This window comes from Mercenaria mercenaria, chromosome 16 (assembly GCF_021730395.1).
Source record: "Mercenaria mercenaria strain notata chromosome 16, MADL_Memer_1, whole genome shotgun sequence".
Classification (NCBI taxonomy): Eukaryota; Metazoa; Mollusca; class Bivalvia; order Venerida; family Veneridae; genus Mercenaria; species Mercenaria mercenaria.
The window spans coordinates 26,066,320-26,138,408 of record NC_069376.1 but is presented as its reverse complement, the minus strand read 5'-3'; the positions used below and the strand labels follow the sequence as shown (position 1 = coordinate 26,138,408).

Here is a 72,089-nt window from a genome sequence, read left to right as displayed (position 1 = left end):
TCAATCAAAAGAAAACTGTCAGTGAAACATTATTGTCGTATGTTTATATATATAAACACATTTAAACCTTTGACCAGTGTAACGAGTGGTTGTTACAGATTAGCACGAAAAGAAAACCCGCACTCAAAAGATAATTATCAACAAGAAAGTAGCACTTAACATGCTGGTATGGTGTATGCTCTATCTGAGTGAAAAGATAGTAGATCATTCAAAAATCTAATTGTGTTGGTAAGATTACTATTTTTCTAGCCATTACTAAGTAGTTTAAAGGTAAAGGAACCGTGAACTTGTGTATTCTCCTGCGTTCTCTGACTGCTAATGTTGTTAATAACGCAAGCAGGAAGTTGGAGAGTGTCAAAATATTGACATACTCTCGAAATTTTACCTTTCATTTATCCTTCATTCTTTCACTCGGGCTGTTTACTTTCGTTTTGCAGCTATTACTAGCGACAACGTATGGATCTGGCTGTTGTCTTAGGTTATATTCACAAGACAACAACCAGACATTACGTATTGTACCAGGAATTTGACATGTCTTTCCCTTTTGAAGCCGCATTTTCTGTGACAGAACTTTGTCTTAATGTGTATGTTTATCCGTGGTGAATTCACCGGGGTTTTTGAGTGATTTTACCGAGGTGAATTTACCGTTTTTTATTCCGTGAATTCATCATTTCTTTTTGATGAATTCACCACTCCATACTTTAGGTGTGGGGTGCTCGGTGACAGTATATAAGGGCTGTTCACCGTCATTCTGGAGCTCCAACGCCAGAGTATCCAGTGTTGGAGCATTAAGATTAGAGCCACTCGATCATTCCGACACAAGCAGATTTCTGAGATCACGTTGAGCAGTCAACAGAAATCCGGTCACACCTAGCAGCCTGTAGAAGCACAGTCACGCCGCGCAGTCAACAAAAATCCGGTCACACCTAACAGCCTATAGAAGTACAATCACGTCGGGCATTCAACAGGAATTCATCTATAGAAATACAGTCTAGTCGAGTAGTCAACAGAATTTCGGTCACACCTTGCAGCCTATAGAATTACAGCGAGCAGTCAACGGAAGTCTGGTCACATCAAGCTGTCAACAGGGGAAGTAGCATACAGTGGTCAAGTCAAGCTAAACGGTTGAAAGGTCACACTCACTGCTACCAGTTATATACATAAATACCCGGTACTCAACTCTGAGGTTCAATCCATCCCAGTCCAATGTAGTACAGAACCAAAACCAAAGGATTGCTTTCCGGTATCTCTTTCTAGCACATGTGCTATGCAGCGACTGACCACTGTCATAGCATATAAGCTATATATAGACACAAATATTTCGAAAGCTTCCCCGAGGTGTAAAGCATAACACTTTTATGGTGGCAGCGTTGGGGTCTGTTTAAACTTATACAGATCCAATGATCTAATCTACGCTGACAGGTGATGTTTGTCAAACAGAAAAGATGTATGACCCAGAGGAAGTAGATAGTGAGGTTGTTATAGCGTTTAACGTAGACAAGCTAGTAGAATCTGTAGAGTTCGAAACCGCTGATGAATTTCTGATGTTGATTCTGTGGCAAGCTGCAGGTCTGTAGGTATGCCCAATGACCATCAAACAGCAATGACAATGCTGTCAATCAAATGTCTAAGATGGTTACGGGAATTACAAGCACCCCGAAAGATGTCATTAAGGAATTAAGGGAACTGAAGTAAACGCCGGTCTCCACTAGCCAGGATATGCATGGGTTATACAGAGAGGGGGTATCTCTCGAAAGTAGCCGTACCACTCCTTCCCAGACCCAGGTGTATAGTTACCAGTTTGACTATCCACTTAATTGCAATGTACATGCCCCCGTGTATGTACCATCAAGGCAGTATGTCTCCGGCGTACACTGACAGGCCAACAAGTAATATAAAGATATCTTCATTCTTCTTTCACAGGTAAGGAAGACTGGCCGACCTGGATTGCACGCTTCGAGGCAATTCCCTATCGATACTCATAAACTGAACCAGATTTTACCGAGATTAGAAGGGGTGGCTAAGCCAACTATTAAATAAATTTAATTCAAGGTACAGGAAGATAGAAATAGCCAGGTCATTTAGGGCAAAGTGTAACCGTAGGTCGCAGAAGAATTGAAAAACTGCTGAAGACTATGCGGCAGAAATGAAAAGGCTCTACGATAAGGGTCACGGGTATCGAGACAGACGAAAACGTGACGAAGGTCTATGCGCCGGTTTTTAGACCGTCTGTTTGAAGATGAGGTACGCTTCGAAGCAGAGTACCATAAGGAGCCGCGGAACATTGATGAAGCAGTGTTTCACGTGGTAAACCTCTTCCAGACAAGGTACACTGGAAGATTTGATAGGGAAAAGTACATTAGAAGGGCCCAAATCTCTGAATTTTATGAATATGGAGATGGGAAATCTACACTTAACAGAATCCCGTCTGGAAATAAGGTTGAGAGAAAGGCAGCTACTGAAGATGTTTCTACATGCGACAAGGGCAGTGCAACAAAGGACCAGATGAGGATGTTCGAGCAGCACCTTCAGCGTAAGAAAAGCTTGAAAAGCAGTCGGTCTAAAAGAAAACCAAGAAAACAAAACCAAAAGCACGACCTCTCTGAAAATGAATGTTAAATTTGTCATAATAAAGGGCATTCGAGAAATTGCCCTGGCAAGAGGCAGATAAACCCTCAATTTGGGAATGATAAGAATCTGAGAGGAGAGGGAAATAACGATGATTTAAACCTCAGAGGAACGGCCCTCGCGGCCAGACTGTCACTTCTGAATAATTGAATTCTTGTGTAATGATATAAGAGAACTTCCTTTCACAGAAAATTGACAATTGTAACATGAATCACAATACTTACCTGACGTCATGACATTTCTGCTACCAACATTCCTATAGCATGTGACCTTTCATCGAGTCGCATCCGAGGTATATTCAGTTTATTTCAGATGTTTTCTGCTTTTTGCTTACACAAAACGCTACAACGCTTCTTGAGACACACAACAAAATTAGATTCAACCAATTTTTACGAATGCAAATGACAAAATCACGATTTGCACGTGCCCAGTCCAGCACTGGATTTTCGTAAAAGTAAAAATTATTTTACCGATATTTGTGTAGGCATTCAAGTCAATTAAACCGATGTTTAAAATTCATTAGCTTACCTTTAAAAAAAGATATCTACATTCTAGTTGAAAGTTTTGCTCAGTAGATATTGTTGAGCTAACAGAATGTTTTATGGACAGCTACCAGCTTGTGATCGCTTCTAACTTGATGGACATAAATATGACAACTACCTCTAAAATAAGGGTTATGAATCCACTCCTCTCAGAAGTAAAACTGCGGTAAAAAGCCGAGATAGGTAAGGCGGAGAAGATGGAAAATGTAGTGAGTATTATCGCGGAGAAAGAGCATGCTAAGGAATGGGTCAACTTGGGTAGGGTCCAAGAGTAGAAATGACTGTGCGAGAAAGAACAGGTGCACCGCCGGCGGAAAAAACTCAAGAAGGAAAATGCCCCAGAGCACCTAAAGGAACTGTTTGAAAACTCAACAAAAGGTCAAAGGAGGAAACCGAGATTATAGCAGGGTTACTGGCAAAGAATTCGGACACATTTTCCAAAGATAACTGGGTCCTGGGGGACCTAAACTAGCTGAACATCAAATAAGACAGGAAATGCGGAACATATTAAGCAACGTCCAAGAAGGATATTTGAATAAAATATGATAAAAAATGTTAACTGCTCTAGGGAAATGCCACCCTATAAGTTTCGATCAGATCGCCTGAGTTGCCATTTATATATATATAAATATATAATATATAAAACACTCTATATATATAGAGTGTTTTATTCCATTTTTTATCTTCCAGAGTCATATCTCAGTCATTGGCTGTTTAAAGGTATTCAATAAAGCATGGTAGAAATGAATGATAATGGAAAAATTTCTGCCCCGCATGTTTCAGACAGATTGCTTAAAGCAGACAAGATTTATGTCATTTTGTACAAAGTAAATATTAAGTAGTATTTTATTCCATTTTCTGGTCGTCAGGAGTAACTGTTATATCTCAAATATGGTTTGAAGGATTTCAATTTAACATGGTAACAATATTATATATTACGACCAATCTTGGAAATTTGGTTGTGTGTTTTGGTTGCTTGGGTAAAGCTCAAAGTCATCATTACTAAAATAGAATCAAAGGACTGAAAGTACTGAAGGATCGATTGTCTTTGAACAACACAGATTGTATAAAATTTTGACGATTAGCATTTAACAATTAATATTTAGCTCTTTCACATTGACGGAACCGGCTACCCAGCCACTGCCTTCTCCGCATGTAAAAATATGACTGCTCGTCAATTATTTCTCGAAACATATAATTTATTAGCCTCTGATCTGTTCTCTGTAAGCTATACTCTGTGTACATATGAATTAAAATACTGCAAGTGGTTAAGAAAGAGCCCTTTGCAATATTTTGCGTGACCGATAAAACCATAACCCGCCATCAGTATTAGCCCGTAATTGCATTCATGAATACTTTTGACCATTTAACTAAATTTGATGCTTTTAAGCATTTAGAAACAAGTTGTTGTTTGATTTACTAGTACGTGATATATTTTTCAAAAAATAAAACAACATTCTATATAAATTTCCAAAATGAATGAAGATCTGTAAAGCCAGCGGATGTTGTAGTTCCTGAAATAATGTCTGTTCCGTTTTGAAAACGTTTCATCACTTAATAAAAGTGTTATCTGATCCAGTCCACATCCTACCATCCTTTACCAATATCTCTTTCATATAGGACAGATATCGTAAAATGATGACAGACCATTATAGTTTGGCTCAATGGTTTTAAATCGGACCGATATCATGACTAGGTCCGATATCGATCAGGTATGAAACCGTCTATCCGTCACTGGAGATACTTCGTCTTTTACGTAGTTCACTGTTATTGACAAAAAAATCATCAGCACCAAACAGCTTACATTTATTAAATTTAAGTTGCATTTCTTAAGACATCTGGCCAATACTTGACCTTTGTTATTTTTGTTGTGCTTAACATAATGAATGGTTAGGTACTGACTGAGGGGATTTTTAATCATATCGTACACACATAACATTCCTAATCATTAGGAAAAAATGGTGTGGGTCATATTTTTATATCGGGCAGAAATAGCGCCTACCCGCAAATATTCCGACTGCTGTCAATCCGATAAAGGCATGCAAACTGAGTGACACATCTGTGAATTAGGCGTGGAGAATAATCAATAGTCAAGTATAATTTGCTGTTCAAAGTGAACCTTCGATTTAAAAAAATAACGTGTAATGTTCCTAGTGCCGTCATTTCATTACTGTATCAACATTTTGATGGAATACATGTACTTTTGTATTTGAACACTACTGACGGAAGGAATAATAAAGAAAAACCAACACAAAACATCTATAAAATCGAACAATTTCTTGTTAACTTTGGATCGGACAATCGATCCGGAAATGTCTTTCTCAAAATAACTTCAGTTTGGATTGAGGTAAGCTTAATAAACCTCCTTAATAGGTATTTGATAGAGACCAATGTGTTTGGTTGCATTTTGGTAGCTTAGGTCAAGGTCATAACTAAATATTGGAGGTGTTCGATGAATAGTAAAGATAGGAATTAGTAACTTTAATGGAGACCATATTCATCTGCATTTGAGCCGTGCCATGAGAAAACCAACATAGTGGGTTTGCGACCAGCATGGATCCAGACCAGCCTGCGCATCCGCGCAGTCTGGTCAAGATCCATGCTGTTCGCTTTCAAAGCCTATTGCAATTAGAGAAACCGTTAGCGAATAGCATGGATCCTGACCAGACTGCGCGGATGCGCAGGCTGGTCTGGATCCATGCTGGTCGCAAACCCACTATGTTGATTTTCCCATGGCACGGCTCATTTATATGTTGTTGTTTTTTTTGTAGAAAGAGAATGCTTTTTTCAAAGGTGATTCAGCATGGGATTCCAATTCTCTGAATTTGCTTGTCGTCAACTCTACAGATAGAGGAGCAACTTGGACAGCAAGAATATGCCCACATCTGATGTTCCCAAATATAATCATATTTGTATCTATTTAGTTGTTGCATGCCTTTGGAGTACATCAATTAAATATTTCAGTTAACAATCGACGATTTTTTTGTTATCTTATTGATTTTGCAAAGATAGCTATAAATCAGGGATAGAACGTTACACTGCGAATTTTCCGCATTCGAAAAAAATATTTAAATATAACACATAATTATAACAATATTTGTATCCGTTATTACGGAAGCTTATCAGGGCCTCCACTTATCTAAAAGTTTCGCGTCAAGTCAACTTGTGTCTTTTCGTTTTGAACAAAAACATCTGATGAAGGCGTGATAATTAATACTTTATACGTAAATGTTTTTAATCATTTCGCATACTTTTTTATCGAATTGCATGAAATATTTGTCAATGCGATAAACTGCTACACGTCTAACTAGATCTTTCAGCGAAGTCGTCAAGAAACATAACAAGAAGATAAATGTATTTGGTATTTCAACATAATTTACTCGACTTGTTACATCTTTTTCTCGAGAACGTTTATTTTAAGGCGATATAATTATGCATGTCACGTGATATTTAAACACGTCACGTTTTATTTCAAGATGATCATATTTAGCTCACCGAGGCTCAGGGTGAGCTATTGTGACCGCTCAATGTCCGTTGTGCATCGTCTGTCGTGTGCCTGTCATCAATTTCTTGTCTACACGATAGCTGTTTCATTTATGAATGATATTAACCAAACTTGCACACAACTTGTACCACTACAAGATCTTCGTTCCTTTCTTGAACCAGCCATATCCCATCATGGGTTCCACAGTTATGGCCCCTGAAAGGGCAAAAATTGCGTATATTGGTCTTGTCTGCACAGTAGTGATGGTTTCATTGTCTACTCCAGAAATATTCTAGGGAGACATATGGTTTTCCCCGAGTTGTCTGTCTGTCCGTCTGTCTGTCCCGGCGTGCCCACATGTAAATTTGGGGTTAGCGTTTCTGTTGAATTTGACATTCTGAGGTTGTGGTCATTCTGGGGTTAAATTGGTATTGTGGGGTTAAAAGGATCAAAGGAAGATAATAGGTAATATAAGGGATTACCCCTCAAATCCTGTAAGTTCGTCCGTCTGTCCTTCACAAATCGTGTCCGGGCTGTATTGTTTAAACCCCTTAAAGGATTTTCAAATTACTTGGCACAAATAGTCACTGTAACAAATCATGGAGGCTAGGGGGAGACATGTGATTTTGTTACAAAAACCCTTCTTGTTTGTGAGTTGATTTTAACTAAACTTGCACATAAATTTTACCACCAAAAGATCTTGTTTCTTTTCTTGAACCAGGCATATCCCATGATTGACTCCAGAGTTATATCCCCTAAAAGGGCAAAATTTGTCTAATTTGTGGTCTTGTCTGCACAGAATTATTGTTTCATTTATGATTTTATTTTTCAGCTATATTTCAATATGAACATGTGAAATTTCATAATAACACAACACTTCCCCCTCTTCCACCCCACCCCCACATCACAACCCCCTCCCCACACTGAGGTGACCCCCCCACCCCCCTACATCTTAAAAAATCTATTGTTCAGCTGTATTTTCAATATAAACATGTGAAAATGTGAAATTTCAAAACAACAGTTCCCCGCATCCCGACACCCTGCACCCCCTCCACCAGGGTGACATCCCTCCCCCAGTTTTATTTTTTTATTTTCCAGCTCTATTTCAGTATGAATATGTGAAATTTCAAAAGAGCACTTCCACACGCCCTCGCCCCCTCCCCTCCTCCCTCCTATTCAGTTATATATGATTGTCCTTTTTAGCTCGACTAAATATATCAAACACTATCAAAGCTTTGATACTAGCTAGATCAATGAAATTTTGTATGTGAATAGATGGCAATATTGAAATTATGCATAACACTTTGTTAAAATTCATGTTGCTATGGCAACAGAAATAGTCAAAATATAGTTTTCCCATATGGATCCTTTGATAAAAAAAAATGATAGTGGCTAGGTTAATGTAATTTGGTATGTGAATACATGGAAATATGGAGATTACGTTTACCCTCCATCTGTCTGTCTGTCCATCCGTCCGTGAGTCAGTTCTTCCAGCTGTCTGTCCATACTGATGTCCGGAAATCGTGATCCCGCGATAACTTTTGAACCGAATAAGGTAAGTTGATGAAATTTGGTATATGAATAGATGGGAATATATAGATTATGCACATTACTTTGTTTTTTTTTCCTTGGGTCAAAATTCTGGTGGCTATGGCAACAGAAATAGTCAAAATATGGGTGGTATTTCAGTTTCAAGGCGGAACCGGTAGGGGACTTTATGTGTTGCGAGCAACACCTGTGCCTTGTTTATTTAATTATGCACTGTTTGTTCCTAGAAAATCCTGGTTAACTTATTATCATGTTGCTCATGGATTATAACAGACTGAAAGGCTTACATTTTACTATCCAGTACTGCAATAGTCGAGCGCGCTATCTAGTGACAGCTCTTGTTCATGTATAATCATGATACTCAGGTGAGCGATATAACGCCATTATGGCCCTCCTGTTTATTTTTTGAAGAATTAGAAAATGTTTTTATTTTTACCTTTCAAGGAATCAGAATATATAATTTTATTAACTCCACTATTCAGGAATAGTTGTGCTATTCTACTCGCCCCGGCGTCAGCGTCTGCGGTGGCTTTCTTGGTTAAAAGTTTTTCGGTAACCTTTGTTTTTCTGTCATATCTCTGTTTATAATGCATATATCTTACTGTGACTTCACATAAACATTGGATAGCATGCATGCATATAAAGCATAAGTAGGGGCTGTGCTATTACCGAAGGTCATCAAGATATTGTACTTTGGTTATTTTTAAGGCTACAGTTTTTCAATGACCTTTGTTTTTCTGTCATTTCTTTGTTACTAATGCTTATATTTTATTGTGACTTCACATAAACATTGGGATATACCAGTTTTAGAATGGTCAATGTCATGAAGATTTTACACATAGGTTACATGTATTTTCAGGTAAATTGTTTGGGCAAGCTTAGTTTTATGGACATTATTTTGGTACATTTAAATATAATTTCTTGGAACCTGAAATATTTACATGTATGGTAACATCCCCCCAACCCCGTCATTACTATATTTTCAACAGAATTACACCCATTTCTATGAGATACATAAAATATTTTAGCAAACTTAGTTTTCTTTATGATCATCATCATTCTGTACTGACTGACTTTTGGGTAACCATTTCAAATACTGGTCAAGGTCACGCGTCCCAATGTTAATTTTCTGCATGAAAGGACTTTACTAAAGAACCACTGCACCCAGGATCTCCAAACTTCACATGCTGATGGTACTTATTCAGTACACAACATTAGATATTGCATTGAAACTTCAGACACTTCTTCGGGGTCAATAGCTAAGGTCAAACACTCAAGTCCTATAACTCTGGCTTGCATTTTTATTTTTTTTATTTTGACAAAATTTATCTTCAAGTTTCTGGACTATTATGTCTTGTTTCCAATATCTATTGCATATGTCAACAATTGCATTTATAAGGTTGTGAAATAATATTAAAAACTATTGATCTTATTTTTTGACAGAATTTTAACTCTTCCTTACTTGACTTTAACCCCATGAGTACTAGTTTTGTCTGTGAGCATCTATCTCCTTTGAAGATTTCATTGAGAAATATATCTGTTTTATTGTCAAATGCCGAATATTGGAGAGCACTGTCTTACGGATAGCTCTTGATCATGAATGAAAGAGACTTGTGCTTTATATTTTTACATCGATGTCTGAAATAAAGAAAATCTAAAAACAAGGGGAAAACGTGTGTATGCAATAGGGGATGCATTTGTTGAACCATAAATTTCACACAAACGAATACGTCACACGTGAAAAAATCGTAGCTATTAACTTTGTCATTTCTTGACAGAATTTGCTGAATATCTACAGTTTGGAAGATTTTTCATGTGGGTATGATGAAAAGAACTTGAGATACTCCTAAACGACACTTTGAGAAATTTGGCCAATCTGCTGCGAGTTTGTGCGAGATTTCGTACATCAAAACAGTACTAAGTCTGTAGAAATGAAAGGACTTCCATGATTCTTTACTGAATTTCACTACATCACCTGATTATGTGCGTACTTTGAGATAATCCGGGTCAGAGGTTGGTTATCGGAGAAGATCACCCGACACAAGTTACTTTTTATGAACCAAAGGAAGTTTGGCGATACTTGTAGTGCTTTAAAATAATCTAGAGTCTAAGTCGAAGATTCCAAAAGGGAGAAAATTCCATTTTTAGCCCACCATCTACCAGACTAAATCGCTTTTCGTCCGTTATCCATCCGTCATTCCGTCCGTCTGTTAACAATTCTTGTTATCGCATCTCCTCTGAAACTACTGAATGAATTTTGATGGAACCTTGCCACAACGATCTCCCAGTGCCTTAGTTGGCCCTTACTGAGAATGAAGTCACTAGGTCAAATGTCAAGGTCACGGTGATCTTCAACTTAAATTTTTGGAAAAATTTTGTTATTGCATCTCCTCTAAAACTACTGAATGGATTTTGATGAAACTTTGCCACAATGATCTCCCAGTGCCCTAGTTGGTCCTAATTGAGAATGAGGTCACTAGATCAAAGGTCAAGGTCACAGTGACTTGTTGACTGAAATCAGTTTCGGCTCAATATCTGGTGAACTATTTTTCCTAGAACCTTGAAAGTTCCTAGGTTTGTTGTCATGATGTGTAGTTGAGCCCATTCTGTACTTAGGTCACTAGGTTAAAGGTCACGTTCACAATGACCTGAAATATAAAATCAGTTTCTGCTCAGTAACTTGTGTACTGTTTCATTTAGGAGCTAGAAATGTCATAGGTATATTGGTCATGATGTTAAAATTAACCCCTGTCAATGTTTAGGGTCACTAGATCAAGGTCATAGGTACCTGAAATTTAAAATCAGTTTCTGCTCAATAGCTGGTGAAAGTATATCAACTAGGACCTTGACCTAAACGTTTTTATTAATTTCTGTTCAAAGTCATTTTCATTAAAAAATATGTTCAACAGGGTCTGTGCTATAAAGAGAAAAATCATGTAATTTTATGGAAGTAAAGTAATACTGGAAGTATGCAAAAATAATCTCCTTACATCAGCAATACATGTATGTACGCACTACTCAGATGGAATAAGAGGGGTGTTTTTATAAGGGAAGGGAGTTACACAAATTGTTTTTCCAAACTCTCCTGCAGTGATTACCTCCCCTTACAGTACATAAAATTATTGCCACCACAAGTGTTTTAACCAGATTTGGTTAAGGGGGCAGGACAGAAGTTTTTTTACTTAAAATTGCTTTTTTCACTAGATTGTCATATTCCCTCACACAATTGTTAAAATAACAAATTAAACTGAATTGTGTCAAAAAGATTTTAAAAATAGATAATTTGATAAGAATTTTAACTACGCCATTTTGCAACATTTTCAGCCAGTATTAACCCCGACTTCACACATTGGGGTTAGTACTGGTTCTTCCCAGGAATGTGGTACCTTGTGACGGCAGCGATTATAATGGAATCAAGGGAAGGTAATCACTGTGTGGAGCTTAATGTTTTTGAACGTTATCTTTCAGGATGATCTCCCTTTAATAAATGGATTTTTTTAAAAAAAATGGTATGGTTTTATTTTACAAAAAACTTGGCAGCACCACAAGAGAGAGTGTCATGCACAAGACCCTGGTCCTGATGTCCAATTAAAGGTCCGGTCACACTTAGATTACAAAAGTCATTGTAGAATGTGTTTTGAGAAAAATTTTACACCTGTCTTCATATTGTGATTTATTTTGAAACTTGGCAAAGCTATCAAGCACTGTAAGAAAATGTATCATGCACAAGACCCAGGTCTCTCGGGCCAATTTCAGGCCTGGTCACATTTGGATTTCAAATTTCTCCTTTTTACAAATATGTAAAATACATGTATATTGCCAGAAAAATGGTACATTATAATGGTGTGATAAATCTGTAACATGATGTTCTCCACAGCCAAATCACGTCGACAGTTCCTACCTCGTGTTTCTGAAATAAATCAACAACTTAGGTTGCTAAGCAACAAGAAAGAACATTTGCCATTTTTATTCTGACATACTACATGTGCTGCAAATGAATAGTTTAATGTCAGAATCACATTTAATGTCTTGAATTTATGGTCTTTCTGTAAAAACACTGACTTTGAATGATGATCAAAGAAACAAAATTATGACAATGGCGACCAAGTGTCTTTAGTTGCACTCACGTGGCCGCCTGTTACCAAAATAACTGTATTACCATATTATATTTATTTTATGGATGCACTTGAAATATGTTATGCCGCATGTGTGCAACATTTAAGAGAGCCTTAAACAGTGATTACATTGCCAGTATTATTGGATGACCATTTAAAAAAGTAAACAGTGATGTTGCTGAGGTTTCTAAAACAAACGCCTACATCTTTATTTTTCTTAAAGGTGTCTGTAAATGTTAGTCATTACATTTTCAAACAGTTGTTTACAATCGTTTGGAGAGCGAACTTGTAAAAAGAAGTTCTCATCAAATCCTGATACTACACGAGCTAATTCCAGCATGTCAGATGAACAGCCGCACAGAGGTGGCGTTGGTGAATATCGTTGTGCTAATACTAGCAAATCATCGGTCTCGCATGGCAATGCGAAAGATTGATCACTTGTTCTGTATAACAATGGTTGGTTATACATTATATTTGGAATTCCAGTAGGGCATTCGTTGTTTCATTGAGAGCGAATTCTGTGTCCGTTCCAGCTTTCGACAAAGTCGTCAAGGTGTTTCTGAATGGTTGGAAGAAAACAAAGTAATAAACATTCCAAATGAATGGGGTCCGTGTTGTCTAATGTGCCCTCGTCAATCATGTCTTTGAACATATTTCTCCATTGAGAAGTAAATCCTCTCCTTAATATGCTCCACAACATTTCAATTCTCTGATTGGCTGTTGATCGCCCCGTTGAACAACTGTTAAATCCAGACATGTTATCAACATGATGCATGCGTAAAGCAATATGAATATCACGTATAAGTACATTTTCAGTTCCAGCATCAAAACGTAGCGCTCTTGGGATGCGTTTTAGATCCATTAAGAAGCTCAAATAGTAATGACATATGACTTTGGGATTTTTATTCGATGGCCCTGCTTTGAGCCACAACATTTTCCTCGAAAATCCGTCAATCGCACCATGTATACATATTCCAAAGGGTTTTAGTTTGTCATAACCGTCGATGTGAACAACAAAATTTGGGCCGCGGTTTACATATTGTCGCCTTCTTAATCGTCTTCGATACCGTTCTCTTACTCCTTCCGGATCCATCTCAGACAAAACATGTCTCACAGTTTCTTGGAACGCCCGTATTCCTAGGGAATTATTGAGGAGACACCATATCCATCTATAGCCATAATTCCTATATCCATGTGTGTGAAGCCATCTGACTACCCTGATTATGCTACTCAAACTACTTTCAGTATTCCTTCTAAGGTTTAATCGTCGAAGTATTCTTTCCACTGTTTTTTCACTGACTACAATATAGTTAACCAATAGAATAGTAGATACAATTTCCTTCACGGTGTAGCCATCATAAAAATATTATCTTACTAAATTGTCAATATTTTCATTGTCAACTGGTGGTGCGAAACACACAGGTAAGCAACAGAAAACCACAAGCAATACCTGAAAGCAAAAGAATAAATTTTACCAAAACTATCGTTGCACGGAAGACATTGAATTACAATGGTACGTTCAGAAATAAAATTTATATTTGTTATTTTTTAACAAACCTCGCATAATTATAATACATAGAAAGCATACACTATATATTCTATAAAATCTGAAATTGTCATAATTGATGTATTATGTTAAAACATGTTTCACTAAAAATGAATTTGATGAATTTCAAAACGGAATTCGATCTGATGCCCTTTGGATCAACAGATATAAATTATTGAATAATTGATTGCCTGTTCTATTCCATTCAAATGTATACACATGTGTTTTGAAACACACATACACATACACAACCGCAAGATACAAATACAATTGCATTACAATACAGATTAAGGATATGTTGGCTATTCTCAAAAACAGAAAATTCAATAATCTAATAGCATACACATCATCTGTTTCAGTGTTTCCAGACACTTCAAGTACGCGCAGGAGCCCCTAGCGGTCCCAATGCTTTCTACAACAAATAGTTTTAGCTGAACGCCTGTCACGATTTTCGGGACGAACGGACATACGGACACACACACACGAAGGTACAAGTTTAAAGAGTAAAGAGTAAATCTAAACCGAATAATTTTTAAAATATACATACCTTTTGTGCTAAATACGCCATCTCTCCACAGAGAGAATTAAGAAATAAATGGTACTAAACAAGCAAAAACATTACGCAGATTTATAGAAAATTTCTCACAATGTTTTTCTCGAAAATCACGATGTATATTTTTTTCGATTAAATATTTATCGAAAATAGAAAAACATCGAGCATATTGAGAAAAGTTAAGTCGAAAAGTCAAAAACATCGAGCATATCGAGAAAAGTTAAGTCGAAAAGAGAAAAACATCGAGCATATCGAGAAAGGTTAAGTTGCATTACCTCTATACTTTTAATCTTTGTCAATAAATTTTATTGACATGTGTAAAACATCTTATCTAGGCGAATAAAGACAAGTCGACTTAGCACAAAACATCTCACCAACTGTAGGCCCTAATAAGCTTCCGTACGTTATATACCTGTTCATAATAAATAATCTTTATAGTTTTATAAGAAATGAAGTTATTTATATGTTATGTTTGATAAAATATATTAAATTGAATGGACAAATACCGTAATTGACAAAAATATCAGTTGTCATAAAATGTACATATTGGATTATGAAATTATATCATCATGTAGATTAACGTACTTACATTGATGGGTACGGAAGCTTATTAGGGCCTACAGTTGGTGAGATGTTTTGTGCTAAGTCGACTTGTCTTTACTCGCCTAGATAAAATGTTTTACACATGTCAATAAAATTTATTGACAAAGATTTAAAGTATAGAGGTAATGCAACTTAACCTTTCTCGATATGCTTGATGTTTTTCTCTTTTCGACTTAACTTTTCTCGATATGCTCGATGTTTTTCACTTTTCGACTTAACTTTTCTCAATATGCTCGATGTTTTTCTATTTTCGACAAATATTTAATTGAAAAAAAATATACATCGTGATTTTCGAGAAAAACATTGTGAGAAATTTTCTATAAATCTGCGTAATGTTTTTGCTTGTTTAGTACCATTTATTTTTGAATTCTCTCTGTGGAAAGATGGCGTATTTAGCATAAAGGTATGTATTTTTTAAAAAATTTATTCGGGTTAGATTTACTTTTTAAAACTCTTTTCGTTGTGTGTGTGTCCGTTGCCCGTTCGTCCGAAAATGTGACGGGGTTTTAGAAAGCGGGGGCCCGCTAGGGGCTCTTGCGCGTCTTAAAGTGTTTCTGGAAAATTTTGAAAAGATGTGTGTTGCTATTAGATTTGAATTTTCTGTTTTTGGCTTGCCCGTTCTTAATCTATATTGTAAGCAAATGTATTTGTATCTTGCGGTTGTGTTTGGTTTGTGTGTTTCAAAACACTGGGGATACTTTAAAGGAATGAAACAGGCAACAATTATTAAATAATTCATATCTGTTGATTCAAAGGGCATCGATCAAATTTCCCTTTTTAAAAATTCTTAAAATTCTTTTTAGTGAAACTTTTTTTAATTAATACATCTTTTTGGCAATTTGATTTTTTAGAATATTAGTGTATGTTTCTTGATTATAATTTTGCAGGTTTTTTAAAAAGTAACGTTAAATTTTATTTCTAAAAAGTCCCATTGTAATTCAATGTTTTCCCGTGCAACGATTTTTTTGGGTTAAAATTTTTTCTTTTGGCTTTCAGGTTTTGCTTGTGGTTTTTGTTGTTTTCCCTGTGTGTTCCGAACCACCATGAAAAATGAAAATATTGACAATTTAAAAAAAGAGAATTTTTTTATGATGGTACCCCGTAAAGGGGGTTTTGTATTTACTATTCTTTTGGTTAACTTATTGTAGTCAGTGAAAAAACAGGGAAAAAATACTCGACGATTAAACCTTAAAAGGAAATACTAAAAAGTATTTTGATTTGAAAAAACAGGGTGTAGTGGTTTTTAACAGGATTTGGGAATTATGGCTATGTGGATAGGGTGTCTCCTCAAAAATTTTAGGAACCCGGGGCGTTCCAAGAAACTGTGAGACATGTTTTGTCTGAGATGGATCCGGAAGGGGTAAGAAAACTTTTACAAAGAAGTTAAAAAGGCGACAATTGTAAACGCGGCCCAAATTTTGTTGTTCACATCGACGGTTATGACAAGCTTTCCCCCTTTTGGAATATGTATACTGGTGCGATTGACAGATTTTCGGGGAAAAATTTTTGGTCAAAGCGGGGCCTCGAATAAAAATCCCAAAGTCATATGTCATTACTATTTGAGCTTTTTAAGGATGAATCCCGTAATAGGCCTTAATTTCCCCAAAAAGCGTTTTTAAAACTTGATAATGTAAGCTTTGAAAATGTCAAAAATAAAAAAATGATGCTTAGTGAAAGTTTATAGGACAGAAGTTTAAAAAATGCCCTTTAGATTACCTCCCCTGATAATTTGGGGTTTTTCTGAGTTATCTCCCTGAAAACTAAAAAAAAATTAATTTTTCCTTTTCCTACGGGGAATTTTAGATTTTTTTTGAATTTATATCAGAACATATAATGAGTTTCTCCGCAAACTTTTCCCCCCCCAAAAAATCAAGTTCAATTTATAATCAAAGTGTTATTATTTCCATGGGCATCAATTTTAACTTAATCCGTTATCCCCCCCCAAAAATGATAAAATTTTAAAAAATTTCTCGGTGAAACTTTTTTAATTTTGAATGTTTTTTAAATTTTCTAAATTTTTTAAAAATTTTATACCGTTACAAAAATTTTTGAAACATGGTATTCACCTGTTTCTTAATGGAGCAAAAACGTTTTTTTCCCAAAGAGTCTACGTTTTGATGTGGAACTGAAAATGTATTTATACGTGATATTTATTTTGCTTAGATGCATCATGTTGATAATGTTGGATATAACAATTTTTAAAAAGGGGCGGTAAACAGCCAGTCAGAAAATTAAAAATGTTGTGGAGCAAATTAGGAGAGGATTTACTTCTAAATGGAAAAAATTTGTTAAAAGATATGATTGACGAGGGCCATTAGACAACACGGCCCCCATTCATTTGGAGTTTATTACTTTGTTTTTTCCAACCATTCAGAAACACCTTGGCGACTTTGTCGAAAGCTGGAACGGAACAGAATTCGCTTCAAAGAAACAAAAATGCCTTCTGGAATTTCCCAAAAATAAATGTTAACCAAAACCATTGTTATACAGAAAAGTGATCAATTTTTCGCTTCCCATGGAGCCCAAAGATTTGTTTGTATTGAAAAACGATATTCAAAAAAACGCCCCTCTGTGTGGCTGTTCGTTGCAGCTGGTTAGCTCGTGTAGTTCAGGATTTGATGAAAACTTCTTTTTAAAAGTTCGCTTCCAACGATTGTAAACAACTGTTTAAATTTTTAATGATTTACATTTACGGGACCCTTTAAGAAAAATAAAGATGTAGGGTTTGTTTTAGAAACCTCGAACATCACTGTTTATTTTTTTAAAATGGTTATCCATTAAAAAAATGGCATGTTTATGTTTAAGGCTGTCTTTTTGTTGCACACTTGGGGCATAACTATGCACCCTTTAAAATAAATAAAATATGGTAATACATTTAATTTTGAAAGGCGCCACGTGGTGAAAAAAAGAATTGGGCGCCTTTTAAATTTTGTATCTTTGCATCATTAAAGTCAATTTTTTTACAGAAAGACCATAAATTTCAAGATTTTAAAATGTGATTTGTTAAACTGCGACGGTGTATGTCAGAAATAAAAATGGCAATGTTCTTTTTGTTGCTTAGAAACGTAAGTTTTTTGATTTTTTTCGAAAAGAGGTGGGAACGGCGACGTGACTTGGCTGGGAGGACTCAGTTTAGATTTATCCCCATTATAATGTCCTTTTTTTTGGCAATAACATGTATTTTACATTTTTGTAAAAAGGGAAATTTTTTTTTAATTTTTTCGATGAAAAAAAACACTACAGGATTTTTAAAGTGCATAGGCTGTAATCCGGAAAATTTTTAAATTGATCATAAATCTTTAAATGATGCCTCACCAAATTCATGAAAAAAGGGGGATAAATGTGTCCCCCGCTAGAGTGTTCAGAAATTGACTTGGATTTAAACCCGTGACCTAGTTTTTCACCCAAAATGCCCCGTTTTAAACTTGCCCGGTTTTCAAAAAGATAAACATTTTTCCCAAATTTGCGAAGATGAAGTGACAAATGCATTTTGAACCGTACATTTCCAAAAAACGAATACGTCAGTTTGTAAAAAAATCGTAAAATTCCCTCAACGTGGCGTTATACCTAGAATATGTAATAATGGGCTTGTGATATTTCGGACCCGTTTTTTAAAACCACCTTTAGTACCTGCAAAATTTTCAAAAATGTGGACATATCCGTAGTTTTTGCCACAATAGTGGGAATCGTGCGAATTTTCACATGGGTTTTGTTTTTTGTAAAAATTTACGGTTCAATATTCCAAACCCTCGTTTTGTGCAGTCTGATTTTTCCTCTCAAATTTAGTGCTTTCAAAAAGGGTAAGGGGGTATTTTGGCTCGAACCCCCGAATTAAAGGCCGAGTAGCTATGGGCCCCAACCTTTTGACCGTGCTGCCAGGGAAATGCGGTAACCGAGGGTATGATTTGCCTTTGGAAAGATGAAAATCCCGCATGACTCGCGGTAAAAGAATTCTTTTTATTTGTGTTTAAATGGCAAAACAAGGCCCCAGGGGATCTTAGCCCCCCACTTCAAAGAGATTTTTGATGGATTTATTTGTTTTAACTCAGGTTAAAATCTTTTTAAAAATTTTAATTCTTTTTAAAAAATTTGATTTTCATTTCCCCAATGAGATAGTTCCCGGATGAGCTAAAAAATCAAAAATTTAGTTCAGTGTGACCCTGCACTAGTGACCAAATAATGAAGAGGTCATTAACTGATTTTTTGGAGTTTTAAGGTCGTGGTTTTTAATGTTCACAGTTTAGGCAGAAACCGACTTTATATTTCGGTTTATAGGATAAAAAATTTTAAATTCAAACCCCTGGTGAAGGTCTTTTTACCCCCCCCCCGCCCCATCCTTCCCCCTTTCAGGTTTAAGATTAAAATTTTCAGAAATAGAGATTCCGGGGAAAGATCTCTTTGGTGGAAAAAATTTTTCACACAAAAAGGTCCATAAAAAATTCTTTCAAGAATTGATTTCAAAGGTGGAGTGGCCTTTAGATGTTGAGCCCCTTGTGATCCACTGCATCCCATGGTTGTTTAATTCTCTTTATAGTAAGTCTCATTTTTCCCTTTGAGGCTGAAAAAAGAAACATAAATTTTTGAAAACTCATTGTAGAATTTGAGTTCAAAACCCAAATGTGACCCCCGGAAATTGGCCCGAGAGCCAGGGTCTTGTGCATGATACATTTTCTTACAGTGCTTAATAGGTTTCCCAATTTTCAAAAAAATCACAGTATAAAGACGGTGAAAAATTATTCTAAAACCAATTTTAAAATGACTTTTGAATTCTAAGTGTGACGGACCTTTAACGGGACATAAGGCCGGGTCTTGTGATGACACTCTCTCTTGTGGTGCTGCCAAGGGTTTTTGTAAATAAAACCATCCAATTTTTTTTTTAAAATCCATTTTTTTAAGGGAGATCATCCAAAAGAAAAACGTTCAAAAACTTCAAGCCCCACACGTGTTTCCCTTTCCCCTTGATTCCTTTAAAATCCAGCCGCACAAGGCCCACATTCTGGAAGCCCCAGTACTAACCCCTGTGTGAGTGGGGTTATACGGGCTGAAAATGTTGCAAAATGACGTAGTTAAAATTCTTTTCAAATTATTATTTTTTTTAAAATTTTTTGCACATTCGGGGTTTAATTTTTGTTATTTTAAAAATTTGTGGGGAATTAAATTTTATGAAAAAAGCAAAAGAAAGAACCCCCGCCCCCAAAAAGGTTTAAAACCTTGTGGGTGGAAAAATTTTTAGTACGAAGGGGAGGTATCGTGCAAAGATTTTGGAAAAAAACAGTTTGTGTAACTTCTTCCCTTATAAAAACCCCTCTTAGCACAACGGTTGTTCCACTGAGTATTGGGGGGTTACTACATTATTGTGATGTAGGGAGATTTTTTTTGCTTTTTTTCAGTATTACTTCCTTCAATAAAATTACATGATTTTTCTCTTTATAGCACGGGACCCTGTTGAAATTTTTTTTTATTGAAAAACTAATTTGAACGAAATTAATAACAAGAGTGTACAGGAGACAGCGCGCTCGCTATTTCGTGTTGGATAGTGAAATGGGCTCTGGGAAATTTGAGCTGTCTTTGGAGGTTTTTAAGATCAAATGGGGATGAGATATTGCCAACAGCCTGGTCTATGTAAAAAATTAAATTTTTAAAGTGAAAGAGAGGTAAGTAAATGTATCAAAACACTATAAAAAGTATATCCTAAGAAAAGGGGGCATAATTCATTAAATATTGGTGCCAGAGTTATGAGCTTGTGTCTATATTGTGGGTGTGATGTTGAAAATATTTTAAGTTTGAATAAAATTCCTTCGTAATAAAGGCAGAGTGAAAGTGCATCAAACTTAACCCAAAAAATTCAAAAGAAAAAAGGGGGGGGGAATAATTAATAAAAAAATTGGGTCCCAGGTTTGCCCTTGGTTATATGGTGTGGGTGATGTGTTGAACAATTGTTTAAGTTGAATCAGATCATTCAAAATAACAAGTTGGTAAAAGTGCATAAAAATTTTAACCTGAAATTCTAAGTAAAAAGGGGATAATTCATGAAAAATTGTACCGGTTATCCCTTTGTGTCTATGAAGGGGGTGTGTGTTGAACAACTATTTTAAGTTTGTATCAAATCCTTCATTTAAAAAGGGGTAGGTGAAAGTGCCCCAAAATTTAACCTGAAATTTAAGTAAAAGGGGGAAAAATTTCATAAAAAAAATATGCCGGTTATGACCTTGTGTCATATGATGTGGGTGAGGGATGCTGAACAATTTTTAAGTTTGAATCAAATCCATTCGTAAAAAACAGAGATAGGTGAAAGTGCATCAAAACTTTAACCCTGAAAATCTAAGAAAAAAGGGGGGGGTAATTCATGAATTTTGGGTGCCAGAGTTTGGGCCCCTTATGTAGATGATGTGGATGTGATGAGGAAAAAGTATTTCAATTTTGAATCAAACCCAAAGTAATTACAGAGTTTAAGTTTAAAAAGAGAAAGTGCCCCAAAATTTTTTAACCAAGGGGGGGGACGCGGAAAAACCCCGGGCGGGACGCCGACGCCGGGGCGAGTAGGATGTCTCCTTATACTTCGTATAGTCGAGCTAAAACGTTTAGGCAAGGTCAAGTTGATTTACTTTCCCCAGCTTTTTAGAGAAAATGATTTTAGGTCCCCGCCCTTGATCTGTGCCCCCTAATTTTGAAGGATTTAAAATTTTTAACATCATGCCAATTTATCCTTGACTTTTCTAGCCCCTAAATAAAAACAGTACACAAGTTACTGAGCAGAATGATTTTATATTTAGGCCATTGTGAACGTGCCCTTTAAACCCTAGTGACAAAGTACAGAATGGCTCAATACACATCATGACAAAAAAACCTAGGAATTCAGGTTTAAAAAAATATTTTCAAGATATTGACCCGAAATGATTTCAGTCAAAAATTCACTGTGCCCTTTGACCTTTGATTAGTGACCCTTTCTCAATTGGCCAACTAGGGCATGGGGTCATTGTGGCAAAGTTTCTCAAAACCCTTTTTTAGTAGTTTTAGAGGAGATGCAATAACAATTTTTTCAAAATTTAAGTGAAGGTCACCGTGCCCTTGACATTTGACCTAGTGACCTCATTTGACTCATTCTCAGTTAGAGCCAGTAAGCACTGGGAGATTTTTGTGGCAAAGTTTCATCAAAATTCATTAGTGTTTCAGTGAATGGGAGAATTGTTAACAGAACGAAAAGGACGGAGGGATAACGGACGAAAAGGATTTAGTTGGTAGATGGGGGGCATAAAGTGGTTTTTCCCTTTTGGAATCTTCGCCCTGCCTTAGTTTTTTTAAAGCATAAAAGTTTTCGCCAAATTTCCCTTTGGTTTCATAAAAGCAAGTTGTGTCGGGTGATCTTCTCGAAACCCAACCTTGCCCCGGATTATCTCAAAGTAGCCATAACAGGTGATGTAGTAAAATTCGAAAAAGAATAGGAAAGTCCTTCCATTTCACATATTGTATTTTTTGTGTACGAAATCTCGAAAATCGCGGCAGATTGGCCAAATTTTCAAAGTGTCTTTTTGGGTATCTAAGTTCTTTTCATCTACCCACTGAAAAATTTTCCAAACTGTAGATACTCAGCAATTCTGTCAAAAAATGACAAAGTTAATAGCTAAATTTGTTCACGTTGAGTATTCGTTTGTGTGAAATTTAGGGTTAAACAAATGCGCCCTATTCATACACATTTTTCCCCCTTGTTTTAAACCGGGTAACGTTCTTGCCCCGACATGACCAATTTGAATAAATAGAAAACATCGAGAAGCACTTTGACCAAATTTAGTCAAGATTATCCCCCAATTCTTGCATGCAAACAGACAAGAAAGTGCAAAAAGCTCACTACAGGTGAGTTAAAATTTCTATCTTCCTCTTTACAGTATAAGACCCTGATTTAAAAACTTTTGGATAAAAAATTACGTTTTTAGTTTTTTTTTATTTCAGACATTGAGTAAAAATATAAAACACAAGTCTCTTTCATTCATGATCAAGAGCTGTCCTTAAGACAGTGCGCTCCAATATTCAGCATTTGACAATGAAACAGATTTTTCTCAATGAAATCTTCAAAAAAAGATAGTTTTCTCACAGACAGTCAAAAAATAGTACTCATGGGGTTAAAGTCAAGTTGGAAAAGTTAAAATTCTGTCAAAAAATAAAAAAATCAATAGTTTTTAATATTATTTCAACCCTTTTAAATGCAGTTGTTGACTATGCAATAGATTTGGAGCAAAACATAAAAGTCCCGAAACTTGAAGATAAAATTTTGTCAAAAAAAAAAAATCAAAAAGCAAGCCAGAGTTTTGGAATTGAGTGTTTGACCCTTTGCTATTGACCCGAAGAAGTGCTGAAGTTTCAATTGCTATCTAATGTTGTGTACTGAAAAATTACCATCCGCAGTGAAGTTTGGAGGCATGGGTGCAGTGGTTCTTAGTAAAGTCCCCTTTAGCAGAAAATTAAATTAGGACGGTGACCTTGACCTTTTTGAAAGCCAAAAATCGTCCGTAAAGATTTTGATGTTCATTTTAAAAAATCTATATATTGAGTTTCAAGTAAAATCTTTATAAGTGCAAAGGTATATCAAAAAACGAAGTTTGCTAAATTTTTTGATTCATAGAAATGGGTGTAAATTTTGTTGAAAAAAATGAATGCCCCGTGGGGGTGGGGGGGGGGGGGGGCGGGGGGGGGGGGGGGGGGAAAGTTTTCCATACATGAAATGTTTGATTAAGAAAAAGTTGGTTTTGTCCTAAAAAATAAGTTTCCCCAAAAAAATTTCCCGAAAAAAATGTATATGTGGAAAAATTCATGAATTGACCCTTTAAAAAGGTATTTTCCCCCTTTTTTGTGAGTACAATAAAATTTTAAGGTTTTGTAACAAAAAAAAATGACAGAAAAAAAAGGCATTGAAAAAATGTAGCTTAAAAATAACCAAAGTCAATATTTTTGGTGACCTTCGGTAAAAGACAGCCCCTACTTCGCTTTATTGCATGCATGCTACCCAAAGTTTTTGTGAAGTCACAGTAAGATTATGCATTACAAAAAAAAAGATATGACGAAAAAACAAAAGGTTGCCGAAAAATTTTAACCAAGAAAAACCCGCAGACCCCGACGCCGGGACGAGTGAATGCACAACTTTCCTGAAGTGGAGTTAATAAAATTTTATTTCTGTTTTTTGAAAAGTAAAAATTTAAAAAAATTTTCAATTTTTCAAAAAAAAAAACAGGAGGGTATATTGACTTTTTGCGCTCCCTGAGTATCTGATTTACTGAACAAGAGCGTCACTAATAGCGCGCTCGAATTGCAGTACTGGACAGTAAAAATGTAAAACCTTTTAGTCGTTATAATCCCGAGCAACATGATAATAAGTTAACAGGTTTTCTAGGAAAAAACAGTGCATAATTAAAAAAACAAGGCACATGTGTTGCTCGCAAAACTAAGTCCCTACCCGGTTCGCTTTAAACTGAAATACCACCCCTTTTTTTTGACTATTTTTTTTGCCATAGCCACCAGAATTTTGACCCAAAGGAAAAAAAAAAAAAGGTTTTTGTGCATAATTATAATTTCCCTTATTCATATACAAATTTCATCAAATTACCTTATTTGGTTTAAAAGATCGCGGGGTCCGTTTCCGGACATCGTTGGGGACAGCTGGAAAAACTGACTCACGGCGGATGAATAGACGCAGATGGGGAGTAAACCTATGAATTCCTTTTTCCTGTATTCAATTTTCCGATTAATTAACCCAGCCCTACAATTTTTTTTCCTCAAAAAGGGTCATATGGGAAAATTTATTTTGACTATTTTGTTGCCATGCAACTAAATTTTTAAAAGTTTGTCATAAATTTAATTTGCCCTCTATTCAATACAAAAATTTCTTGATCTGTAGTATCAAAGTTTGATAGTGTTTTTTAAATTTTGTCGAGCTTAAAAGGACAATCATTATAAAATGAAAGGGAGGGGGGAGGGGAGGGGGCGGGGCGTGTGGAAGTGTCTTTTGAAATTTCACATGTTTATACTGAAATAAAGCTGGAAAATAAAAACAAAATAAAAGGGGAAGGGATGTCACCCCGGGGGGGGGTGAGGGTTTTCGGGGCGGGGAACTGTTGTTTGAAATTTCACATTTTCCCTGCTTTTAAATTTAAAATATAGTGAACAATAGATTTTTTAAGTGGGCGGGGGGGGGGGGGGGGGGGGGGGGGGGGTAGTTACCTCAGGTGGGGGGGGGTTGTGATGGGGGGTGGGGGTGGAAGGGGGAAGTTTTTTTGTGTTATTAGAAATTTCATGTTTTTATTGAAAAAATGCTGAAAATAAAAACCACAAAAGAAAAAAATAATTTTGTGCAGACAAGACCACAAATTTGGGAAAATTTTGCCCTTTTAGGGGATAAACTCGGAGTTTATCATGGGATTGCTGGTTCAAGATAGGAAGCAAGATCTTTTGGTGGTAAAAGTTATGTGCAAATTTTGTTAAAAACAACTCAAAACAAGAAGGGTTTTTTTAAAAAAAAACACATGTCTCCCTCAGCCCCCCATGATTTGTTCAGTGACTATTTGTGCAAATAATTTGAAAAAATTTAAGGGGGTTTAAACATACAGCCCGGAACGATTTGTGAAGGACAGCGGCGAACTTACAGGATTTTTGGGGAATCCCCTTTTTTTACCTTTTACCCTTGATCCTTTTAACCCACAATACTATTTTAACCCCCCAATACCAAATTTTAAACCCCGAATGCCCCCAACCTCGAAAGTCAAATTAACAGAAACGTAACCCCAAAAAATTCATGTGGGCACGTCGGGGCGACGGGACAAAGACAACTCGGGGGGGAAAAAAATTGTCTCCCCGAACATTTCTGGGGGAGACATAATGAAACCATCATGTGCAGACAAGCCCCTTAGGCAATTTTGAACCTAGTTTTTAAATATCACGTGACATGCATAATTATATCGCCTTAAAGTAAAGTTCTGAGAAAAAGATGTAACAAATCGAGTAAAATTTGTTGAAATTTCCAAATACTTTATCTTCTTGTTATGTTTCTTGCGACTTCGTTGAAAAATCAGTTAGCGTGTAGAAATTTTTCGCTTTTACAAATATTTCACGCAGTTCGATAAAAAAATACGCGTATTAAATTTAAAAAAATTTAGTATAAGTATTAATTATCACGCCCTTCATCAGTGTTTTTGTTCAAAAAGAAATGGCACAAGTTACTTGAGCGAAACTTTTAGATATTGGAGACCCTATAACTTCCCCTAATGGGGAAAAATATAGATTTTATATGAACAATAAATGTTGGTTTTTAGATATTCGAAAATAAAGACACTCTTTTTGGTGAAAATCGTCTACCCATTTCGTTTAAACATATCTGTCGCATTTTAATTTGATTAATTGGCGTTACATTTGCTTGGTATTTCATACAATTTGATATGATACTATTTGAAAATAAAGAAATATTTTAACACAACAAGTTTATGTTTTATATCGAGCAACTTTAATTTGAACATCGGACATAAAACAGAGAAATTGTAACGTATCTGTTTTATTCAATGTAAGAAGCCTTATTAACTTCAGATATCAATATTAAAACCGTCAGCAACTTTTTTTCGAAAACTTTAAGTTAAGGTGATGATTATTCAAACAATTAAAATATTCTTACACTTTTATAGCACAGTCGTATAACGTAGATTCTTCTGTTATTCGTAGCGTACCTGTTTTTAATATGTTTTCTCAAGTAAAATATGAACTCTGGACTAAAAAATTTAAAAACTTCAAACTCGGATACAAAATTTACCGCGTTGTAACATTGTCCGGTAAAATTTCAAAATAAATGTAATAAAATGTAGTTGAATGAACTATTGTAGTACTGTTAAAAAATTTTGAATACGAGGCAGTTGAAATCATTTATTTTATTTTCTATTTATACGGAAGCTTATTAGGGCCCCCCTTATCTAAAAAGTTTCGCGTCAAATAAAATTTTGTCTTTTCGTTTTGAACAAAAAAATTGATGGGGCGTGTAATTATACGTTATACGTAAATGTTTTTTTTAAACATTCGCATCTTTTTTATCAAATTTTGGAATATTTGTCTCGATTAATTCTACACGTTAACTAGTTTTTTAGCGAAGTCGTTTAAGAAAAAATAACAAAAAGATAAATGTATTTGGTATTTCAACATAATTTACTCGACTTTTTACATCTTTTTCTCGAGAAAGTTTACCTTAAGGCGAATAAATTTTGCATGTCAGTGTATTTAAACACGTCGGTTCAAAATTTTCCCATATTGGTTTTGTCTGCCAGTGTGGTTTCATTTGTCTACCAAGAAATATTTTAGGGGCATATTATTTTTCCCCGAGTTGTTGTCTGTCCCCCTGTCTGTCCCCATGTGCCCAATGTAAATTTGGGGTTAGCGTTTTTGTGACTTTGAATTTCGATTGTTTGTCTTTTGGGGTTAAGTTGGTATTTTGGGGTTTTTAAAAAAAAGTATTGTGTTTAAAAGGATCAAAGGAAGATAATAGCTAATATAAGGATTACCCACAAATCTTTTAGTTCGTCCCTTGTTTACAAAAAGGGTTTCAAATTACTTGGCACAAATAGTACTTAACAAATCATGGGGTGGGGGGGACATTTTTTTTGTTTTAAAAAAATTCTTGTTTTTGGTTGATTTTAACTAAACTTTCACGAACTTTTACCACCAAAAAATCCTGGTTCCTTTTTTGAAACCGGCTATCCCATGATTGATCCAGAGTTATATTCCCCAAAAGGGCAAAACTTTTCCCAATTTGTGGTTTGTTGCACGAAATTTTTGTTTTATTTTATGTTTTATTTTTCAGTTTATTTCAAAATTAAAAATGTGAAATTTTATAATAAAAACAAAAAAACTTCCCCCTCTACCCCACCCAACTCACAACCCCCCCCCCCACACTGAGGTGACCCCCCCCCGCCCACCCCTTAAAAAAACTATTGTTCGCTATATTTTCATTAAACATGTTCCCCCCATCCCCAACCTGCCCCCCTCCCCCAGGGTGAATCTCCCCCAGTTATTTTTTTTATTTTCGGCTCTATTTCAGTATGAACAGTGAAATTTCAAAAAGCACTTCCCCCACGCCCCCCTTTCCCCTCCCCCCCTCCCCCCCTTTAGTTATATAGATTTCCTTTTTTTTCGACTAAAATATCAAACACTATAAAGCTTTTATATAGCTAGATCAAGTAATTTTGTATGTGAATAGATGGCAATATTGAAATTATGCCAAAAACTTTGTTAAAATTCTGTTTTTTGGGGAACAGAAAATAGTGAAATATAGTTTTCCCATAGGTCTTGATAAAAAAAATTTAGTGGCTAGATTTAAAGTAGTTTGGTAGTGAATCATGGGAAAATGGAGTTTTTTATGGTTTTCCCCCATCTGTCTGTCTGTCCATCCGTCCGTGGGTAGTTCTCCCCATCTCTTGAAACTAAGAAGAATTTTTTATGAAAATTTGCCACAACGATCTCCAGTGCTTAGTTGGCCCAAGAGAATGAGGTCACTAGGTCAAATGTCATGGTCACGATGACCTTAACTTAAATTTTTCTCCAAAAGTTTTTTTCGAAAATCCGATTTTTTTTTTTTCAATTAAATATTTGTGAAAATAGAAAAACATCGAGCATTGAGAAAAGTTAAGTCGAAAAAACGAAAAAAAATCGAGATATCGAGAAAAGTTAAGTTTAAAAGGAAAAAATAGAAAATATCGGAAAGGTTTAAATTGCTTACCCCTATCTTTTTATCTTTGTCAATAAATTTTATTGCATGTGTAAAAATCTTATCTAGGCGAGGGAAAAGCAAGTCGACTTAGCACAAAACATTCACCCAAATGTAGGCCCTAATAAGCTTCCGTATTATATGTTTATTTGCAAAGAATAATTTTTTGGATAGTAATATCATTAAACATTCAAAAGTCAAAGTTGTTTTGGACAGCATTTTTAAAGGATCGCGATAATTTTTATTTTAACGGTATCGGTAAAATCCAAAAACAGGTTTTAAAACAGGTGGTTTTTCGATAAGTGGTGTTTTTTGTTATTATAGTTTCTTAAAATCTAAATAGATCCTTTATTCAAAAAAAGATTTTTGTTGTGGATAGTGTGTCGGCATTTTCTTTGTTGGTGTAGGTTCGAGCCCTTTTTTTTTTAAAATGATTTTTCTTTTTCTATTTTTAGGTTTTTTTTTTATATCGTTTTTGTATTTTTTTCTTTCTTTTTTTTATTTTTGTATTTGTTTGTTTTTTTTGCAATGTTTGATTCAATGTTTTTAAAAAAGGATCTCTGGAAAAATTCAATAAGTACTGGTTTTAAGTGCACGAGAAAATATGATATAAATAGTTTTCATGAATTCCTTTCCCCGATAAAAACTGTGGAAAAATAAAAAAAAGTAGTGTCCCGTATTCGAACCGACCCTAAGCTTACAAATCATAGTATTTAAAAAAACCCCCTAGACCACGCCGAAAATTTCATTGGTTTTGCGTATAAGAATGTGTATTAATGTGCCCCCTGTTCCCTATTTCATTTTATGGGTTAATCGGTAAGTAAATAAAGGCCCCAGTTATCGCGTTTTTTTAAAATCACCCGAGTATTTAAAAAGAAAAAGGTGTTTTTAACGTATTGTTGTCCAAATTGCCGACACAAAAGGTACGCGGTCAATGTACAAAGGCAATGTTTTGTTCAAGATGTATATCATTAACTAATTATTTGAGCATAACGGTTTAGTAATTGTCTCAATATTTAAATTTGAGTACTGTGCGATTTAATTTAACCCTAGATCACCGACATTGATTTTTGATCTCATGTGCATGTGTTAAACGTCTGATTTCGGAAATTAGTTATCTCTAGTGAAACATGCCTCCTTCATTTTGAAAGCTGAATAAAAAAAGTATAAAAAATTTAACTGCGACGACATGTTTATATTGGAGTTGCTCCTCTATCTATAGAATGGGCGTTGTGTTTCTTTTTCTTTTTAATCTATAAGTGAAGATTAATATGGGAGGCGTTCGTGTCCATTATGTATGTGTTTAGTAACGAAGCTGTTTCCGACAAGTTTTATGACTGTTCCTGTTTAAAGCTCTAGCTGCAGATAATACGTACAATGCAGTGAGATCTATCTCAAGTAGATCTAGAATCTAGCTTTTAAGGATTTATTGACCTAGAAAAAGTTTTATCGGCCAAAGGTCCATAAATCCTTGTGTTGAGCAAACCTAAAATACAATCGTTGTACAATGATTAAATTCAACACCTTTAAGGTTAACTGAAACTCAAACATTTTCATCAGTTGGCCATTTTCCCCATCAAAATGTTATGACGTCATAGCTGGAGGTCAAAACCTGTTTCTTTTGGCTCCGCAAAAGGGTCAGTATGGCTTTTTTAAAAAAAATAAATCATTAATCATGTATCTGTGTTGACACTAGTGGAAAAGACTACAAAGTCGCAATTAATGATAACGCAAATTAGTTTTAAGTTTCAAGTTTTAAGTATATTTATAGCAATTCGGCAATATTCTTGCTTTAAGCCATTAACAATATCATGTGAAAAAATGGCAAATACATAAAACTGTATAATATAAACAATCATAATTGTGAATATACATTATTCATATACAAATAACAAATAAGGAAACAGTGATTGTAACAAGGGTATCGATACGGAACTTCATAGCATCTCTCAAATATTTAGCAATTTTAAACAACAGAACTATTTGACAAGAATTAGTTGATTGACGGCCACGAAATTAGCTGAAGATATATGTTATGTATATCAATGTATCTATCACAACACAAGAGAAAGTGATATTCTGATTCTACAGATCTTTGATTACAAAGTTTACACAAATGATTTTCTCTTTGTGTACCATTTATATCTCCCAAATTGAATTTCAAGAGAATGTGAACATAATCTATTTAAAATAAATAAGTTCTTTACGTAATTTTAAGGTGTTAGTGTATATCATAGCAAAATGACTTTTTAAATTTTCTATAGTATTCAAATTTTGGCATATCAGTGACAGAAGCACACCAGTTTTGAATTAAGTGGTCCCTTAATTATCTTTTAAATGAAAATATAAAGTTTACCCGCGGGCTAATGTCTTTACATAACGACTTGGGATTGGAGCTATTATAATTATCAACATATAGTGTATGTGTAGGAGAACCTGTGTTCTTATTGATTTTTAGCCAACATTTTATAGCTCTTTCTTTACATAAACCTAACAAAGGAAACCTGCCAAGTTCTCAATAAGCAACATAGTTTAGTGCCTGTTTTCTAACTCCTAAAATGTAGCATATCAATTTATTTAATATTATAGACACCCCATATTTCTGCTCCATACGATAAAATTGGAACCACAGTAGAATGAAATAAACAAAATTTGGTTTTAATGTCAAGTTTAACACTATCGAATAAAGACAAAAGATTGTGATAAGGCCCTAATGCTTGATCAGAGAGAGCTTTAAAGGGCACGGAATGCCCGACTATTGAAAAACATGTGGTAGTTTGAAATTTAAGAAACTGACTGATCACAGAGGCAGCCATTTTAGTGTGTTTATGACGTCATTTACTTACTGCTGAATTCTTTGTTTAGCAAAAAATCTTTAAAATAAATTAGTTTTATATGTTTCTTGAATGTAAGATGTTGAAACATGGTATGTTCTTTTATTATAGCTGGAAAAAATAAATTACCTAACAAAAATAAGTAAATGCAGGTCAAATTTGTATCTAATATATCTTGATCAAATATTTAAATGCTCATAACTTTCTCATTTTTAAGCCAATTTTGACTTTTTTTCATTTCTTGATATCAATTAAAAAATCCTAGCAGATTGAATTAATACAAAAACAACATTGTCTTTCCCTTTAACAGTAACATTCATATTACTTGTTTTAGAAAATTTAATACAAATGTACTTAGATAAGAAAAAATGTCTACCAGCTCTATCTTAACACCATTGATAAAAAAATGACTTTGTGCTGAAACCGTTTTCTTTTTGTTCAAAAGCAGATAACATGATTTTAAAAGCATTTATCTTCAAACCCTATTTTACGGAAAAATGATTTAGACTATCAACTTGGGATCGTAAACTAACAAGATCAGTGGTAAAAAGTATAATATCATTAGCGAATAATATTAAGTATATAGATAACATATTCATGTCATTTTCAGTCATATTATTAAAATCAACAGTTTTTATTACAGCTTCGATGAACAGGGTATACAACAAAGGAGATAATGACTCGCCTTGTTTAACACCGATTGTTACATAAAAAAACCCTCAGACATGGCCATATTTGGATTCAACCTGACACATGCTTTAACATTACTGTAGATAGTTTTAATCATTATCATTGCAATCATCTAACAACTATTTTTAGATTCTACCAGTTTTGACCATAATGTTTCATGAATAACGGTTACCGAAAGCCTCCTCATAGTCAATGAACAAGAGTACCGGTAGTAGGGTACTATTCGATTTTCGTGATGGTCGATCTACATCTGATGCCATATTCATTCTTTATTCCATAATTAAATAAGTTTTGTCTGCTAATTCTAAACTTTGGTGCCTACAACCAGGAAACCACGAATATTAATAGTTAATAATAGATAATTATTGATTATACGAATGTATACATATTCAATATTCACGGAAACTCTTTCTAATAAGTTTATTTATCGCAGTAATTATTTCAGTGCTTCAAAGCTGTGATATTCCATTAAACTAATGCATTTGTGATTGATTTTCTATAATTATCTCTAATGAGAATTAATATGCACACTGTCTTTAATGTGTATGAATCTGCGCAGAGTATCTAATGCATGCATACAATTTGCATCTTACTAGTTTGTAAGCTAATGTACAATGAAAAAGTGGAAAACCTAAGGTCGCCCAGCACGACATAAATGAAAAATTTACAAGCCTTGTTATTCTTAAGCACATGCCATCAATATACTTTGCTTAATATCCCCGTTTCTTTATTGCTGAACGCTTTAACTTGCATAATAGCCTTTTTTCTTCATTAATACAGTCGAACTTCGTTCGCTCGAAATCGGATATTTCAAACATATTCTTTAAACCGAACTCGTTGTCACGTGCTGGCAAAATCCCAATACAATGTATGATTTTCGGTGGCTCGAACTATCGACAACTTGAACAAATTTTGCCGATCCCGTCGAGTTCGAGCAAACGAATTTTATATATGAATTTTAGAGAAAAAAAGCAGATGTCTGTAAATTTCGAGGGCTGAACTCCCCTTCTTGTCTCACATGTTTTGTCTTGGTATACGTTTAGCAAATGTCACATATTTCTCGTTGGTATACGTCAATTTAATCTACATATGGAAGGTGCTTGTATCTTTTTCCGCCTTTACGCCCACTTTTTGTTCTGTGGTAAAATAGCTCTTCGGAATTACAATCATATTCGTATCAGCCACTGAAAAATATATAAAGGATTAAATACATTTTAATAAAACTTTAATCGACACCAAACAGGTAGGTGGGCAGGTAGGAAAAGTGTTTTACGTGTTGTTTGATTTCGGACACGAATCAATTTGAGGCGGAACTGGAAACAATTTTTGTTGTTGGATTTAACGTCGCACCGACACAGCTATAGGTCGTATAGCGACATTCCAACTTTGATGGTGGAACAAGACCCCAGGAAACAATGCAGAGGGTTGTTGAATTTTCATTTAGGCCGAAGTATAGTTTACAAAAGCTTATATATCAAACGGAAATTAGAAACTGGTTTGTTTTATTCGTACAAATCCAAGACATCAGTTTTGATACATACCCGATATACCGTGTTACACGACGAAGAGTATGTAGTATATATACTCTTATTAAACTTTCAGTTGTGCACCTTAGGTTTTATTACTGACACGAACTGGTATCCGGGCGTAGCTCTAACTATAAATAGGTATAAAATTGTGCAGGACAGAATGTCCAAAAAACAAAAACATGCCAGTATCAGGAAGTTACATTAACCTTTAGCCTACTGTCGGCAAGTGATTCTGCCTTTGCGACCAGTGCAGACCAAGATCAGCCTGCATATCCGTGCAGTCTGATCATGGTCTGCACTGGTCGCCATTCAGTCAATAACTTTTAGGTATGCACCCCCCTTAACAGTTTACGGTTTTGTCTAAGTTGAAAGATGGACAAGTTCATTGTAGAAATTTAGCAGGGATAAACGGAAGTGGTGATTAACACTCCTACGCTCTCATGGTCATGCCAGTACAAAATGTACACCGTCGTCGGATAATATGTGTACGATATATTCAACAGATATACTTACACAATTGGTTGACTGCGTCTTCGTACGACATACATTTACGATACGGATTGAAGACATACTTGTACAAAATGGCTGCCAAAATTCCACCAACAATAGGTCCTACCCAGTACACCTAGTAATAAAAAGTAGACACTTTCTCTTTCAGGCATACATATATCTATATATAATATTATTCAGTTTCCATTGTTAGACAAACAAATTCCGCCTCAGCCATTTTGTCATGCACTGACTTTTGACTGCCTCAAAATATTTTTACAACTTAAATACCTAGCTCTGATTGTATACAAAACAACAAGGTTAAGACTATAAAACATGCTTTAAAGGGCACTGGCCTCCATATCGTACAACAACAAAAACAAAAACATTTAGATATCAGGAAATTAATGCTATGTTTTTTTTTGTTTTTTTTTTTTTTTTTTTTTTTTAAAGCAAAGCGTTGGAACTTAATTACTGACAGACTATATGTTGCGGAAACACATGAGAATTAGTTGCTTTTACTACTTTTTACACTGAAAATCGAAAAGCGTTTGTAACGCTTTACTCAAAGTAAACTGCCTTAGTTCAAAATATCTATAATTAACGGTCGTTGGATATATATTCCTCCAAGTTCTTATTGCCGTAGCGGCCCGGATTCGATTCCCAACTCGGGAATCTTTTTTTCTTGGTTTGGCATTTTTATGATAGATCTAGTATAGAAACAAAAACTCATATTCTAATGTTCATAAATTATGACCAAACTTCAGTTTTAAAGAAAAATAGTTTTTAGCCAAAATCTGAAGGTCAGTGTCTTTAAAGACCACTGTTCCCGTCTGTTTTGCCTGTGTAGAGAGACCACCTGCCAACCAAGACCACTTTTTCCAGTTCCCATGGGTGGTCTGTGCAAACAGGTTTGACTGTATCTTCATGTGGCAGTAATATTTCTAATATCCAAAACATTATCAGATTTCAACTAGTAATGTTGAAGTGTATTCTGTGTAGGTATATGCGTTGTAAAGTTTTGTCAGGACCATAGCTTGTAGTTAAATTTTCAGTATTTGAGGCACCATGTACTTGCAATCTACTTTGGTGCCTTTTTTGGCGACTCAGTGTACAATTAAAAAATATCGTGGGCACAATTTGTTCGTTGGGACTTAAATTCGTGGTTGAGCTCGACCACGAAAATTAATCCCCCACGAATAATTATGATTTCACAGCTTACTTTAAGTGTGTCAATTCAACCATATTCAAAACAGTCTTTCTAATTCACATTTTGTGAAGGAAGTTACAGATAATTCCTAACTGACCAGTTTTTCGAGATTATTTTTGTGTATTCACATGGGTCTCGAGAGTCTTCAAGAATTTTTATCTAGACGGCAAGTCATAACAAAAATGGCATCTTTTTTATACCACCATTCTCATACAACCAATACAGCACACCTGTACGCGCTGAAAAAATCTTAATTTTTGTATGTGTTTTATCTTACCCAATGATCGTCAAAGTGAAGTGAGGCTACTGCTGAACCCAGAGATCTGGCCGGGTTCATACTGGCTTGTGTAAAAGGAATCTGTAAAATAGCACAGAAAGTTTTATGAATAAGTAAACTAGTCACATACTTGCATTAGTACATAAGCTCAACAGGTTACATATACTTACACATAGCTCAGTAGGTTACATGCACTTACACATAAGCGCAATAGGTTACATATATTTAAACATAAGTGCAATACTAGTAGGCTACATATACTTGCACTTATACACAATAGATTACATATACTTGTACTTAAACGAAATAGGGTACATATACTTGCACTTATACGCTATAGATTAAATATACTTGTACTTAAACGCAACAGGTTGCATATACTTGCACTTATACGCAATAGACTACATATACTTGTACTTAAACGCAATAGGTTACATATGCTTGCACTTATACGCAACATATTAAATACACTTGTACTTAAAAATTCTGTTAAATTTACTTGCACTAGATCAATTTAGGTTATTCATTAATCAAAAACTTTCAATAACAGACGTATTATGAGGAAATAAAAGTAAAACGCAATACTAAAACTTTCATTATCATATTATGAAAGATACACGCCGAACAACATTTGATGAAAAACGGACTAACATATGCATACTATTGACGTAGGCAATGTTTTCGTAGCACTTGTTGAGTACATATCAAATATGCGAAACAAATAGTGGGTAGCACAGATTAAACAGTATCAGCATGTTAGCGCCGGTATTTAATAGAATGCCTTGTGACCGGAAGTAATGGGCTAATGCTACGGTAGGAGAAGGTATTAAAACGGGTGTACAAAAAATCGTTACAGAAGATATTTTATTGATTAAAAATAATTTAAAAACTGATAATTGATTCACTACACTATAGAGAGATAAGTTTATGACCAAGATTAGTTTAAAAAATGGACTTGTTACCATTTCAGCTGCTCAGTTCATTTCAAACTACATGTATATGTAAGTATAAGATATAGAAAAATGACCATTTATTTGAAAGAAGTAAAAATGTTACTGTACCGCGGCTAAATGAACCACTGTAATTGTCAGGCCTATTCCAACAGCTGGACTTCCAAACAAAGGTCTGTTAGAGTCTGTACAGCCCATTATCGACATAACAAGAATAAAAGTAAAGATCATTTCACAAGCGAGGCCCTGGCCAACATGAAGTTCTGGACTGACCACCGTCACAGCAAGGTTGTTATGCAATCTGGATGGCGTGAACCTGTAAATTAAAGCTTTGTTTTATATACATGTATAATACTTTTTAAAATATGTTTAAGCCGATAAATTGCTTTGTTTGATATGACTTGCCTGGGATTATGGTTTTTTTTTCTTTTTGCTTTTGACATTATATTTTGACGTTATCAGTACACCTATGTGTAAATACTTGGTCGTTTTAAGCACTGACACCAGACTGGCCTTTCACCTTCAGCTTATTAGGATGGCTCATATTTTATAGCTGCCATTGGAGGAAAGCGACCATTCAGAAATTATAACGTTGCTCTAAATGTCTTTTTAGTTGTACTAGCACTAGACCAGAAAGAAAATATCATTAAAGTTTACATTTTATAGATGTCATACCGTACCCCAATGTAAAGTATCACATAAAGATATGGTTACAAGATTATTCTTCAATTAAAAAAAATAAAATTAAAAAAAAAACATTGTTAGATCGAAATCAAAACGTCTTACGCTTTCAACAGCGCTGATCCGACAACTCCTCCGAGAGACTGTGCAAATACGTAAAGCACAGCTCTAGTAGGACTTATCACATTGGCAACAGCCATCGCTATGGAAACTGCTGGATTCATATGACCTCCAGACACGTGACCAATCATTTGGATGCATACAGCAATTATCAAGCCAAACGCAAAGGCGATCTGAAAAAATAAAAAGTACATAATCAAAAGCAGCAAAATTCTAAATGCTTCCCTTAACACAGACAGACAAACAGACAACATTTTATTAACACTTGGGTCTTCTGCAGTTCATGTATAAAGAATCATATTGAAATCTTTAAAGACCCACGTCAAGCTACTGACCTACCTACCCCGTCCCCCCCCCCACCCCACACTATAAACTTCATGAAAATCATTCTGATAATATAGGTATAATACAGCCATACTACAAGATGACAACTGGACAATTTAGGCCCTTCTTGAATTAATGTGTTTCTACTAACTTGTTCAGTAAATCTATATTCAGTATAGTTTTAAAAGCACAAAAATATCTTATACTCGGTAGAAAGAGGTGTGATCTAAATTTAACTAAATACATGTACACCAAGCGCTGGACATAGTGCTACATTAATTCAGTACACTATTTACACATTGAACACATTGTCTTGGCATAATATATATGCCGCTGACAGTAGGTACTTGTTATTCTGATTTTCTCATGCAAATTATTTCAATTACCATCATGGAAATCCATAAAAATAATGTTATTCAGCGATGAGTCTTTAAAGACGCGCCACAGAATAACTGTATTCTTTTGTATTTCCATGATGGCAATTATATATACATGATTTGCACACAAAAAAAGAGAAATATAAGTTTCAAGTTTCTAACTGACAGTAACATATATATGTCATAGACAATGTGTTGAATGTCTAAATATATTATTAAATTAATGTAGTAGTATACAGGGTACTTGATATATTAAGGTGAGTTTAGACCACACTTTGTTTCTACAGTGGAAGGCAGTTAGGTATCCATGTTTTCATACGGAACTGAAAAAAGAAATTTGAAGATTAAGTTGTGAACATACATTAATTCAGGCAGGGCCTTAATTGTCATCCTATAATCTTGAAGAATAACTATATTTATACCAGTAATATTGGAATGATTTTCACGTAGTTCACGTGGGAGAGAAAAGTAGGTCACTAGGTTGTGGTGGGTCTTTAAAGTAGTGGACTCGTAATAACACTTGATTATTTCCGGACGATAGCATGTATTCTTTAAAAAATACGAACGTGTCTATATATAACGAGAAGTCAAGCAAACATTGATTTTTCCTGAACTTCTAATTCCACGAGAAAAAACAGATAAGAACATTCCTTCATGAAATATTACGCTTTCAGGTAACATCCGTAGTTAGTTGATGAAGATATATCATGAACAAATTCATTATATTCAGCGACATGGCACGCCATTTTAGAGAAAACACGAGTTGGCATCAACAGGTTAATGACCTCGTCACTTCGCATCGTAAATATGTAAATAGGCCTATAACCCTACAGAAGTAATCTTAAATTGAACAATATTTTTTTAAAAAAAAGAGTATTTAAAAAAGTCATCATAACATAATATGTCTACATCAATCTGTGTAAGTAAGAATTTATTTTAGGCCGATTTAAGTCTTTAAAACCTATATTTATCTATGCTCGACACCTCATTCCTGATGGAATCCACCACCACAAGGACAATTTCCCTTCTAATGCTGGACATCAAGCAAGAGAATTACTGGTAACATTTTTCATGCCGGGATCGAACCCATGACCTCCCGCAGCGGACGCTCTACTACTTGACTATCGAGGCAAAAGTGACAAATATCCAATTGATATATTTTCTGTTTAAAACCACGTATGAAGCTTGTTTATTCTTTTTTTAGGGTATTAACGAAACAGAACATTTTCATAATAATGTTTTACATTTGTGTATCAAAGTAAATCTATAAAGTACTGAAAACAGTTGTTATTTGCATCTCGATTGTTATATATCAATATATCTACTATATCTCTAAATATAGACTATTTTTCAAGTTACTATTATTTTGTATTCAAGTTTTTGTCCCTTTTTGAAGACATATTAAGTATTCATATGAACTAATAAGAACATTATGGAAAGTACCCGAGCTAATGTAGTTCTGCACGTTCGGATAAAACATTTCTCTACAATGTAGAACTTTGATAAACCCTGATTTCTTTTTCAATACTTCAGAATTATATACATGTACTTATTACATACACGTTTCTTTTCCCCGTTAAGTTACACTGGTACCGGAAACGTCAATTTTTTTCCATACACTGACGCCTGAATTTCATATCAGGTGCGTGATGTAATTCAGTGTTTGTTCTTCCACTATTTTTTTCTATTTAGTTCAGTATTGTCAATCCTATTCAGGCTATTGAACAAAATTATGTTATTTACATAATATTTATACGTGTAGATGCGTATGTAATAAAAAGGTTATTATCTTTGCATCGGGAAATATGCACTCGTTCTTCAGCGGAAGAATATTGCGCACCTAAAGTCGCGCAATATTTCCGCTGAGAACTCGTGCATATTTCCCGATACATAACAACCTATAAATATAAAATCGGCAAATGAAAAAGATAGGGTCGTGTGCTTGATTTTTTACAAGACTTATTTGAAAAGACTTTAGTGTAATTTCATAGTGTGGGTCTATGAGAAAATCACGTTTAGATAAAGTTTACCAAATCGCGGTTTTACAGACATGAGTTTCAGCTAACAGATTTAAGATATTAGAAGTTCCAGAATAGTACAATGGTCTCCTGTTATTATCCGCCAGAAAATTACACCGTATTTGAGAATGAGTGATAACGTGCCGCGAACCAAGTTTGTATTCAACCTTGCAAGTAAATAATGTACTAGATCTTACCGGTAATTAATGATACGGAAATCGTGAAATCTACATACTAATTAAAATAAGCATATTACAAAATCTATTAGTATTGATTCCAAGGCTTGTCAGAAAAGAGATATCTGAAAGGCTCGTTCCTGTACCTCATTAACCTGTAGAAAGAAAAAAAGTTAATTTACATCCCAATCTGATCTTATTTGTACCGGTAAGTCTTCGCATGCTGACGGATAGGGCTTTTGTTTCCGTTTCTCTTAATTACGTTTTAAGCTGATCGCAAAAAAACTGATTTGAGCTGCGCCATGGGAAAACCAACGTAGTGGGTTTGCGACCAGCATGGATCCAGACCAGCCTGCGCATCCGCGCAGTCTGGTCAGGATCCATGCTGTTCGCTAATGGTTTCTATCATTGCAAAAGGCTTTGAAAGCGAACAGCATGGATCCTGACCAGACTGCGCGGATACGCAGGCTGGTCTGGATCCATGCTAGTCGCAAACCCACTATGTTGATTTTCTCATGGCGCGGCTGATTTGTATCAGAATGTAAGATTCTTTCACTGGTTGTAGGTGCAGATGGGAATATCCGGCTCAAGGGTAACTGTTTACGGCGGTAACAAGGCTCTGTCGAGTTATCACGTAAACAGTTACCCTCGAGGCCCGATATGCCCATCTGCATCTACAACCAGTCAAATAATCTTATAGTATATATATCAAGCTATTTCACTCTGAATTAATTGCTTAAAAGGCTCATAATGTCTTTGATTGTAATGTGGCTACCATATTTGTTTTGTTATGAGCATGAAATATGTCAGTTTTTTGTTAAATCAAATTTTCGATATTTGTGTGATCATATATTCATTGATAAACATTACAGAAAATAGTCATTTCTGATTTCATTGTTTAATTTATTGCTCTAAATGTATAAATTTATGTGTAAAATTAAACGTACCATGTGATTATGCATAAAATTTATTTGGGCAGCTTATTTACCTTTTTATATCGTTAAATGAAAAAAAAGCTTTTACAGAAATTCAATGTGCTTATGGGTTCGAGGGATATAACTTTTATATGCTGATATCTAATTAATTGTTGTCTAATTCCAATCACTATCCGGAATCATCGTTTCGTGACTTTAGTCGTATAGTAAATACCGTAATAACAATCGGCCATCTCCGTGTATTTACTTATTTGGCAATCTTCGGACATCACTTACACACAACGCACATCTTTCCGAAAAAAGAAAAAAAAAATAACGAAGAATGCCGAATACAGAGAGTACGTAGCTTGTCGTTCGTCACCTTATTACGGACGGTACTTTATCTTCTAAACGAAGATCTGAGGATGACCTATTCACATTTATCTTTTCGTATATTTGGATTTCCGATATTGCTATTTTTATTTTCGCAAATCTGTTTTTATTTGAACCAGTCAGACGGCTCGTTCCAACAAGCATTTGGCTGAACCATCAAAAAAGCGTCGAATGTCACAGGGTGAGAAAAATGTGCAGTCAGTCCGTGGCTTGAACTGAACCTGGGATCCATCACTTACAGGGCGAGTGCTCTACCGACTGAGCTAACCGGCTGATTGACACATATTTTCCCCTTCCGTGACCAAGTCCGTACATATCTTGACATATGATACCTCTCAAAACCTTCATGGTTTGGTCGTCATAACAATCATTATTATAAACATGAAAAATCCATGCTAAATATAGATTTTTTAAACTTCTACTTTCACTTTCAAAATGTTGAAAGCAAGGCTCTGATTGGCTAGCGGAAGGGTCGTCAGAGCGAGTCAATCTATAGCACGCGATATGGTCTCTAATTATGGCCGCAAAACAGTAGCATTATCAACCTTTCAGGGCTTTATTGTCTCATTAACCACAACATTAAAAGTTGACTGATAAGCCAATGATTACATACTGGCAAATCAATAAATGAGCCGCGTCATGAGAAAACCAACATAGTGCGTTTGTGACTAGCATGGATCCAAAGCAGCCTGTGCATCCGCGCTGTCTGGTCAGGATCCATGCTGTTCGTTAACGGTTTCTCTAATTGAAATGGGCTTTGAAAGCGAACAGCATGGATCATGACTAGACTGCGCGGATGCGCAGGCTGGTCTGGATCCATGCTGGTCGCAAACGCACTATGTTGGTTTTCTCATGGTGCGGCTCAAATTAATAATCCATTTCAATCGTTTAGATTTTCGCGCGTATACATTTATAGGCAGTTCCATTGTTTTTCGCTGCGAAACATGAAAAAAAAAAAAAAAAAAAAAAAAACTAGTCGGGACACTTTCATGACCACTCGGTCACGAAGGCCCCTTGTCGTAGGTGTACTGAGGTCACGTTTGTAGCTAAGGGCGCGGTGTCATGGTATTTTAAAAGGAATGCTTTAAGATTTTGTTTCCAATATATGCTCGAAAGGGTTCATTTTTGTTTTTGTTTTATCTTAAGACAGTTGTTTTCGTTATGAGTAGTAATTTATCAACGAAAATAAGTATGCAGACCTTTAAAATTCAAAACTGAATTATAACTGATATGTTACAGTCGTTGCAGTTTTGTTGTCGGAGCTTTCAAGTGTAAATCCTTTCGAATAAATGCGAAGTATAATAGAAAGGACGTGTTGTTGTTATCTGCGAAAATTATTTTGTAGGATATCACATGTTAAACTTTTGGTATATACATCTGGAATGATATACAAATCTTATGGAAGAATTTTGCCAGTTTCGAGATTCTTGTATCAAAACCCGCAAATGTTTTTTTTCTTGTTTTCCGATTTATTCCTGACAGATCAATCAAGTCAGAACTTAATGCATACATATAATTTTCAAAAGTTATTTCAAAAATATATTTATTGCCAAAATATTTATGTTTTCATACATACTTGAATGCGTGATGTCTCCTTTTCAAAGATTCTCCTTATTTACGTTTTTCTCATAGATTTATTCAGGATCATTTCAATGGCTGCACTTGCCCTCTATTGTTTAATTTGTATATAAATGATCTTGCCGTGTATTTGAAGTCTTTTGAAATTGGAATTAACTGTGATAATGAAAAAGTAAGTATATTAATGTATGCTGATGACATTGTTCTTATCACAAAAATGAAAATGATCTGCAAATTTTATTACAAGCAGTTAGTGACTGGTGTAATACATCAGACATAAAAATTAATGCAAGTAAAAGTAGTGTTGTACACTTTAGGAGACCTTGTTCTCAAAAACCAGATGTTTTATTTCATTGTGGAGAGGAAATGATACATGTTACAGATAAGTACTGTTATCTTGGACTGTTGTTAAATGAACATCTTGATTATGATGTCACTGTTAAGGCAGTAGCGAAAAGTGCCAGTAGGGCCCTAGGATTACTTATTGCTAAATGTAAAGTAGCCGGAGGCTTTCCATATGATGTGTATACAAAATTATTTGACACACTAGTCTGGCCGGTAATTAGTTACGGGGCTAGTATTTGGGGTTTCAAGCCATTTTCATGCACCGAGGCTGTCCAGAATAGGGCTATGAGATTTTTCCTTGGTGTAGGTAAATACATCCCAAATACAGCCTTGATGGGTGAAATGGGCTAGAAACCGGTTTATGTTCGACAGATAAGTTGTACTAGTAATTTCTATGTCAGACTTTCGACAACTAATGAGTCCAGGTTAAATAAGCGTATAGCACTGTGGGCTGAATCTAAGTTCCTCATGTAAAAATTGGTTTTATACTGTTTGTAACCAATACAGAAAAGTGATTCCTAGTTTTTCTGGTGGTATTACTCAACCAATCTCAAAGCAGTTTGTGTCAGACATACAGACGGGTTTATTTAATAGTTATAAGGTAGAATGGAGAACTAAACTGAACAGCAATATTGGTCCGTCCCGTAATGGCAGGAATAAGCTTCGAACCTACTGTTCGTTTAAAAGAGAATTTCAAACAGAAGAGTACTGTAAATTAATTCTCCCTTTACAACATAGAGCTGCGTTTAGTAAATTTAGATGTAGTGTGGCACCTTTGCGGACTGAAACAGGCCGATATGAAAATATCCCAGTGAATGACCGTTTGTGCCCATTTTGCAATGAGGTTGAGAATGAGGTTCATGTATTAACAAGTTGTAAACTATATGAGGACTTGCATTTTGAGCTGTTTAATAAAGCTAGGGAGGTTGTTAGCACCTTTGATACTCTTTCGGCTGAAGACAAAATGATCGTTATTTTATCTAATGTTAATATGGTTAGGTATTCTGCCAAAACCTGTTTTAATATACTGCAACGCAGAAACTTTTTTATTTTTAAGTAGTGTATATATACTTCTTTTTAGTTACCCTGTCATAACTATACCAAAAAAAGACAAATGTTAATCTTTTTTTCATTAGTTTAGGGGGAGTTAAATATCTTAGTGTCTCTAATTTTGGTTTTATATGGCTCTTATGTGCTCTTTTATTGATTCCAAGTTTAAATGAGTTGTAGTCAGAGGTTTTAATCTTGGATTAACAGAAGTATATGGTTAATGCTGTTAATAAGATAAGGGTTAGTGACGAAAATGTATTTTAGCATTTTAAATATTACTTTACCTCATTCATTTCAGAGGTAATACTTTATTGTACGTACATACTATGCATACACCCACACTGTATCACAACACCACCACAATACATCATACCATGCTACACTAAATCCACAACACACACACCATACCGCACACACACCACACTACTCCACAATACATCACACCACAACACACTACATCCACAACACACCACAATACATAACACTATACTATACTACATCCACAACACACACACCATACCACACACACACACCACCACCACCACACCACAATACATCACATCACACCACACTACATCCACAACACACACACACCCATACCACACCACACCACAATACATCACACCATACCACACTCGTACAACATACATGCACACACAAACACACGTGCACGGACACTCTCGGTCTTACATCATAAAAATATATTATTTGCCAAAGGTTTTTAGCTCATCTGATTTTTTGAAAAAAAATGATGAGTTATTGTCATCACTTGAGCGGTTGTCGGCGTCGGGGTCGGCGTCGGCGTCGGCGTCTGCGTCGGCGTTGCCTGGTTAAGTTTTATGTTTAGGTCAGCTTTTCTCCTAAACTATCAAAGCTATTGCTTTGAAACTTGGAATACTTGTTCACCATCATAAGCTTACCCTGTATCAAGAAACATAACTCCATCTTGCTTTTTGCAAGATTTATGGCCCCTTTTGTACTTAGAAAATATCAGATTTCTTGGTTAAGTTTTATGTTTAGGTCAACTTTTCTCCTAAACTATCAAAGCTTTTGTTTTGAAACTTGGAATACTTGTTCACCATCATAAGCAGACCCTGTACATCAAGAAACATAACTCCATCTTGCTTTTTGCAAGATTTATGGCCCCTTTTGGACTTAGAAAATCAGTTTTCCTGGTTAAGTTTTATGTTTAGGTCAGCTTTTATCCTAAACTATCAAAGCTATTCCTTTAAAACTTGCAACACTTGTTCACCATCATAAGCTGACCCTGTACAGCAAGAAACATAACTCCATCCTGCTTTTTGCAAGATTTATGGCCCCTTTTGGACTTAGAAAATATCAGATTTCTTGGTTAAGTTTTATGTTTAGGTCAACTTTTTCTCTTAAACTATCAAAGCTATTGCTTTAAAACTTGCAACTCTTGTTCACCATCATAAGCTGACCCTGTACAGCAAGCAACATAACTCCATCCTGCTTTTTGCAATAATTATTGCCCCTTTTGGACTTAGAAATATCATTTTCTTGGTTGAATATTATGTTTAAGTCAACTTTTCTCATAAACTATCAAAGCTATCGCTTTAAAACTTGCAACAGTTTTTCACCATCATAAGTGGACACTGTACATCAAGAAACATAACTCTATCCTGCTTTTTGCAAGAGTGATGGCCCTTTTTAGACTTAGAAAATCATGGGTAGGACAATATTTCTATTATACAAAAAAAAATCAGATGAGCGTCAGCACCCGCAAGGCGGTGCTCTTGTTTTATAGTAGTTTTACTGTGATTTATCAATACTTTTATGAATAGGATATAAGACGAAAACGATCCAATATGTAAAATACTGGACTTGCCGAAGCGCGTTAGCGCTGAGGACCGTCCAGTATTTTATATATTGGATCGTTTGAGGCTTATATCTTACTTAAAACATTGTTTTAATAACATAACCAAGAAAAAATTACATATAAACCATTGACGTACAATATTTTTAAAAGAATTCTGTTTTCATTCATTTTACCGCATTTAATAACAGTTGCTATATAATTATAAAATACTCTGTAGATCCTCATGACTATTTTACGCACGTTTTTCTCATAATGCACGACTGCGTTTTTCTCGGGTTTTTCGCCTTCGTAATATTGGACTTTCGTTAGCCCAGGATTCTCGTGATGCTATTGTGTTTACACATGTACACTGATGTACGGAATAAGCAGTAGTCACAGGCACTTGGTTGCACTGATGGTATGTCGAAAATTCGCTTTTTAAAGAATCTTAAAAATTTGGTCTGAGGATAGATATAAAGAGAAGGTATTGCACTCCGCCATTATCGGCCATTATCGGCAACGGAACTACGGTCGACAGGTTTTGCAAACGGTAGTAAGCCGCTAATTTATCGTGGCGTGGTAACTAGAACTACCTAACTTATTTCATGCGTTAATATTACATGAGTTTTAATATTACATATTAACTCTGTATAACTAAAACAGATCAATGGAACAAATGGAACAGACTGTAAAACGAACTGAAGTACATGTCGCCAGAACCATAACACAGACACGTCGACAAAGATTGTACAAGAATTATCATTACAATTTTTCACAGAATTCATGATGGACCTCCAGAAATTCATAATTTTAACATGACATCACCGAACGTTAGGGGTTCTAACTGACCAATCAGAGAGCTGCATTTTCGAATACCTGCCAGTTTCCACTTGGGTATAACGAAGTATATTTACAATGAAAATAAAGTGACTAGAAATAAATATCACACTATTTTAGATATCAATTTAAGATTTTTCACTGCACATGCTTCAGATGATGCTACAAACAACAAAACTTTGAAGTTTTGTTAAAATATTATATGGATTTAATTCTTTTATTTTAGTTTAAAGTTTGAGATTTTACAAAGGGGTCTACGATAAAGTCCGAGTGAAATGTAATAATCACAAAAGTGGAAATAAGTATCATTGCGCAATGTTTTGGACATGATAAAATTATGAATGGTAATAACTGATTTGGTCTATTGCTGTATAGTTATTTTTTCTTGTCTCTTGACAAGGTATTTTTCAAACATCTGATGTTGTTGGAGGAATACATAAGGTGTGCCTGCAGGTATAACTTCATTAGACACCTGGGTAGAACCACCAACCTTCCATGTACCAGGATAAATTCTTCAAGCGAAAGATTTCTACACCAAAGCAGGACTTATAATCCACACTGGTGAAGAGCATGTAAATGTAACTCCTCAGTTATGATGACAGTCTGTGTAAATATTTACTTACCAGCACTATGTAGGGTTATGGAATAACCTTTTTGACATTTCACTGGTTTAAGACCACAAACACTATAATAAACTATTTCATTTTCAAACTTAAAATTATCAGTCCGTATTTAAACAAATCACCACTTTATCTTAGACAAAACTGACTTCAAAAACTTAAAATTCTATAGCCTTCTGAACATTGCCTCCATAATATCTGAAATTTCCATCGATAAAATGGATATTCTCAAATTGCTAGCTAACCTAAAACCAGACAAAGCTGCAGGACCAGACCATTTTTGTCCAGTTGTCCTCCAGGAACTTAATGATGAAATTGTTGATGTTCTACTGGTAATCTTCCATAGTCTTTCTCCTCAGGCACTGTTCCAACAAAATGGAGATAAGATTTTGTTTGCTCTCTATTCAAGAAGGGGGACCCGCATGACTTGGCAAATTATCTGTTATATCATTCACTGTGTAAAACACTAGAACACATCTATGCCTCCGATGTCTCTTTCCACCTTTCTAAACGTAACATTCTTTATGACCTCCAACATGGCGTTTCTGAAGGAGATATTGTAAAACTCAACCAATTGAGTTAATAGGTGAGCTGATTAACAACATTTCCAGTCGTAAACAAACTGACTTAATTGTACTCGACTTCAGTAAGACTTTTGTTAAGATCATGGTGTCTGTCCACAAGTCATCAAGTGGTATTATGCATTTCTACTTGATAGAAAGTCAATTGGTAGTTTCTGAGGGCGAAATTCCAAAGAAGTACCAATGGCATCTGGGTTTCCACAAGGTTCCATCCTTAGACCTCAGTATTTTCTATTTTATATTAGCGATCTCCCATTTTCAATCAGGTCTCAAATCCGACACTTTGCCGACGATAATGTAGTATACATATACCTTATTATGATATCAATTCTGTGGATGGAAACAAAATCCTCCAGGAAAATCTTAACAAGCTAGAACAATGGGAAAATAAGTGGGACAAGGAGTTTAATCCTTCTAAATTAGGCACTACATGTCACAAAAATCAAAGCTGTCATCAAAACCAAATAATATTTGCTGGTCGCAAACGCATTATGTTGGTTTTCCCACGGCGCGGCTCATATCATTTTCAGGGGTTTACATGAAAATTAACGTGTCTACAAGCATTTGTTTAGTTTTTTCTATGTACAGATGAACGGATAAATTCGGAAAATGTGGAATGTGACATAACAAAATATGAGCTATGTATACGATGATGCAATGCTTCACTTAATTTTCGTATATCGTAAATTATTATTACTATTATTTTTATGCTTCCCGAAAGGCGAGCACTTTGGTTGAGACTTTGTTCGTCTTTCCGTCCGTCCGCCCGTCCGTTCGTTGTATAACTTAAAAAGTATTAACGGCATTTTATTAAAAATTCACACAATCATAGAGCAATCAAAGAGCAGTATCAAAGAACCATAGCTCTACCTTACCTAGCTGTTGGATTATCTCCCTTTATTATACAAAATAAGCTTATCGAGTGTATCGATTAGCCAGTATCGGTCAATTTACGCCTATTGAAATATAGAAGGGAAAAAACTTTAACACATCAAATGACATCAAAAGCATTATCTGACAATATTTATTAAGTTATTGAAGTAATCTGCAATATTTGCACTTTCTTTCAATATAATTTTTAATAAAATAAGATATGATCTTCTTGCTTCCCTAAGCGTTTGAAATAAGTAACTACTTTTGATCCAGAGTTCTATTGATTTCTGTAGGAAATGTCAGATTTTAAGCTTTCCATGGTGTTTTTAAATGATATATTCTCATATTTATACTCATCTCACAACATTTATTAAGTTATTGAAGTGAACTAGAAAAGTTAGTTTTTCTTTCAATGAGTTCATCTTTAAGTTATTTTTATGTCTTCTTGCTTCCCTAAACGTTTGAATATCACTGATTTTACTAATTTGGATAATTTTGCCCGTCTTAGTACACGTGTACCGATGACACCGGATAAACAGGTACAAGTCTCTGAATTAGATATCTAATTCCGTGTCTAATGTCATTACTGTGTGAGATTAAATAAAAAAAATGTTATTTTGAATTACATGTTTAACTATAAAATATTTTATTTTTAATCAATTTAATACTAATTTTCTCCAACTCTACTGAATTATTCATTGCATTAAAACGTAACATTCATAGCATGAAGTTGATTAGCATATAGAACTACATGTTCATAGTTAAACTTGAATATTGTACGTGTAAAAAGAACACATGGACATTGAAAGTAATATTTAGTTTAAAATATACATTTGCAGTTTACTCTTTTTTCGAGTTCCCTCTTTTTCATATACTTCATTTAAAAGTAATGGGAAAATATGAAAACATATTATTCGGCTGCAGTTATTGTAATTATTACATATCTGTACATGATAAAATCCAATCAAGTATCACTTTCGCATTGACATATAAAATGCTGACATCTCGTATTTCTGTATATTATGGTAATTAATTGGATTAGTGTCTGATTGTCTGACATGCCCCGCGGCCAGGGGCAATTATTACGGCTCTTGCCTAAACACCTTTAACTTAAAATCTAAATTATGGATATGAAGTTATATTCTATAATTCATATTACCGTTCAAAATCGAAATTTACATCAATGTAAAAGTAAAATGCATTTATAGGCCACGGATCCATAATATAAAAAGAAAAACTTTTTAAATTGAAAAGACACTTTTTTTCAAGGAGACTCGAAATACACATAAATTTTGCCCTATATGAAAATTACATATATAGAAAATACGCTGAGTACTGGGAATAACATGCTTCCCGACAATTTTGAAACAAAGAGCTAAAAAATTGTATTTTATACTTTTTGGTTTGAAACGAATACCACATTATCACTCAAAATCACCATTTCGAAGAAATTGCAAATATTATGCATATCAGATATATACATGTGCGTCGATCTAATTCCGTGTTTGTAAAATTAAATAAAAAAATAATTTTAAATTACATGTTTGAATAAAAATCTGTGAATTTTAGAAAATATATTTTTTAATTTATTAACTTTAAATTAATGATTCACATATATTTTTGCCGTTAAAAGATATAACCGAAAGATCCGACTCTCAATTTTGAAACAAAAACCCGATTATCGTTCAAAATCACCAATTTGAAGAAATTACAATGTTATGTATTCTGCAAATAGCCTCGGGCAGGTATAAACTCCGCTTGTGTAAAAAGTTTCATTCCATGTTGATGCAATACCCTTAATTAACAAAACCAGTGTAGTGTGTCAAGATTATCAAGATAGTTAAAATAGTATAAAGGGAAGCAATCAAATTTTAGCAATTTGGCTTAATAAACAAGGGACAATACTCTTCAAAACACGGTCTCATTTCTGGACATGTCTTTCCGGAGCATTACTTGAAAAGTATTAATGACATTTCATTTAAACGTAACAAAATCATAAAGGCCATTATTTTTTTTTTAATTTAAACATATTTTATTTCAAACATATGTGCATGTTACATTTTACAATTTACAATATCGATATTATACATGTTGAAAAAGGATAAGATCCGAAAGCTAAGCTTATAAAGGTCTTCTCCTATTTAAAGGCCATTGACAGTACGGCCTAAAAGAACTATCATGATTGGTCTTATAAAAGAGCTTTTTCAATAGAGAGCAATAAATTCTTGCACAATTTTTAAAACTGGAAACGTGAACAATATTGAAGAAATTATTGCTCTAGGAAGTCGTCGTTTAGGCAGACTACGTTGACGCATGCAGAATACATATATGTATAATGCTATTTTTAAAATTTTGCGATTTTGTCCATATATATTATGCATCTAGATCTATACATAAAATTTAGTTTTGATATTAATTTTCCTTTTTATTATCAATACTGTGTTATTTTATTGGACTGCTTTCATTTGATTACAATATTTCTATATGGAATTAAGCTACATGTATTGATAGATATTGGACTACACCAAGACATTGATTCTGTTAGACTGGCTCCCGTCCCTATGTTTGTTCTTATTTACATATATCAGTTTTCTTCATTAAGAGGGAAGTAACTCCAGAAGGGTGTTTCTACATTGAGATTTTTTATTGCCCCTGGCTCCGAACATAGGGACTGGTGAAAGTTGGCTACCAGTGTCTCACAAATTTGTGAGACAAATTCCCATTAATTTCTTTCAGTGACAATCTGTTGCTATTACTGTGATGTGTTACCTAAGGGTTTCATGTGCTAACCATCATTTAATGAGCCACAACTAATTTACTGATTTATGGCCTGCCATCAGCTTGTATTGGCTTATCAGACAACAGGAATGTGCTTTTATATATTTATCAGAGGATTTTATAATCTTTAGATCAAGAATTAAATAATTTTAAACTTCACTTTTAATGATGAAATGGATGAAGCTGTAATTAAAAGTTTTAAAATATGAAAAAATAAGACCAAACCAAGAGCATGTTGTAAAAGAATATTTAAAAGGAAATTATGTTTTATTCTGTTGACCAACTGGCAGTGGCAAAAGCTTAACCCCCATTTGCATTTGATTTTTTCCATTATGACAGCACACAATGTACCATTATTGTTGAGTCACTTCATGTACCTGAAGCGACGTCCCATCCCTTACCAAAAATGTGTACATTGTCAGTGTAAATCCAGTTTTTTGTCAGTGTTTTACCATTGTATTCCCAGTGTATTTTCAGTTGTTTTCCAGCTAATTTCCAGCTTGTTATTCTGTTGTTATTCTGTTATCACCAGTTATCACAGTGTGTATTGAGTTTATTATCAGTGTAGTACAAGACCTGGTAACAGCATACAATAATCTGGCATTAAACTGAAAACTAACTAAAAACACACTGTATGCAAAACACTATTAAGTCATGCATGAATGAAATATTTTTAATTTTTTTCAGTACACAATTTAAGACACATATGACAATAGACTGCAAAACTGGCATTTAACTGAAGAAAGTAAGGTAATACACTGACCACACAGAACAGCTGATAATAAACGACCAATACACTAGCAATAGGAGGGATTTTGGAAAAGTTATTTCTTGTATAATCATGGTTGAACATGTTGAACATTTTGCCATTTTTCTGATTGCTTGCTATATCTTAACACTGCATCAGTTTTAATTTAGTTCTGGCTGCTTTAAGTCGTAAAAAGCATTTCTGACAGAAAAAGAAGATTATAACATAATCATGTTTGATGGTTGAACATGTTCATAAAACATGATTAGCTAACATGGTTGTGGATACAAAAACATGTTCCAACATTAATCATGATCCATATTTCGCTATGGAAAGTGTCCACAGTCTGCCACAATGCCTAACCTATAACATACAATATCCTTTGTAATGCCACTAAGGCCAAACGTCAATTTAAATATGTATCGATAAAACCAGTGTATTGTCAGAAACATGGTAGTTTTAAAATATTAATGAACATGTAAGTTAATAGCTGTAACAGTTTTCTGCCATTGTGTATCCAGTGCATGTTCATTCTATAAACAGTTACTGGTAATACACTGACCATAGTGCACATGCATAACCAGTATTTCCTTCTTATTTCCAGTGTATGTCCATTCTGTAGCCAGTTGCTGGCAACACACTGACATTAGTGTATTACCAGTTCTTTAAATTCTTGCCATTTTGTTTCCAAAGGCTTTCCATTCTATAAGCAGTTGCTGACATCACACTGGAAATAGCACCAGTGTATTACAAGAATCAAATTTTTTGTAGTCAGTGTTATTTCATATTGTTGCCGGCCTATTGTCAGTATTGTCATGCAAAATTAGTGTGTTATCAGTTTGTTGTCAGTTGGTTGCCAGCATAATGTCAGAAAGCTATTTCGTAAGAGATAGCTTGACATGTATTGGCCAAATTATGTCCCCTTTAGGACTTAAAAGTTTTGGGTGCAAGTTCCAATCTCCAAAACTAATGATTGTAGGTACTGAATTGAAACTTCACATGTTTCTTCAGGTTATAAAACTAGGTGATAGCATCAAGTTCAATAACTCTGACATGCATTTTTGCTGAATTATGCCCCTTTTCAGACTTAGAAAATCCTGGTTAAAGTAAATTTTGCATGCAAGTTCCCATCTCCATACTTGAAACTCTGTAGATATTTCAACATTTTAAAATAGGGTAATATTCCTGCTTCTGGCAAAACAATCTGAATAGTCGAGCATTGGCTGTCTTACAGACTGCTCTTGTTAAGAATAACACTCAAACACATAGACAAAAAATATGAATAAATACAAACAGTTCATCACAGATTGTGATGAACTGATTTAAAACTGTGTGTAAAGTTTCATTAACTTTAGAACTTTAAACTATGAACTCCAGCATCTGTCATGTTGCATGCAAGTTCCCATCTCCATACTTGAAACTCTGTAGATATTTCAACATTTTAAAATAGGGTAATATTCCTGTTTCTGGCAAAACAATCTGAATAGTCGAGCATTGGCTGTCTTACAGACTGCTCTTGTTAAGAATAACACTCAAACACATAGACAAAAAAATATGAATAAATACAAACAGTTCATCACAGATTGTGATGAACTGATTTAAAACTTTGTGTTAAGTTTCATTAACTTTAGAACTTTAAACTATGAACTCCAGCATCTGTCATGTTGTCATTGGAAATAAAATTGAAAACAACCTACTGACTTGGTGTCATCAGCTGAAGACATCTCACTGTCGACCAAAACAGAATTCAAGGCTCGTAGCACTTTTAACATCACCAGCACCCTTCATTATTTTTATTTTTTTTTTCTTTGTTTAATAACAAAAATTTCATTTAAACCAGTGAAACAATATCAATAACCAAAAATTCTCTCAATTATGTACCAGTACAAGTCTGTTTTTATCTTGACCATGAAACAAGCGCTGTCTTTCTGTTTTCTTTCATTTCTCCACATAAAAAACACTTGAACTTTTTTGATGTAAAGGTTAATTTTACCACAACAGTAAACACTTTCTGTAGTTAGAGTTTTTCATATTTAACATTTAACAAAACCTAAAAAATCATAATAAAAAAGATCCCGAGTTTATGTTACCTCCAAATAATTATCCACATATTTTAATATTTCACACTTACATTTACTAGTAAACTGTTGAATCATGAATGGGTTCAGTATCAGACTCTTCTAGAAAATAACAACATCTGATGTTTTCTCAAATGACCCTTATCAAATTGGTAAGGAGAACTTGTCATTACATTTCATAGTTAATTACTTTACAATTGATAGGGTTCTCAGTAGTTAACAGTTTACAGGGTTAACCTAGGGTTACATTGGCCAACTTTCACCAGGCTGTATGGTTCAGCCATCAGATAAAATTATGCTATTTTAGAGGCCTAAAATTTTCTTATAAAATGTTTCCAGTATTTATATAAAAATAACCATGCAGCCAGGGAGCCAGGCTATGATTCTGTATATAAGTCGTTTTCCTCGTGCAGTCCAATATTAAATACACAATCCAATATTAAAATAACATTGGACTCCACGTGGAACATACTGTACTAAGTCCCATTGAAAGCAGTCCAATATTAAAAATACAGTACAGCGAGAACAAAGGAGTGACGTCATGACAATGTTTTAACTAAACATAGAACGTGTGTAACATTGTATGGTATGAGACATATGTATTATGTAGTCTCTTGTCATTCTGTATAGAATGGCCATTTACCTGTATGATGTGTGTTATTTTATATTTGTATGTTTGTATAAAATGTAAATGGATGAGACTATGATAAATGATCTTATCTACTCATATTACTGTATTGATAAATAGGCAGGGCATAAATAACTACCCTAGAAAAATTCACGTACGCACAGCTTGGGCTTGCATAAGTTATTAAGCGATGCGTAAATACGTGAGAAAAAGTATTTTCCAATTTTCAAATCGTGACAGTTGCTTTAAAGTTGGCTAGTTTTCAGATCAAGGTCTCACGTATGCACATGGATTAATATCCATTTATTCACCGATATCGTATCAAAATTGCACTTTATGTTACCTTTTTAGTAATATGTGCTACTATATCAGTATACTTTTGTATAAACAGGAGGAGCGTGATTTTTTGGTGCGTCTTAATAATGAGACAAATATTCCGAGTGCATTAAAGGCATAGTAAAATGAAAGCATGCACTATGCCTGAAAATAATATAGGACCAGGTAAAGGACTATTCAGCATTTTCAAATGATATAGAACCTGTTTTATAAGTGCACGCTTATTTTCATGTCCTCGCTTTTGAAAGGGCAAGCCAATTGACGGGGCATCTTTGTAAGCAGCTGGGCCGAATCTGAACGGTTCTCATTGGCAGAATTCGAACCTTCGACTTCCCATTCCCGAGGTAAATGTCTTGACCATTAAAGCCACAGTACGGTATAATGTTTGTACTGTTTGATATCGAACTTTCTGTACTATGCGGGACAGCTTAAGCCTAGCTGGAGAAAAATCGATAATGCGACAGGTATGATCGTTATCGTCCGTAAATTTTACGTAAACTTCCGAGATTAAGCGGGGGTCATAAATCACTTTATCTACAAAATCGATATTTATTGCCTTCAGGTAATAAGTAACTTTGTCTTTACTCTACCTAGCATTTATGTTTTAAGCGGATTAAAGACACTTGTAGAGAGTGATGTGACATGAGCGAAGGAAGAGTGAAGTTTGGGATATAATAAAATTTAAGTAAAATAATAAAGAAAATAAGTACTTAAAGGGCATATCATATCTTTTCCTTGCATCTTTATTTACATATTTAGCTGGTAGTACCAGAAAGGTCTGTAGTCGTTCCAGGTAGTACTTAAATGTCTTTTTACCCGTGAAACCATTTTGTCATTTAAGTGTGTAAGTCAACATTGTAATATTTCAAAACTTGTTAGCAATAAACGTGTTTACATCAACACAAACTATAACAATGTACGTATATAATAACAACATGAATAACTTCAGTTTCATGTATCACCGTAGAATACTAAAAACCTAATATGCAAATATAAATGTGTACGCATGTTAACAACTTTTCTCTTTTCTATATATTGGTATAAAAATAGAATCGCTTAATTCACAGTCAAGTCAAATGTTAGTTTTAATTTATAACTTTGTTAAGTATACTAAACTCGGGAACTAACTGAAGATATTTAACTAAAAAGGAAATGTAACACTGTGTAATTTGTCCATTTCTTTACTGGCCTAATAAAACGGATAGGGACTATCTGTTTGAAATAATTCAAATTATCATTGCTATGTATAAGAAATAAATACTGTTTTATTTTAAAAATAGAGATGAAATACATGTACCCACGTCAAGTTGCAATACGTTTTGTTTATTGGATATACACATCAATAGCTTACAAACGTGTAATATTTTCTCGGATAAGAAAGTTTGACATATATAGACACATTGTATAAATATAAAGAAATGACATGATTTCCACTTCAACGTAGAAAACGGCAAGATTTGTAGTTTCCTATGCACCTAACACCCAAGTTGCACGTGCGAAATATGTACTTGAAAGAAGGGGACAAAGTTATTCAGAGATTGATGCCCACGGAGCGATGCACCCTGTTTTCATGTACGGAAGCCTGCACACTTCAGAATTTGTAACTTTACATTTAAAAATCAAATGTTTTTAAGTGTCGCTTGAATAAGCAATAAACAGAACAGACAATGATCTTGAACAAGCAGTCGAAAAAAAAAACATAATCATTCGTAATGTCTTGTTTACTTTAATAAAGAATAAAACATAAGCATTGTCTTTTTATTAATTCCCATTTTATTGCCGTTATTAAATGCCTCCTTTTTTCAAAGAGAGATGTGCAATAAAAGTGCGAACTATCCACTATCACCCCCATAATTATCCATGCATGGTGTTAAAATTTTATTACAGTGAAAAGGTAATAAAAGTAACAAGGATAGGACTATCTAATTAAGTATCAGTTAGAGCTTACTCAAAAATATATCTATTACATCTGATTGGAATAAAAATCCCGATATGAAACTGTCAGTTTCTAAATTAATCTTCGCTTACGCTGTCAGAGTTTTGATTAACATGCTAAAGATTGAAATACGGATAATTTACTCTCCATCTTATCATTCATTAATATGTATAAATTGTCATTTAACCAGATTAAACACTTCGCTGAAGCGAACTGGTTAAAGAAAAGGTTGAGGAATCTTGCGTGTCAAGGTGTGTGCAAATAACAAAAATAAATCGCACATTTTTGACAGATGAGGACTTTCTTCATCAAATACAAGGATCATATTTTGATGTACTTAAGAAAACAATTGGACAAATAATCAAGCTGACACTTTCTCTAAGTACAGACAATTTCATCTTTGTGTCTGCCTTTTTCCCCCAATAAAAGATCCCATATGTATCTGCTTTTGTTTACCTCTGGTCCCTTGTTTCACGCATTCGCATGTCAAAGTATGTATAACCTTTAATCATTGTTATGAAAAATAGACGCAAAATAATTGATAAATTATGATGATTACATCCAGGTAATTTAAAAACGTAAATTTACTTTGACATAAAATTTGCCTTAACTGGAAAGTACCTGTATACCGAGTCGTCTGCTCGCATTCGGAAAAATCCGGAAAATTCCGAGTCGGCCCGAGTCTTCATTTTAAAAGTAATAGTGATGTTATAAAACACTCAAAGGGTAAGTTAAATAAAATATTTTTTAAAACTATTTTTGTACAGTTGAGTCGAGTAATAATTATTCTGTAGAACATCACCGAAGCAAAAACGATTATTTTCACCGATTTTCGTACTTTGAACAATATACAAACAAAACTTACCCTAAATTTTAGCAAAAAATAGACATCTACAATTGACGTCAATGGAAAACAAGGGTGGTACGTTTAAAAGTCCAAAGGGTAAGCGAAAGCGTAAACTTACAACATTTAAAATTATATCATCATTTAGATGAAAGATTAAATCAACGAATGCCACCGAAGCAAATTCGTTATTTTAAACCATTCAAAAGACATAGCGAATAAATCGAAATTATCCTTTTTTATTTAATGTGTCAAAAAATCGATAATACCGATTATTGGAAAAATTGAAAGTTCAATATGTCTATTTCGAATCGATGAAATTAAAGGGACTGGCCTCCAGATCGTTCTACACCAAATTGTTTTAATTTTTTTTAGATATCTGGAAATAAATGCTATATTTCTTAAGAATGCGTTGAAACTTAATTACTGACACGAAAACACGCGAGAAGTAGCTGTTTTTACTTCTTTTGACGTTAAAAATCGAAAAGCGTTTGTAACGCTTTACTCGATGTAAACTGTCTCGATTATAAACGCGCATTTTATGTACTAAATCGTCTTTAGCGGTATTGGTAACGACAGCGGAAAACTTCCTTATTGTCGCGGCAGTCCGGGTTCGATTCCCGACGCAGTCATCTTTTTTTCTTGATTAGGCATTTTTAAAATAGTTTATAAACAAAAACTCATATTCTAATGTTTATAATGTAGGGATAATACACTTTTTTTGTGTAGTAACGTCTGCAGAAGCCCGCGGGATTGTTTGTGACCGAGACCGAAGGTCGAGGTCACAAACATATCCAAAGGGCTTCTGCAGACGTTAATACACAAAACAATCGTGTATTGTCGCTATTCTTGCATAAAAACAATACACGACGACTTTATGTATTGTTTTCATATGTGATGACTTTACGATTCCGGTACATTTTTTATGTACCATTCTTGTTGTTCTTGGAAACGGTAAACATGTTTTAAATATCCGTACCCAGGGTCCAGAAATAAACAACACTATCAAAAGCGCATCATGAAGGTTTTTAAACGATTTTCTTATCTCTCGTTATTACAAACATAAAATTACCAATAATTGTTCACATCACTTCACAAGTTGGTGCACTTAAGCACAATTTCAAGAATAATAACTTTACATTCGAGTTATATTGAGTACGGACACAGTTTGGAGTACGGATGAGTACGAACGTAGTGTCAAGCTTCCAAGCTGTTTATATAAATTCTTCGAGAAATTAGATAAAAACATACCGACTGATACCTACCAAAATCGTAAATACGATTCCTAAAAACAAAGAATCGCACAAGTTACGCGCGATTCTTTAACATTCATAGTTGTCTACAAAATCTGAATCGACGCCTAAAAGGGGAGTAAACAAGGGAAGAAACGAGTACGAACATTGTTGGGGGCAGCGCAATTGGCGTTAGTTACTGATACAGCAAAACATTCTATGGTTTAGTTTGCATCTTTTATGCTTCAAGAAGAAGTCTTTATGAAAGAAACAAGACGCAGATACCAGATGTCAATCTGCGCAGAAATACATATACGTCCCCGGGAAACCATTTCAAAAATAAAAATCGGGTATTAACAGTACGTGCATTGCCTTGTTTGCACACGATTTTTCTCCCGTTAATACATGGGCGGATCCAGTGAAAAAAGTAGTTTTTATGCAAGAATATGACCAAACTTCAATTTGAAAGAAAGATAATTTTTAGCCAGAATCTGGAGGTCAGTGCCTTTAAATAACAAATGTTATAATGATCAAACTCGCCATATGAATTAAAGCTGGATTTCACAATTTGTGAAGTCGCGAAAATATGTGGAAAATCATCTAATAGAAATCTGACCATCAAAAGTTATTGTTGAAGTGTTTCGATAATCTGCCATTTGTTTGAACTATACATGTGACAAAAATGGGGAAAATTGAGCATAAACTGATCTAAAAAGAAATACAGAAATACAGTTTTTTCTGAAATCAACATACAATAAAAAACCCAATGTAGTTACTTGGCCACCAGTGCTTTGAAAATATTACAGTTTTTATTGTCATTTATATATGCTTTTGTATGAAATGTATTACGAAAGTTACGTTTAATAACTAAATGACTAAATATTATTCATACTAAAACTACTTACTCGGACGTATTTCGCATTTCTGTCCCCTTGATCCATCTGCTCGAGGTCCATTATTGACATCGTTCCAATTAACACGAACAACGCCGTGGCCATTGCTTCTGCAATCACCGCCCGCCATAGATCCCAACTTCTCAATTCTTTCAAAATATCAAATGTTCCCTTGCACGGCTGGGTTCGTAAGTTCTCAAGCCTACTGGCAATATGCAAAAAGTATCCTTCCATCACTTAAATCTGTAATAAGATGATCTAGTAAATAAGTATGTCAACATGATGGATATGCAAGGCAAGCTGGCACTGTTGTTACTATGACAACGGCGCTATACTCAATAGCAGCAATATCTCTGCTAGCGTGTTCCTTCCTTTAAAGTCATGATATAAAATCTATATAAATAGAAAGAAAGCCGTGACTTAAGTTTAAAAATTAATCAATATATTCTATCAAATAAAATAATTTCTTTGGACATATACAGAATGGCATTTCTAACAAACAAAAACAAACAACATATTTCTTAGATAAGTAAAACTATAACAACAACAACAACTACTACTACTACTAGTAGTAGTAGTGGTGATAATAATAATAATAATAATAATAATAATATTAAGTGTAATAGTGTTACTGATGATGATGATAATGATACTGATGATGATGATGATGACTGAATTTTCAGAAGGTAGCATATGAAGAGTACAAAAATGTTATAAGAAGATCCTTTGGAAACGCAGAACGCAACAGCAAACTCTGACCGAGTCTGTTCATAAGAGGTGTTAAAATTTGCAACACACTTCTCGTCCCCAAACACCGGCTTAGGCAGAACTCTAAAAAGAACATTGGACGGGCCTCATAATCCCTAAGGATCAGAAAATGTAACAATACCTAACTCAAATATTTATTATAATATTATGGCCTTCTATGTACAACGTAAATAAAAAAAAATACCCAACAGTATCAGTTTACATGTTTTTTAACCGTAAAGAAATATTTCACAAATTCATATATTTTGGCCTTCTATGTACAATGTAAATAAAAAATAACCTATAATAGTAACGGTTTACATATTTTTAACCCCGAAGAACTATTTCACAAATTTACACTGTACCAAATTTAAGATAGTTGGCCATGTTTTGACATGAATAATTATCGCGTTTCTAATCGAAACGGTTTATTATTACTTGTTATTATATACCTTACTATAAATAGTAACAAAAAAGCCGTAAAAAACGGTCATTACGGCCTCTCTTGACGAAGTGCGCCTCATGCGCCATAATCATAATGGCCCCGGGTAACCGGAACGTCAGCGCGTTCTGACGTTGACGTCATGTAGCAACGTCATTATGGCGGGTGATAGAGTGTTGAAATCATTTTCGTATCGATGTAAAACATTGATGGCATTGTTTATGAAGAGTATATTAACGAGGACTGTGACTCAATGCAGACTTGGAGCGCCGGTATAAATTACAGACTCCGGTACATACCGGATTAACTAAATTTGAACGAAAATATCTTAAATGTATATATTTTGTAACCATTGTGATACTAACCCTAACCTTTAGTCAGTATTTTATGCATATTGTACACTAAATGCATGCGGACATGCAAAAATATGCATATATTTGCCGTGCGCTACAATTAATAATCACTTTCGGGCATGCGCAGAAGACCGCTCCAAGTCTGCAATGAATTATATCGATTAACGAGTACCTATAAATAGTAACAAATTTGTACTGAAAATTCTCCCATTATCACACTGCGGCATGCATTATCATAATAAGCTCCGGGGCCATTATCGATAATGGCCCGGCGTTAGCGCGGGAAATTAACGTCCGTAAACAGAAATGACGTCATGGCGTTTCATGGAGGTAAAACAGGGAATATTTCCGTTTTATTTTATCATCTTGAGCGTAACATCGTGTATTCTTCGTGAAATACCGTATTTTTATCCCTAAATTATGCAAGTAAAGAAAGTACAACTATCCAGGCATTTGATTTTATACAGTAAATACACTCTTATACAAATAATATAGAAACTGAAAAGCTGAAATTTATTGTGCCAGAAGATGCAAAAAGCCTGCCCATAAAAATGACCCTAAAAAAAAATTCTTACTATATATTAGGTAAACATGTAATAAACAGGTAAATAAATGGGAGAGCGGTGCCTTTGAGTGATAATGGCCCTGGCAAGGTGATAATAGCCTTGCCAGGGCCATTATCACTCAAAGGCACCGCTCTCCCATTTATTAACCTAAACGTATTGCCTCATGTATTATCACATTATCATAATTGGTCCCGGGGTCATTATCGATAATGGCTTAGTGCGGGAAATTAACGTCCATAAAAAAATGACGTCATGACGTTTCATGGAGGTAAAACAGCGGATATTTCAGTTTTAGTTTTATCATCTTGAACGTAACGTCATTTATTCTTCGTGAAATAACTTATTTTCAACTCTAAATTATGCTATAAGCAAGAAATATTTGATTTTATACGGTATGTAGCCTCTTATTAAAACAATATACAAATTGAAAAGCTGAAAGTTATTATGCACCCATAAAAATGACACACTAAGCTGTTCTTACTATATTATAGGTAAACATGTAATAAACAGGTAAATACATGGGAGAGCGGTGCCTTTGAGTGATAATGGCTCTGGAAGAAGATAATAGCCCTCGGGCTAAAGCCCTCGGGCTATTGTTACGCCTTACATTATGCTGTAGTTCCTTATATGTGCTACGCATCATATTAAAGGCACTCGCTACAGTTTTCCGGACGGGTCGATATTTACCCCAACACCGTGCCAATTTGGTTTCGATGTAGCTCACTGCAGACTTGGTGCGGTCTTCTGCGCATGCCCGGAAGTGATTATTTAATGTCGCGTACGGCAAAAATTCGCAAATTATTGTATGTTCGCATGCATTTAATGTACAAAATGTATAATATACTGACTAAAGGTTAGGGTAAGTATCACCATGGTTACAAAATATATACATTTAAAGTACTTTTAGTTCAAATTGCTTCAATCCGACATATACTAGAGCCTGTTATTTATACCAGCGCTCATCTGCATTGAGTCACAGCTGTTTCTAATCCCGTACCGTACCCGTACCGTACATTCGTAAACTATAGGTTTTGTTTAAAAAATGGGCGGAAACTTTCATCGTTCTATGCCATCAAAATGTTTCAGAAACACCTTAAAATCCGCTTATTAAGAAATCTGCCGTTTGATAATTTTATATATACGAGTATATTTCTAAGTCATTTGCTCAAACACTGAATGAGTATTTCGTACCAACCTGCGTTGTATAAATGCCCGCCACACCCTACCTCGTTGTAATTTGATTTAAGCGAAATCTAATATGGTGACCTATTAATTTTCTTTTTGTTTTAGATTAGGTAGACAGAACCAAAGGCATGTGCAGAGTTTGATTAAATTCTATTATGTGAAACTCGATAAAATAGCAGAAGTACCAACTTAAAATTGACAAAAATATGCAAAAATAGCCCTTAAGTCTGCTGAAAAAGTATTCATTTCTTTACAAAATCATGTTTTTTTTTATTTCTCTGAGCATGTTTCAAATAGATATATTGTTTTCCGTTATAAAAATGCTAAGATAATCAAATTTATGCTTATTATTGTACTTTACTGAAATATATTTTAGGATTACAGAAATTTTGAAAAATGTTTAAAATAGCACCATATCTAGGGGCAAATTAAATTGAAACAAAGCTGGTGACCTAGTATTTTTATTTCATTTTTCAATACATCATAACATGATCTTTTAATACAAAACATTTCATCAAAATCTATTATTGAGAAAAAAATTACGAAACTGTAGCGAGCGTCCTTAAGTTATACGTCTATGTGCTATGCATGAAAGATTTTGTTGTCGGTATGTCTGAAAAGATGGTTATTCTTTCGGCTTATACTGTATAGTACCCATGGCCGTTAGATATAGGCTCCTTGCCTAAAAGAGTTTCTTTCTTTTCTTTCTCCGCCCAATGGCTAAGGCTGCGGGAATACTAAGATCTATAAAAAGAATAAAAATCTTGTCAGCTCCCAATAACATTTATTTTTCTACGAAGCCAGAGTTTTTGTTTTTGTTTTGTTTTTTGTTTGTACAAACATTCATATAAATCACATACATAACATCAAACATACATTAAATCAATGCTCAATAAACTTTAGAAAATGATAGATAATTCACCAAGCCTAGAGATTAACTCTTTAATGAACCAGAAAATCATACTCTAAGTTTATCAACAAAATTAATAGTTTTAATGTACACAAACAAAAATCCTACCATTCTGGTTTCTTACATTAAATCAACGTTCGTGCAACATAAATATCACATAAATGTACAGCAGAACACTATCATCACCTTGCCGGGGCCATTATCACTCATAGGCACCACTCTCCCATTATTAACCTATATTTTATTACTACCACCAAAACTTTAGAACGTGGCTAGTAAACACAGTAAACAAAAAAATGCAGTTTTCTTGTCTGTAATATTGTTACGCGCATATAGCCAATCTGCGCATTTGGTAAATCGCGCAGCGCAAATAACCAATTTGTTATCTGCGCAACGATTTGTAAATCGGGCAACCTTATATATTTCTTATATGCGCAGGGTAACTGTCTTGCTCGTTTGGTAAATGAGTCTGCGCTTTTAACATATGGATGATATCTCCCGGTAAGATTGAATATCATTAGAGGGTTAGACTTGTAGGCCTACATAAAACTGTTTAATTTTAAAACTGACGGTGATCAGGCACGCGTAAAGGTGTGAATTGACTGTGCTTAATTTGTAAAGAACAAGAAAAACATTTTTTTAAAGTAAATTAGCGTATTTATGCGGTAATTTCATTGAGATGCTCACATCCCTGGTAGTTTATGGACTAAAAATTTCTGTTGACGACGGTATTAAGAGTCATTTGTCATATGTGTTAAAAAACTTTAAAATGATACAAAATATCCAAAGTTTATTTAATAACACAAGTTTTTTTCTTTATGTTTTTTTCTTTACTTTTTTAACTTTTAAACGCCGTAGCCTGTGCGGAATGTCGATCCAGCGCTAATATCAAAACCTGAAATGACACCGGTATTTCAAATATATATTGATCATTTCTTACAGATCGTATTGATATTTTTAATGTTTTGTAGTATAAAAGAGTAATTTTCGCCAGAACGTGAACGAATTTTTGTTGCTGCGCAAGATGTGCCCTGCGCTGATAGAAAATCTGGAAATTACTCTGATAATATGAATAACTGCCATAAACCATGCTAACTTTTAAATTGTTTAACAATAACAGACTGATATTGCAAATCTTGGTGTAAAAAATGTGTCATAAATTTATTTCAACATCAGTAAATTCATGGGAGTCGGTCCCTAGGTTTCAATATCTGCTGTATGATACAATATGCAATAAAACTCAAACATGCGTGAAGGTGTGATTTCCTTAGGATAGCCACATCGTCCTCTCTATTCTTTTTATAACTAAGGTATTTTTACTTCATTCGATCACACGCAGTCATTTTATACCGGATGTAGAACATAAAGGATCCGAGACTTACATAAAAGACTGAATTGCCACACACTTACCACAATTCACCATATCGCTTTTTTCATCATATTGAAATTCTTTTTTAACAACGTGAGCATATCTCTTGACATGGTCAAGATTAAAAATAAATCAAAAATAAGCAGAATTAAAAGACGATTCTTACAGATCATTTATACTTAAATCATTTTTTATTTTTTTATAGTGAGACAGATAGAATAACTAATGAGTTTCGTCAAAATGTGAACGAAATTTTACATTTACATTTTGTAGGTGCGCAAGATGTGTGTCCTGCGTTAATAGAACTCTGAAAATTACTCCAATAACTTGAATATCTTTTATAAACCATTTTAACTTTTACTTCGTTTTTCGATTACGATCTAAAATGTAGCTTTTGAAAATCTGAATATAATGTTTTATCCGTAGCCTGCGCGGGATGTTGTTCCTGCGCTGATAGCAAATTCTGAACTGACGCCGATATTTCAAACATATTTCAATTCTAAAAGATACTATTTATGTAACTTCATAAAAAATGTTTTCGGAGTAGAAAAAAAATAGAAAGAAGCGTGATTTCCGTCATAACGAAAACGAAATATTACATTTGTTATCTGCGCAAGATGTGTTTGCCCTGAGCTAATAAAAAATCTGGAAATAATCCTGATAACTTGGATATCTTTCATAAACCATACTAACTTTATCATTGTTTTGTGATTACAGGCTGAAATTGTAGCTTTTGCCAAATGAATATTTTGTTACATATGTATCCTGCGCGGGATGTCGGTCCTGCGCTAATAGCAAATCCTGAAATGACGTCGAAATTTCAAACATTTCATTTCTTAAAGATACTATTTATGTAACAACTTAAAAAAAATGTTTTCAGAGTAGAAAATAATTAGAAAGAAAAGGGGTTTTTGTCATAACGAGAACGAAATATTACATTTGTTATCTGCGCAAGATGTGTTAATCTGGAAATAATCCTGATAACTTGGATATCTTTCATAAACCATGCTAACTTTATCATTGTTTTGTGATTACAGGCTGTAATTGTAGCTTTTGCCAAATGAATATTTTGTTACATCTGTAATGATCTTGCGCGGGATGTCGGCCCTGTGCTAATAAAAAATCTGGAAATGATCCTGATTACTTGAATATCTTTCATAAACCGTGCTAAATTTAATTTTGTTTTATGGTTACAGACTAAAGTTGTAGGTTTTGCAAAGACAAATGTAATTTTTATTCTGTAACCCGCGCGGGATGTCAGTTCTGCGTTAATAGCAAATCCTGAATTCAAATATATTTAATTTATAAAACATATCATTTCTGTACCTTTTAAAAATGTAGTAGAAATAGATAGAAACAAGAGTGATTTCCGTCATAACGAAAACGAAAAATTATTATGTTTTAATTTATCTGTGCAAGACGTATGTCCTGCGCTAATAGAATGTATATCTTGCGCAGCTACAAAATATAAAATTTCGTTTACGTTTTGACGAAAATTAGGCCTACTTTCTATTCAATCGATTTTGTACTATAAAATAATAATAATGATAATATAGATAAGATCTGTAAGAATTTTCTTTTAATTCTGTGACTTTTTTATTTCATCTTTTATCTTAGACATGTTGAGAGATATGCGTCCGTTGGTAAAAAGAATATTATTGTGAAATTTCAAGATATTTCAATATAATAAAAAACGATATTTTGCTAAGTGTGTGCTCGGGTGAAGTAGAAAATTATAAAAATAGCCTAAAACATACCAGAGGACGACGTGTGCAAGCTGGAGGAAATCACACCTTTACGCATGTTTGGGTTTTATTGCATCTTGTATAAGATCGGAGGTATTGAAACCTGGTGACCGGCTGCCGTGAATTTACTAATGTAGAAACAAATTTATGACACATATAGTTTAAGTACCAAGATATTCAGCATTTGACATCTATATTTATTAATAAATTGACCAACTGAATGATTTATCAAACACGAAATGCAAACTTCTGATATATAAAGTTACATTTGTTATTTGCGCTGCGCATTTGGCAAATCGCGCAGATAGGCATACAGACACTAAATAGAAAAATGGCGCGAAAAAAAATGGCGGATACAAATAGTCCTCAGTTTTTTCGCTGTGTAGAGCTATTTTCCTTATTTTCTTTGCAATTTTTTTGGTAAAATCACATGACAGATCTATGCTTGACATGAAGATAGCATTTTGATCATGAAATAACACCATGACAAAATTTTTCATGGAAACTTAGATCATACACCACCAGTATAATTTGGGGTCTCATTTTTTAGCTGATTTTGCAGTTTGTGTGTTTGACTGAAATTATTTTTCTTGCATCAAACATGACCCCCACTTTTCTTTTGATTTTTAGTTAGCACTGACAATATTCTTCAAGAAAATGTAAGTTACAGAAATTTAAAATGGGTCCTGATGTGTGCTGCGGTCATTGGAAATAGGTCAATTTTATATAGAATAAAGAACAACAACTATTTAGTGTGTTATAACCTATAAGATGACATTGGTAAAAAATGAAATCTGGCCAGATAATGGTAGAAAGGGGCTAGTTTGATTAGAATTTGATAGAAAATGACAAATTAATGGCAATTTTGTTGAAAATGAGGATAAAACCCAAAAATATCACATTTTCACTGTTTTGGGTGTATTTTTTTCATAAACTGCATATTTATAGGCTACTGATTGCTATTTCCTGTCCATCAGAGGTAAAAGTGAAGATATATAACAGTTTAAATGTGTAATGTGCATGCAGATCAGAGTAGAAAATGTCAAAACAGGGCAAAACAAGGCTGAATTTAGGGTAACTGCTTCAACATTATGTCGCGACAGCTATTTTTGACAAAATCTGACGCTTTGTCTTATGGTACTGAAAATGCCATAAAAACCTGGAAACTGTTGATATCAAGCTAAAACCTTGGATTTCTTCATGCATTTGGGTTTCTTGTACATTTCAAATGAAATTGGCACACTGTCAGAGAAAAAAGTTTTTCTTATAGGCATACAGACACTAAATAGAAAAATGGCGCGAAAAAAAATGGTAGTCACATAATGGCGGATACAAATAGTCCTCAGTTTTTTCGCTGTGTAGAGCTATTTTCCTTATTTTCTTTGCAATTTTTTTGGTAAAATCACATGACAGATCTATGCTTGACACGAAGATAGCATTTTGATCATGAAATAACACCATGACAAAATTTTTCATGGAAACTTAGATCATACACCACCAGTATAATTTGGGGTCTCATTTTTTAGCTGATTTTGCAGTTTGTGTGTTTGACTGAAATTATTTTTCTTGCATCAAACAAGACCCCCACTTTTCTTTTGATTTTTAGTTAGCACTGACAATATTCTTCAAGAAAATGTAAGTTACAGAAATTTAAAATGGGTCCTGATGTGTGCTGCGGTCATTGGAAATAGGTCAATTTTATATAGAATAAAGAACAACAACTATTTAGTGTGTTATAACCTATATTTATCCTGCGCAACGATTGGTAAATCGTTGCGCATATAACCAACGTACAAAAATTTGTTATATGTGCTGCGCGTTTGGTAAATAGCGCAGATTGGTTATTTGCGCTCAACAATATCACAAGGTAAGCTTAAAAAAACCCACAGAACGCAGATCGCTTCGTCCTTGAAAAAAAAATGCCAATAAAAAGATTGGATCGTAACTTCAAACATTTGTTATAAAAACTATCAGGTGCTGCTATGCTCAAGCTATAGAAATAAAGCGAAAACTACCTAAAATAAAGAAATAACTAAAAGTTACCTTGAATTATGGGTATTTTTGATTAAAGTAGTTCCATGCAACGTTCGACTAATTTTAGTGATTTAACCAACAACGTACGGTGTGGCAAATGTGTAATATTCCCTAAGATATCGATCTTATTTACGGTTACGCAAAGCGTGGCGGATAAGGCTGGACTGGTTTATAAACAGCGCTTTTATAACTTTCAAACCTTTAGGCTAATGTGATAGTCTATAACATTACCTTTAAATCATGACTACTAATAAACTTTGATAATGTGGCAGTTGACCTCAATACAATCGACACTGTTTATTTTCCAATACAGGTAAATCCAATGATTGCTTTACAATAGATCTGTGATGGGTTATCTTTGAACACCCCTGGACTTACTAGACTCAACTGCCACATTATCAAAGCTTATTAGTATTAATCTTGATAATTTCTAATATTATGTAATATTTATATGTTAGTTTAGTTTAGTTTAAACATATTTATTCCCAAAATGAAGTGCATATATTGATACAAATGTCATACTGTGATGAAAGCAAAACAGGAAAGGATAAGAATGAAAGACAAGTCTTATAGAATTCTTCTCCTTAGCGGACAAAATATAACTGTATGAGCATATCGAACTAAAATCTGTAACGGGGCTAGGAATATATAGTCTTGAAATGTGTAAGAAAAACAATTATGAATCATTAATGATGAAAAGAAAAAAAGGGGGGGTGGGGGGGGGGGGGGGGGGGGGGACAATGTATAGTGAAGAGAAATATTTACATAAAATAGGAAGTGAATTTTTGAATGATAGAATAAGTCAAGCGTAGAAGAGAAACGAGAAAGAGGCAAGATATGTGCATGTCTCAGGGTTGCTAAGAGAATCTTTTACTTTCGGATATACATGTATATAGAGATAGCCTCAGGGGAAGGGTGCTATTACGGTCGTTCGTTTCCTTATTTCCTGATTTGTGCATTCCATTTCCAAGAAAATGCAGTGTACTTCAAAACGTTTCAAAAAGAAAAAAAAATCATTTCTATTCGTCGTTTACGTCTGCTAATTTGCGATGTAATATTTCATATTTACATTCGCACTATTCTTTTCCATTGAAAACAATGACGTTCATTCCGTATGAACATCAAAAGGAAAGGCGCGAAAGTTACGTCATCGCTACTTAGTGATAACGGACAGCTGTTTTGACGACGTCCGCATATAGTCAGGGAGAACGTTCCTTAGATGACGTCGCAGTTGTTCCGTCTGGTGAACAGAATGGCCGAGAAGCTGATTTTAATTTTAAATGCAACAAAAGGTGTACAATTTATAATATTATCTTGTTTACAAATTGAAAGGAAATATAATGTAAATATAAGAAATGAAACTGTTTTTTTCGGTGTTCATGCGAAATGAACGACAGAATAGGATCGGCAAATTAAACATGAATCGCTAGCTATTGACCACCGAAAAAAAAAAATCATTTCTTAAATAATGTTTACATTACATCGACGTCCCAGAAAAATAAGGTCGTAACTGTTACTTACGACCTTATACAAATGTAGAAGGGCTATATTAGGCAAACGTGAACATAAAACCATAATTGTGCGATCCTATTTATTGAACCAAAAACGAAATTTTTATATAGGCAACCTTTTAAGATTGCACATTTTTTAATTTTGGATACAACAATTATATTTTAAATAGGTCGTAAAAAGCAGATACGACCTTTCATTATTGGTGACTGTATTCACTTTTTCATAGTTATCTCAAAAGTACTGTTTTTCACTTACAACCTATAATTTCTGGGGCGTCAATACTGATGTTTATATCGGCAGTTAACGTTCTGAACTGATGCGGC

The 72,089-nt window shown here is 34.4% G+C and overlaps 1 protein-coding gene across 3 annotated transcripts; it reads right to left on the bottom strand.

Moving 5' to 3' along the window:
* Nucleotides 1-30,460: 30,460 nt before the first annotated feature.
* Nucleotides 30,461-70,400, bottom strand: LOC123541209 (aquaporin AQPAe.a-like). 3 transcript variants are annotated; one of them, XM_053526447.1, is made up of 8 exons: nt 70,264-70,400; nt 64,745-64,940; nt 60,916-61,146; nt 37,511-37,698; nt 36,836-37,040; nt 35,775-35,855; nt 34,312-34,423; nt 30,461-33,453 (listed from the first exon to the last, which is right to left on the bottom strand). In XM_053526447.1, the coding sequence occupies exons 3-8, from the start codon at nt 61,135-61,137 to the stop codon at nt 33,353-33,355; spliced, it is 909 nt and encodes a 302-aa protein (XP_053382422.1). In that variant the 5' UTR covers nt 61,138-61,146; nt 64,745-64,940; nt 70,264-70,400; the 3' UTR covers nt 30,461-33,352. The 3 variants fall into 3 exon arrangements, with proteins under 3 accessions (XP_053382422.1, XP_053382423.1, XP_053382421.1); XM_053526448.1 differs by having other exon boundaries at nt 64,851-64,940; XM_053526446.1 differs by lacking the exon at nt 64,745-64,940 and having other exon boundaries at nt 30,462-33,453.
* Between the last annotated feature and the right edge of the window lie 1,689 nt (nt 70,401-72,089).

Coding starts and splice junctions, on each gene's coding strand:
- LOC123541209 (XM_053526447.1), bottom strand. CDS start 61,137: ATGGAAGGATACTTTTTGCATATTGCCAGTAGGCTTGAGAACTTACGA. Junction 37,699..60,915: donor GAAATGCGAAATACGTCCGA/GTAAGTAGTTTT, acceptor TTATTTTTTCAG/ATCGCCTTTGCGTTTGGCTT. Junction 35,856..36,835: donor CAGTGGTTCATTTAGCCGCG/GTACAGTAACAT, acceptor GCTATTTTACAG/ATTCCTTTTACACAAGCCAG.